General features: G+C 33.7%; 3 protein-coding genes, 1 long non-coding RNA gene, 1 other non-coding gene and 1 pseudogene across 6 annotated transcripts; 4 read left to right on the forward strand and 2 right to left on the reverse strand.

Annotated features, from left to right (window-relative positions):
* Positions 1–942: 942 nt before the first annotated feature.
* LOC127900152 (small nucleolar RNA R71) lies at positions 943–1046 on the forward strand. The gene has a single exon (XR_008052170.1). It is a non-coding gene; the product is annotated as a small nucleolar RNA R71 (small nucleolar RNA).
* Positions 1047–14786: 13740 nt separating this feature from the next.
* Positions 14787–18933, forward strand: LOC102609359 (phosphopantothenate--cysteine ligase 2-like). Of its 2 annotated transcripts, XM_006491501.4 has the most exons (10): positions 14787–15120; positions 15205–15340; positions 15721–15835; positions 15941–15985; positions 16070–16155; positions 16381–16433; positions 16575–16634; positions 17224–17325; positions 18040–18159; positions 18463–18933. In XM_006491501.4, the coding sequence occupies exons 2-10, from the start codon at positions 15220–15222 to the stop codon at positions 18700–18702; spliced, it is 942 nt and encodes a 313-aa protein (XP_006491564.2). In that variant the 5' UTR covers positions 14787–15120; positions 15205–15219; the 3' UTR covers positions 18703–18933. The 2 variants fall into 2 exon arrangements, with proteins under 2 accessions (XP_006491564.2, XP_052290217.1); XM_052434257.1 differs by lacking the exon at positions 14787–15120 and having other exon boundaries at positions 15150–15340.
* LOC102631013 (probable xyloglucan galactosyltransferase GT14) lies at positions 18842–22638 on the reverse strand (annotated as a pseudogene).
* Positions 22639–23327: 689 nt separating this feature from the next.
* Positions 23328–27695, forward strand: LOC102609626 (triacylglycerol lipase SDP1). The gene is made up of 3 exons (XM_006491502.4): positions 23328–25266; positions 25909–26052; positions 26361–27695. The coding sequence occupies exons 1-3, from the start codon at positions 23848–23850 to the stop codon at positions 27339–27341; spliced, it is 2544 nt and encodes an 847-aa protein (XP_006491565.2). The 5' UTR covers positions 23328–23847; the 3' UTR covers positions 27342–27695.
* A 5937-nt stretch (positions 27696–33632) lies between these two features.
* Positions 33633–35108, reverse strand: LOC127899664 (uncharacterized). Its single transcript, XR_008051571.1, has 2 exons — positions 34645–35108; positions 33633–33835 (listed from the first exon to the last, which is right to left on the reverse strand). It is a non-coding gene; the product is annotated as an uncharacterized LOC127899664 (long non-coding RNA).
* A 5433-nt stretch (positions 35109–40541) lies between these two features.
* Positions 40542–41521, forward strand: LOC102609927 (probable calcium-binding protein CML36). Its single transcript, XM_006491503.4, has one exon. The coding sequence runs from the start codon at positions 40722–40724 to the stop codon at positions 41385–41387; it is 666 nt and encodes a 221-aa protein (XP_006491566.2). The 5' UTR covers positions 40542–40721; the 3' UTR covers positions 41388–41521.
* Positions 41522–72089: the final 30568 nt, after the last annotated feature.

Here is a 72089-nt window from a genome sequence, read left to right on the forward strand (position 1 = left end):
GGTGGTGAGTCCTCAACATTCACAGGTACGATTTGATTTTCTTTTGTCACCGGCATCTCCACTTTGTTGTCGACTTCTTTTCCTTTTCGCAAGGTCATTACTGCTTTGACCTCTCCATGCTGCTGTGGTGAACTGGTACTTGCTTCATGCACTCCTTTAGGATTAGGTACTGGTTGACTTGGAAACTTGCCTTTCTCAACAGTCATTGCCAAGGTCTGAACTGAAGAAGCAAGTTGTCCCACCATCTTCTCTAGGCTTGAAACTGATTGAGCTTGTGAGTTGAAACCTGCTCTCAACTCATTTCGTAGTCCATCAATGGTGCGGTTTTGTTGCTCAATCGTGGAGTGAGTAAGATTCTTGAGATTCTGGAATGAATCCTCCCATGGTCTAGGTTGAGAGAAATTCTGATTCTGATTGTATGGTCTAAATGGTGGCTGAGAGGCTTGAGGAACTTGAGGAATTTGTTGCATTGGTGGAGCTGGAGCTGCTGGTCCATTATGTTGGAATCCTTGAGACCATGAAAAATTGGGGTGGTCTCTCCATCCAGGATTATATGTGTTGGAGTATGGGTTGTAATTTGATGGCTTTCTCATTACACCTATGGCATTGGCTTGATCTGAGTATGAGTCATGGTCATGTGGTTCTGTTGATTTAGCAGTCGATAACGATGCTATTTGTCGAGCAAGACCTTCAACCATCTCCTTGACTTCTTTGATTCCCGAAGTTGACTCGCCAATTTGAACCTCATTTACTCCTTTAATTCTTCTAGTATTCCTGAGTGATCGACTCCGTTGTTGGGAATTATCCGCTTGTCGCTGGAAGAATTCCCAAATTTCTGATGCACTTTTTGACATTAGCTCTCCTCCACTTGTTGCCATTAGCCATTCTTGCACATTTGGTAGTAATCCCTCCAAAAAGTATTGGCATTGGTGCCATTTCTCATACCCATGATGTGGACACTTCAAGAGTAGCCCATTGAATCGCTCCCATGTTTCGAAAAATTGCTCGTCCTCTCTCTGGGTAAACTCTGAGATTTCCCTGCGAATAGCATTGGTTTTATGCACTGGGAAATATTTATTCAAAAATTTCGTTACCATTTGTTCCCATGATGAAATGCTATTAGCAGGTAAAGTATTTAACCATGAACGAGCTCTATCTTTTAAAGAAAATGGGAATAGTCTAAGTTTAACATCATCATCTGAAAAATTCTCATATTTGAATGTTTGACAAATGGCATGAAAATCATTCAAATGATTATATGGATCCTCATTTTCTAGGCCATAAAATGTAGGGAGACAATTTAACACACTAGGTTTTAATTCAAAACTCCTAGCAGCTACATTTGGGTATCTTATGCATGACGTGCTCAAATTAGCTAAGGGACTAAAATAGTCCTTAAATGGCCTCTCCTGTGGTGCTTGTAAATCCATTTTATTTTTAACGTGTTTGTGTGTGCGAAGTGTTTTTTCTAATTCAAGGTCTATAGGTTCAAGATTAGGTAATAATGACCTACGACCATGCATGCAAAATAAATAAAATAAAAATAAAGATGCAAACAAAACAAAAAATAAAGATGGGAACAAAACAAATAAAAATAAAGAAGAGGGAGAAATTACGATACTAACCTTATTGCGCTATTACAACCTTTCTATAAAAATACACAAAAATAAATACGTGAAAGAAATTAACTAAAAATTAAATTAATAAGATAAACAAAAAAAAAATTACAAAGAAAAATAAATGGAAAATTAAATTACAGAATTTTAAAGAAGAGAAAAAGAAAAGAAATACCAACCTTTAAATGTAGATTCACTTTTTTTTCTTTTTTTTTAATTTAATAAAAAAAATACAAGAAAACAAATAAAAGAAATTATTCAAAAAAAATTAATTCTATGAATTAAAATTACTTACCTCCCCGGCAACGGCGCCAAAAACTTGTTGTGCAAATTTTAATGTACTCGCAAGCGCACGAATCTATTGTAGTGTAGATCAATGGTGACGAGTGTCGATCCCACGAGGAGGTGGATTTTAATTATATATAGAATTAATTTTGTAAATGGGTGGTTGGAATTATGGTGGAAATGATTTGAAATATGCTACAACTTAAATTAAAATGGCGAGAATAAATTCTAAAATTGGTATTGAAATGGCGAGAAGAAATTGAAGAGAATTCTATTGAAATGACGCACTTGGGTATCCGGATCCGTATCAACATGCATCATGGGCTAAATAATCCGTATTAATGCCAATTAAATCATGAGGGGGGAATCCACACCTCATGAACCACGCTCTAATCAATATGGTGCTAAGGGCTTATCGTGCCAAATAATAATAACCTTATACTAGAGAGCCGGTGTGACCAAGGCGGTATCTAGACAAGACTATTATTATTTGTCGACGAGAAGTCAAAACATCCACAAAAATTAGAGGGGAAGAGAAAATAAATTTACCAAATTAAGCCCATGACACATGTTGAGACTTCACCTTCAACCCAAGCTTGAAAGAAAATTAGCCACTCATAGTTGAACTAGGGGCAAAATAGGAATTTATTAAAATACGAAGAAAATACAAGATGGAGAGGGAATTACAGAAAATGGATCCCAAAAATGGATTCAGAGATATCAAATTAGGGGGGAGAGGCCCCCTTTTTATAGATACATGGAGTAAATCATGGCCATCGGATTAAAAACAGTTTGGACGCTCAGGATTGCGCCACGTCATCAGTCAACAGTCCACGGTTTGACCACGCGGATGAACAGTAACACGGTTTGACCCGACTTTGAACAGTAACGCGGTTTGACCCGGATGAACAGTAACGCGGTTTGGTTGAAAATAATCCTGTGTGATGCATGCACCGTACACGAGATTTTTCGTCCACTGATATGCTGCCACGTCACCATCAACAGTACATAAGAATTTTAGTCCAACAGGATCGTGACACCTCATCAGTCAATGCCACATCATCGGTCAATGCCACGTCATCATCCGTCTATGTGAACAGTGTTGTGAACAGTAACGTATACAGTACCGTTCACGTGAATAGTACCGTACATGTGAATAGTGCCATTTTTCCTTTTATGCTCCTCCTAAGGTTTTCGACCGTCCTGAGTTCAAAAGTGATGTCCGTTTTGCCGTCTGATCTCTCCTTTATTGTGAAATGACTATAATGCCCCTAAAATACATAAAATACTCAATTAAAATAAAACACATGCAATTAAATCACAAGAAGGTTAAATACATAAAAGTAAGGGTTGTTAGTAAGACTTGAAATGTAAAATGACGGTTTTCTCCTTTATAAATATGCATTTTCTAACACTCAACACCTAGCTTGTTCGGGGTGTACGGACTGTTTTGACTTTTTATGGAGTGAGGGAAGACTGAGAGGGTGGTGGATATGTGAAATATAAGTATGCAACCCAAGAGGGGGGTGAATTGGGATTCAAAAAAATATTCAATTTATAAAGAAAAACTTAAAGCAAATATAATCCAAATTCAAAGCAATAACAATTAAATTGATCACAATATAAAAAGATAAGGGAAGAGAACTTCAAACACAGAGATTTTTACGTGGTTCGACCAACCTCGCCTACGTCCACACCTCCAAGCTTTCCGGGCTTGAGGATTCCACTAAGCAAGCCTCCAAGACTTCAAATGCTTACACTTGACTTCCAAGGTGTCAATAACCTTTACAACAAGAGATTATCCCAATCTCTTTAACCCAAGTGTATCCCAACACTTACAATCACTCAAAACAAAAGATTTTAAATTTATTTTGCCTCTCACAATATATAAGATTACACAATGATGCCCAATATGTGAATAGATGAAGCAAGAATGTGTTCTAAGCTCTATGAAGATTGTATTCTCGAATATAAGCTCAATAGTCGTGTTGTGATAAGCTTTGTTTGAATTTTGTTGAGCTTATTTGTAGTTAGAGCTGAAAAACTAGCCGTTACAAACTATCGGTCCGAAAACGGTTCGCCGTTAACCATTAACGGTTAACCGTTTGGGCTGGTCAAAAGTTACCGTTGGGCCAAATTTCAAATAAACGGTGTGCCATTTAGGGTTACCCTTTCGCCGTTAAATTCCAGAGACCTGCAAGATGAACATCAGTTATCCGTTTAAATTAAACGGTTAAGGATTTGCATGAAGTGACTTCTCTGGATATTATCAGTTAACCGTTTGTAATAAACGGTTCGCCGTTTGTTTCCAGTAACCTGTAAAACAATTTAGCCTTATCCGGTTTTGTTAAACAGTGCCAGAGGAGTACAACCTTCAATTCTGGATGTTATCGGTTATCGGTTAACTGTTTAAATAAACGGTTCATCGTTAAATTCCAGTAGCCTTCCCATATTTTGTGTTTTCTGTTTTTCATAAATCGTTAGAGCTTAGGCAATATGTTGCTCTCTAGTATTAATCGGTTAGTCGTTTAAAAGAAAACGGTTCACCGTTTATTTCCAGAATCACATTTTAAACCAGATTTTGCAGAGAATCTTTTTCTAATTTGAAAGTCCATCTTTTATGAATATGAATGGAATGATTATTAAGGCTTTCGTTTATTAAGGAATAGCTCCAACATTTTTATCAAAAACCATTTAAAGTTTGTTATCATCAAAATCAATATTATTAACATATTTATGTTAACAATATGGTGGGAAGTTCGACTTCAAATGAGGAGAACTTCCAAAAGTCGTCTTAAACTTGTAAAACAACGAGAAAGAGGTTAGAGGTGGAGCTAAGGGTGGCCAGCGACCACGCTCCGACGCTCAAGTCAAAGATGGGTTTTCTCAGGTTTTCTCAAGTTAGAGAGCTTGCAAGCTCTCAATAATGGAGGCTTGAGGTGAAAGAAACCTCAGCTCTTGTGGTTTATGTATTGGCTGATGTGATAAAAATTAAACCTGAATATTTTATAAGGTGTACTTCAGCTGCCGTGCCACCTGCCGTTATTTTATTGACGCTCCTTGCTGTCATGTTAGAGGTATTTTTATCCTTCATATGTGTGGCGACTTAGACATTTCAAAAAATAAGCATGGAGAGCAAGTTTGAGGCGTATATACATGTCAGGTGTGGTGGGGTGATCCCTCATACCTCTATTAAAGCTTTTGAGAATTTGTAGGCGTGGCAAGAGAAAGCTAGTGGTCCCAATTGTTCCCTCTTTTGTAGCACGAGATTTTCTTGTTGATTCCTTATTTTTTGATCGGAAAACAGTCGATATTTTTGAGATTTGAGCTCATCTATCTCTTGACATTTTTATGAATACTTTTATGATCTCTTATACCCCAAAAAGGTGTACTCCAGGTGCCCTCCAGATCAACTAGGGTACCTCCGTACCTGGTATAAACCAATTTCTTGATATCGACACGTGGCGCTTTGTTAATGTGCATTTTATTTCATTCCCAAACAAAGTCAACTTATCTTTCACATGTAGTATTTAAAAAAGTAAATATAGTTTTTATATAATTTAAGTTGCTTAATTTATTGAACTATTTATATTAAGTGTTAGTAAATTTAATTCTAAAAATTTAATTTAAAAGTAATCTCTTGTTCACTTCGATCAAAACTTTTCTCATTTTCTCTATAATTTGGTTTGAATGCTGACAAACTCTAGTGTAGAAAATTTCCTACCCTGATTGTGTTTCATTTTTCATCTCTATAGGTGATTTACTCCACCCTGAAATTTCCTTCTCCTAGAATTAAACTTTCTCCGCAATCCTACACACCCCAAATCTCGCCCATCTCAAATCCTTCATGTTGGGAAAATATGCTCTTTAAAAATATATGTGTTTATTTAATTGTAATAAATTATTTTTATGATTAATAAAATAAATGAGGTATTTTATTCAAGTATCTTAGTTGCATTAATATTTTGAGTAAAGTCTATTTAATCATATTATATATATTTATGCGATCACCATGTAGATTTATAGAAGGCATAAATATAAGTTATCTTATGATTAAATAAATTAAGTTCGCGGTTGATAAATAAAGTTGGACACTTTATTTAGGTATAGACTGTAATAAATTCATTAAATGATTTGCCCTAATCATGTATGAATTTATTGATATAATATGACTACATTGAACATGATCACTTATGAGATTTAATTAACTTTGTAATAATTGTCAGACTTATTAAATCTTATAGGCATTGATTTTACTGTAATATTAATCTTGAGTTAGTTATAATTTTATGATTGTAATTGTTATTCCATTTGAGTTACCAATGAGCGCGACACACACTTGTAGTCAAGATTACCTGGTGTCTTGGTAGGAGCAATTATGTGTATTATAGTTATAAAATGAAAATATAAAATTTGTACAACACATCTCTTGATGAGTTTTCGGTACTTGATCATAGAATTCTCTGGCCAGAGTGTGTCAACATATTTAGTATGTTGAAAATGATCATTAGAGAAATCAATAAGTATCAAGAAACAAGATGTAATTAAATTGATTGAACAATTAAAATATCGATTTAATTAACGATGTGGTACAAAAGATTATACAGTAAAGAGATCAATGTGGCTTGAGATGAATTATTATTCGAGCATACAATTATGGAGGTCAGTTCTAATCTTATAGTAGAGTAGAGTTGGAATTAAATAATTATGCTTGTTCATTTACAGGCTTGATTGTTGTAGCTACTATTGTATGTTCTCAAATGATCCCTGAGCTAGCTCATTTAATTGACTGCACCACTACTGAACCTAAAAATAAGAAAACTGGCATATTAGGTGATAAACCTAATTATAATATTTGTTAAGTTCTTATGCGTTATATTCATGTGCAAATGGGGCATTCTGTTATTTTATAAGGTGGGCCCCAAAGTGGTTACACATTATTTTCACTTTGACATAAATGGAGAGATAATATTAAATTCAAAATATTTATTATTTTGAAGTATAATAAAAGGATAACACATAGTTAGGGTTTTATATGAAATATTATATAAATGTATTTTTCTCAAGAAAAAGAGAGATGTGATTCCAAAAACACACGTTTTAAGAAAAACACTGCAAAAGAAGCCGATTGTTTTGGAAGTAGTGAAACGAACGCCCACACGTCTAGTGCTGATCAAACTTGAGTCATAGCCTAAAAGATTATTTGGTGACGGATCGTGATCTAACAGGAGTAGTGGTAACTGATTGTGATCTAACAAGAGTCATGGTGGTAACTGATCGTGATTTAACATGAGTTGTGGTGTCGGATCGTGATCTGAAGTCCTAGAATACTTTAGCGAAAAAGCAAAGTTGGATTGTCAATGTATGATTTTCTAAATTACAGATTCTTATATATTGTATAAGATCGATCCTAAAAGTTTTTATAAGAAAAACTATTTTTTTAACTAACACTTCATCTATCAGTGTTTATTACCTTCTAATTAACCATCTTTACTAGTTTTTTTTTTCGTATAAATCCATCTTTATTTACCATTTTACTGTAGATAACTTTTCAATTCCTAAGTAACCAAGGAGGTGTCATGGAAGCTGATGAGATTTTAATTTTTGCTCAACATTATCTTTAACAGATGAGGATGGAGAGATAATGATGATTGGACGAGATCTTAAAAAGAAAGGAGTTGATATAACCTTCAGGTGTCTAGTTGGTAGAATCCTGGATACCAAGCAAGTTTCCATAGCAGCTTTTCGTAAAGGAATTCAGCATATTTGGCAACCAGTTGGCAAACATAAAAGTGGAAAGTCTTGGGATGTTCTGTTTCTCCTTCTAGGTGGATCAAAGAAGAATATTGTGTACAAGACCTTGGAGTTTTAACAGATGTCTTTTTGTACTCACTGAGCCAACTGGTATTGGTGACTTTTCGAAGCAAAATCTCAACTTTTGTTCGTTTTGGATTCAACTCCATAAATTACCACTTATGAGTATGACTAAGGTTGTGGGGTTGCTATTTGGAAGTATGATTGTGAAGTTGAAGAAGTCGATAAGGGGTAGTCGCAAATTTGCTTAAAGAAGTTCATGCGAATTAGAGTAAAGATAAATATTACGAGGCCATTAATGAGGGGCCTCAGGGTCCAACTTGAAGGAGAAGAGAATTTATCCACAGTGGAAGTCTACTATGAAAGGCTACCAGATTTCTGCTTTCAACGTGGTAGAATTGGTCATGTGTTTCGAGAATGCCCATATTTAAAATCCAGCTCCACCAACTTCATCCCAATCATTTAGATTTGGCTCATGGCTAAGGGCATCCCCAATGGTTGGAAAGAACAATCAGTTTAAAAGGAATCCAAGGCCAGAGAATGTTCCAGAGAATTCAAAAGGATTTAATGCAGATCACAGGATTCCATCTATAGTGTAGCATTCTGATGTACAAATAATGGAAGAAGATATTTCGATTGCCATTAATGCGAGTTTATCAAAACAGCAGATTTTAACATACAAGGCAGCGATTGTAGGAAGTGAATCAGCTGTTCCGTCAAATGCAAACCAGAAGTCTCCGGATGATAATAGAGTAGCTGTTGGGCCTTTGTCAAGTAGTAAAGAAGATACTTTATTCAACCTTGTGCCACCTAGCCTAAATGCTTCTTTAAGCTCAAATGCTTGCTTAAATAAATGAACATCAACTATGAGCCCAACAATAAATGTTGAAAGCCATGAGCAGAAGAGCCCAGATATTAATCTTAGAAGGTGGAAGAGGAAAGCTATATGTACTAGGCAAAGGCAATTGTGATGGGCAAATATGTAGTTAGCTCAAAGAGGCCGAGTGAAGTTCTTTAAGATATTAGTTTGCATGAGAAGAAATACAAGGCTCATGGTGGTGGTGTTCTTATTTTAAATTATGGTGCTCAATCAGGTGCTATCCCCACGTTTGAAGAATTATTTTCTTATATTTCCCACTGTCTTCAAACGATTTGTGAGACTGATTTATCGGAGGAGGCTAGTTGCTAGCTCCGTCGGTCACCATGTATCTATTAAGTTGGAACATTTGGGGACTGGGGAACCTCTAACGTTTATAGTTCCAAAAAAAGTTCTCCTAATTTGTAATCCTCAAATATCATTTCTATGCGAAACAAAACAATCATTAACAAAAATGGAAGATATCAGAGATTCAGAGTGAGGCTATGGTTTGAACATTGCTTTGCAGTAGGTAGAAGAGGGTTGAGTGGGGGCATAGCTCTTTTATGGCATTCTAGTATTAATCTGAGAATCTTTTCTCTTAGTATGCATCATATTGATTCACTCGTAGAGATAGAAGGGGGAGTTATATGGCCATTCCGAAGCAGCCCACAAAAAGCATACATGGAGTGTGCTTAAATGGCTCTCTATTTATTTATTTATTTCTATGGCTCTGTGGAGGGGATTTTATTGAAATCTTAAAAGATGAAGAAAAAAGAGGCCGTCAACTGAAAAACACTGAAAGCTATGTTTGAGTTCAAGCAAGTCGTGGAGTTTTGTAATTTTATAGATGCTGGGTGGTATGGCTACCAATATACTCGGTCAAAAAAACGCTATCATCGCTCTGGAGTGGAGTTGATTGAGGAAAGATTAGACCGATTTTTCTATAATGTGGAGTGGGAAGAATTGTTCAAGGACTCTTTTGTAAATCGTATAAATATAGTAGGCTCTGATCATTGTCCTACTGTGGTGGAAATTAATAGAAGCAAACAATAAGGAAGACATAAGCCATATTCTAGAGCCCTAAGTTTTCCACTATGAGTATCTATGGAGTCAGTATGAAGAATGAAAAGAAAATATCGGCGGAAAGTGCAGCACTTCGCAAAATCCTGTTCTATCTTTTATTTGTAAGATTCAACAGTCTCAGCACCAACTCAGGCAGTGGAGTAAATTAAAATTTAAGAATCGAAGCTTTGAATTTAGGCAGCTTCAAAATAAATTGATGTTGCTAAGAACTAGCCCAACAGAGAATATGGTGATGGATGAGATTAGGAGTGCGGAAAGACAAATAGACAGATTTCTTATAGAATAAGAGATTTATTGGCAGCAGCGTTCTTGAGTAACATGGCTCAAATATAGTCACAGGAGCATTAAATTCTTTCATGCTAAAGCTTCTACCAGGAAGAAAAGGAATTCAATTCATGGAATTCTTGGTAAAGGGGGTTGTTGGGTTGATGATTCTGATGAAATAGAAAAAGTCTTTATTAATTATTACAGACACTTGTTTTCTTCTAGTAACCCCTCAGAGGAAAACATTAACTCAGCTATAGAGGGCTCAAATCTACGATAACTGAGGAGATGAACCAAGTTTTAAACAAAGATTTCATGAGGGACGAAGTAAAGGAGGCTTTAGTTTAGTTGAATCCACTTAAAGCTCCACGTCTAATGGTTTTTCTGTAATTTTTTAACAAAAACACTGGCCCTCAGTACAGGCGAAGGTGTTTGCACTCTATCTTCATTTTCTTTACAAAGAAGGGGATTTATCAACTCTAAATCAGATGCTTATTGCTTTTATCCCTAAGGCTGATAACACAAAGAAGATTATAGAGTTTACACCCCCTTTGCAACGTGATATACAAGATCATTGCTAAGGCTATGGCCAACAGAATGAAAACCTTTCCTTGATCAAATTATATCCAATTTCCAGAGTGCTTTCATTCCGCAATGGCTGATTACTAATAATGTGGTGATTGATTATGAATGCCTCCATCAAACCAGACATAAACGAGTGGGAATTCGGGTGTGATGGCATTAAAATTAGATGTCAGTAAAACCTATGATAGAGTAGAATGGTCTTTTCTACCAAAAGCTATGGTCAAGATGGGTTTTCCCTGTAAACGGGTAGCTTTAATCATGCGATGAATCTCTTCATCATCTTTTTCACTTCTAATTAATGGTACGGTTAGAGGCATTATTCATCCATAGAGAGGCTTACGACAGGGATGCCTCCTCTCGCTTTATTTATTTTTTATTTGTGTTGATATTTTGTCTTCTTTACTATATGAAGCTGCAGAAAGAAAATTAATTCATGGCGTGGGTTTCAATTATAATCTTGTAAAGAAAATTTATTCATGGTGTGGGTTTAAATTATAATCTTGTAACTATTTCTCATTTATTTTTTGTAGATGATAGCTTAATATTTACCGGAGCTTCTCCTGAGGAATGTAGATTTTTTAAGGCAATGTTTCACAAGGACATGAAGGGTTCAGGGCAGTTATTTAACCTTGACGAATCCTCCACATTTTTGAGGCCCCAGTGTCCAAAATCGCACCAAAGAGGAACTAAAGGCTCTTTTTCAGTTAAATGTAGTTCCTCATCATGAGAAATATCTTGGTCTTCCATCGATGGCGGGGAGGAGAAAGCATCAATTTTTCTCAATGATCAAAACCAGGGTGCTTAACAAAATTAAAGGTTAGCAATCACAGCTTTTCTCGTGGGGAGGCAAGGAGATTCTGTTAAGGCAGTTGTGTAGGCTATTCCAACGTATGCAATGTCTGTTTTTAAGCTCCCAAAAGAGCTATGTGAAGACAAAGGCAGATCATAAGTTACTAGTGGGGTACCTTTAATTAATCTGGAGGGATCCATTGGACTTCTTGGAAAGTCTTGTGCAAACTGATAAAGGATGGTGATATGGGCTTTAGGGATTTTATTTTTTTTTAACCAGGCGTTACTTGGGAAGATAAAGTGGAGAATTATGCAGCACCTAACACTTTATTGGGGAAAGTTTTAAAGACTCGATACTTTCGGCATGTAGATTTTCTTCACTACGATTTGGCCAGCAATTCCTCTTGTGTGTGGACAAACATACTTTCAGGTAAAGAAGTAATTAAAGCAGTTTCTAGATAGAATATTGGCGATGGAAGATCAGTGCAAATAGACAGAGATAATTGAATATCGAGGCCGAAAATTTTCAAGCCTTTAACTCTTATGCTGCCAACAAGAATGGTAGCAAAGCTAATGAATTCAAACCAATCATGGAATGAGCCCCTGATTTGAAGACCTTTTCTGCCCATAGATGTTGAAGTTATTCTTCGAATCCCGCTACCTAATGTGCCAAGGTCAGACCAATTGGTTTGGCATTATGAAAAGAGAGGGTTTTATACTGTCAAAAACAGTTATCAGGTGGCCTTGATGCTTAATTACTCAAAATTTCCTTCCGCTTCTTCTTTTATCTGAAGCTAGCGGAAGCATCTTTGGTCCTTATATTTTCCCAGTAAAATTAAAATTTTCATGTGGCAAACTTTGTTCAATACTCTACCTACAACAGACAACTTATTCAGGAGAAAAATACCTCATTCTCCCAATTGTCAGAGATGTCAAATAACTAAGGAAGATGTTTCCATGCCTTATTGTCTTGTAAGATGGCCAGAAAGGTACGGAAGCTTTCAAACTTTAGCTGATGTGTTAAATAAGAACCATTTCAATACCTGCACTCTTTATTATCTAAGGAAAAATTTGAAGGTTTTGCGGTTCTAGCTTGGTCAGTTTGGAAATCAAGGAGTCTTGCTCTTTTTGAAAAAGGAGGGATTGATACTTTGAGTACTTTGGTAAGTGTCAATAGTTTAATTCAGGCTTACAAGGATGCTGAAGATTCCTATGTTAAACCCTTGAAACATCTCTAGTAAGTAAAGAAGAAAAAAGGTCCCCTCCTGATAATAATTGGTTTAAGTTGAATTCAGATACAACTACCTGTGAGACTGAAGGTTTTGTCGGGCTTGGAGTAGTTATTAGAAACTCGAGGGGAGAGTTTATGGCTGCTTCAATTTGTAGAAGATCCTTTTTGGATGATATTAAATTTGCGGAAACTAGCGCGTTATTGGAAGGCATCAAATTGGCAATGGATTTAGGGCTTACTTTACTTGTGATTGAGTCTGATTCAGTTAACGTCATTAGTCTCATATCAGGGAGAATCATTAACAATTTCGAGATCCATTGGATTATATCTAACATTAGAGCTCTTATTTGTAACAGAAGTTTGTCTGCTGTGAAACATGTACCGAGGTTTTATAACTCAGTGGCTCACAACGTTGCTAAGATGACTCTCGGTCAATTAGAGTCTTGTACACGACTGAAAGATGGCCTCCTGAAATTGCAATTCTCTTATAATATTTTTGTATGATGAAGCATTATTTTTCAAAAAAAAACAAATTAAGTGTTTGTAACTTGGGTGAAATGGATTTTGATGCTTAAACTCAAATTCATTCCCTTATGAAATAAATAATGGATTAATCCATTAATAATCCAATCCAATAAAAATTGACCCAATAACCATTTTTCTTATTTTATCATATGAATTCGCATTGCGTTAGTGAGTCAACACGAAACTTTGTCAAACCTGCTAAAATAAGTTGGTTCATAAATGGAAAAGTAGCCGAACAGTTAGCTAACCGTCTTTTCCTAGTCGATACTCTCGATAGAACAAATTCAATCGAAGTGGTTCAAGCTATGATCCGGCTTCTCTACTCAAACTGGGATGTATTAAATCTAAGTTGGCGGTGATTGTGACCATCTCCATATTCAATTGAGAATCCATGCTAATGGCTAGGGATGGCAATGGGCACCGCCCGCAGCGGGTTTGCCATTATCAAACCCAAACCCGCACAAAATTTAAATTACCAAACTCACCCGCAACCCGCAGTGTGTTTTAATTTTTTTACAAAAACCCACCCGCAGCGGGTTTTAACAATTACCAAACCCGCAATGGTATCCGGTGGATTTTTTGCGGGTTTCCATATTTAAAATCACAAATGTTTAATATATAAATTTATAATAATAACCTCAAATTCCATATAACATACTCAATTTTATATTTAAATAATGTAAATGAAAAATTAAAATTTCCACATCAATTCAACACAAATTCTCAAATTTAAGTATAAATTACACAAATCTATTTAAAAAACACAAACTAGTATCTAAAAATAATAATTACATTTCATATTATCATTTAAAACAAGCTCCAAGAGAAGATATTCATTTTATTCACCACCATAAGCACACATCCAACACAATGCCTATAATAATAATTAAGATTAATATTTTCAAATACTAATTCGAAGGAAAATGCCTTTAGTTTTCTTTAGATTATGACTTTAGAATAAGATATAGGCCACATACACACATACACAACTTTGAGCCTTTGACGATTTGGTAATTTAATTAATGACATTATTTTCTTTATACATTTTTAGATTAAAATTAAACTAAAAATATTTGAAAAAAATATTGCGGGTTTAGTGGATATCCATGCGGGTATCCACCGGATATAATGTTAATACCAAACCCACCCGCATCCATGTGCGGGTTTTAATTTATAATACTAAACCCGCCCGCAACGGGCGGGTTTTGACGGGTGGGTTTGGGCAGATTTGCGGGTTTGCGGGTACAATTGCCATCCCTACTAATGGCCAAGTCTCCTCTCATCTAATCCATGCTAAGGGTGATTGTAACATGTTAATATCTAATATATTAATTATACAACGCAATTAGCAAGTGATATATAAAATGTCACGTAAATTAGAACACAAATTCTATATCTAAATTATATCATTATAATATTATTGGTAAGCCGTTACATTAGTTAAAACTTCATTTAATGAAAAAGTTGCGAGTATTTTGAGAATATTAATTCAATTTCAATCAACTCTTTTATCACGTGGCATATAGTAAATGAATGAAGAGCAATACTGAAGAGGAGGAAAACTAAAAATGCGTTTTAAGTTGTTCAAATTTATTGGCCTCACCTTTCAAAAAATTAAAAACTTAATTTGTTTGCAAATGGATGTGCTACCAAATTATTTATTATTACCAACGAATAATACATAAAATGCGGCGTTAAACTAATTAAGTAGCCCCCGACCGCCGCTGCAACTCTCACCCACTTCGAAATCGACCTAATCCAAATCCCATATAAATATCGCCCTGCAGGTGAAACATGTCTTATTAGTCTCTTTCTCTGATCGCTCCACTCCATTTCATCGCGACCCCCCAGTCGCTATCACCCACCGCCGCCTCTATTCTCTGTATCGCGTCGCCGACACAAGCGATCGATGACCGTTTGCTTATAACACGTGTGCGGCTGTTATCGAAAAGGATAATCTTTATCTACAAGTGACTATTTTGCCCTTGAACCATTTTTCAGATTTTTGAAAGTGGCGGGCTATTAATCAAAACCAAATTAACTGTAACCACACGACACGAGCCGGGAAGGTAAAGTCTTAATTCGACATCGTTTTATTAATCCATTGTAGTCCGCCCTATAACTGGCTTCCTATTTGCCAATAAATGTTTTAGGCAGGCAACCGAGAAATGGATTCGCCGCTGAACTCAGAAATCGAATCATTTTTTGATTCGGCTCCGCCTCTCAATGACCGCGCCGCTATCAGCCAGAAATTGAAGGAATTCATTGCACTGAATTCGTCAGAATCAGGCAAGGGCTCGAGATCACCATTATTAATTATAGCAAAATATACAATATCATATATACATGTATATATACACACGCACACACAGAGAGATGTCAAAATTGACACTATCTCACGGTGCTGTTTAGTTAATTCACAATTTTATCACAATTCGCTCTCTCTACAAATATATATGAAAAAATGATTAGTGAGCACCTGGACACGTGCACAATTATGTGACTCCTGGGAATAGTATTGAAATTGTTGATTAACCGGATAGTGCCATGTGACAATCTCGTTCACCATAAGGTTAGCACTGTTGCTAGATCATTCCTCTAATATGTGTATATATCTTATATGTACTTGTTTGCTAATTGTGTTGCGTTTTTTAAATGTGATTATGAAGGAACAAGAAGAGTGGCGTGTGTGACATCCGGCGGCACAACTGTGCCACTGGAGCAACGCTGTGTCCGTTATATTGATAATTTCAGCTCAGGCCACAGAGGAGCTGCTTCTACTGAGTACATACATCGACTATGTTTCAATCAAGCTTTAAATGTTTAATATTGGTATTCCTTTCCCTTCTGGAGCATTAATAATGTATTTAATAAAAATTGAATTTGTAGGCATTTAATTAAGATGGGATATGCTGTTATTTTCTTGTACCGAAGGTTAGTGTTGGTTGGCTTTTGTTTGTTTTCTGATTTGTGGATCATGTGTGGGTTTTTCTCTTAATTGTTTCTTTTCTTGCATAGGGGAACTTGCGAGCCATATTGCAGTTCTCTCCCTGATGATGCGTTTCTTGAATGTTTTGAGGTCACTAAGGAGTCAGCAGTTCAAGGTTTGTAGCTTCTTTGAATTATTATCAAGTTGTCAACTTTGGTTTTGTTAGTTGAGTTTTAGTTGATTTTTAGGTGATATTCACGTTTTACGTATTGGAATTGGGTATCAAGTTGTTTGTCAAAACATTTTTGTTTGACCCGGTGGGGGCTTTGTAAATTTTTGCATGAGATGTTGTTTTAATTCACCATTAAGAAGGTTAATAGGGTTGTGTCTGATATTTCAGTCTGCCAACCTTATTCCGAAGCAGTGAAGAGAGCCATTAGGGATCATCACGCTGTACGGACCATTATTATCTTTACTTATTTTGAAGTGTTTTCTTTTTGGATTTAATCTTCACCTCAGTCATGGCTGTTTACTGTCTCAATTTGCAATGCCCTAAGAATGATGGGTCATTTTTGCTGTCAAATGTTATTACAGGCAGTAGCAGGAGGCCTTCTGTTGAAGCTTCCCTTTACAACTATATTCGAGTATCTTCAGGTTAAACTTAATGAAATTTTAATTATTTCCTTTTCCCCCTCTTGAAGTCCATGTCTGATACAACAAACTTTTTGTATGAATCTATGGAAAGGGTTATTCCACCAAATGAAGATATGTTCTTTTATGCATTCATAATCTTTGGCATAGGTCAAAGAAATCATGCTCTTTAAACCTCCCCCTCCCTTCTTCCCCTTCCTAATTTTTCGAATGGAAGGGTTGTCAATTTAATTGAAATTCAGTTACAAAATTTGGTCCTATTTTTGTTTCGTATTACTTTTCTTGTAAGATTATCATATATTTTTCAAAGTTTTCTCATTGATCTTATAACAGGGACTACAGACCATTGATCTATTATTTGTTTTTCAAGTTGAATGCTGCTGTTGATCAAACATATTTTATTCATTTTCACATTCTTTTCTTTCCTGTATATCTTCCCAGATTGTCAGCTTGACTGGTATTTCTTGATGTAGCGTAGTTTCTTTCTCGAAAGCTTATTTCTGATAATCTGATTGCAAAATGGACTTCTGCGAATTCCCATTCCATAAATGTTGTCCTATTTATTGCTTTTTTGGTCTTTTATTGTGATCAGATGCTACAGATGATTGCTGTATCTTCTAGGAGTCTTGGACCATGTTCTATGTTCTATCTTGCTGCTGCTGTTTCTGACTTCTATGTCCCATGGAAAAGCATGGTAACTATTCATGAGAGCATATTGCATACTTGTTCTTCATTTGTGCTTTTAAGACTACATTTTATGCTGGGGAAAGGTAGATCTTTTAGGTCCTAGTGAAAGTCCGACTTTTCTTGTCTTTATAGCAAAAGCAGTTTCGTGTTCTCAAAATAGAGTGTCTCTTTGATTTTGTTGATGTATCACAATTACACATAATAGACAAAATAAACTACCTTTCTAATAAGTGAAAGTTAAGCAGGGAACCTTAAGTTTCTCCAAGGAAAATAGCAGTAGGTCATGTAAAGAGTGAGAAACAGATCAGATGTGCTCCCATATCATATTGTATGTCACTTACAAGTCATGTGTGCACGGTGTACCCCTGAAGCCAGCCTTTTGTTAGCAGCAGTCATTAATACCAATTTTTTCACTTTACTTGCCAATAATCCAATGGGTGTGTGCGTCAAAATGATGGAGATTTTAGAATTTTCTTTTTGGAGTTCAATGGATGTGTTTGTATGTTACTTTCTAACTAGGTACCAAATGTGCCCCAAGTGTACTTGAATTGGTCTATTGGAGCCTGGAAACTAAACTTTAGGAGAGTTTTTCTAAATCAATTAGGTAACAAAAAGGTTAAATTGGGTCAAACTATTCTCAGATTACTGGATGTGAGCTCTCTTAAAATTTCAAACTCTTTAACCAATTTTTTTGGCTTAATAAAGCTGCATTATTTTGCAGGCAGAGCACAAGATTCAGTCAGGTTCTGGCCCTTTGGACATTCAACTTTTGCAGGTGCCAAAAATGCTCTCAGTTCTCAGGAAAGAATGGGCACCCATGGCCTTCTGCATATCATTTAAGGTTAGAAAACATGCCACTGATATGGTGATACATTTATGTTGCTTATGAAAGAGATATTTTTGTCAAAAGAACTATTTAAATGGAAACATGTGCTGTGGCCTCATCGCAGCGAAATCTATGAAAAAATTGAAAGAATTTTGAGTAAGTCATTCAGGCATTTATTCTAGCTGTCGTAGATGTTAGGTTTTGTATATTCATGTATTCTTTTAGTTAAATTTGAGTTTTGAGTTAATAAGGGTTCAAATGTAAACTATTAATATGTTTTCCATTATATGATCTCATTTTCCTTTGTCTTATTCACAGCTTGAAACAGATGCAGAGATTCTCTTAGAGAAGGCAGATATGGCTCGGAAGAAGTATGGGATGCATGCAGTTGTGGCTAATGAGCTCTTGTCCCGCAAGGAGCAAGTTGTAGTTGTCACAAATAATGGGAAAATTCCAGTTTATCGAGACAAGACGAGCTCCGATTCTGATGTAGAAAAGCCCCTGACTAAACTGCTTGTGGACAGACATTCCGTTTACATCAAGGATTCCAACACATAGCAGACAGCTCTCAAATACGCTTTAAAACTTTCTTAGTTCCTGTTTGACATGAGATAAGTGTGTCTGGACTTTTACTAAGCTGGAGTTAGGAAGCCTACGAGTCTGCACTCTGGAGACAATAAATATCATAGTCCATATATATACCATTCTGCACACGTTGTAGCAATTATATAAATCAATATCTACAACAAATTATTGTAATTCAATAAATTTTGAAGATTGCCTCCAGAATTTGTCCCATTCACTCAATCAGCCCCTATACAAATTTAATATGTAGCTGTTCTATGCAAGTTACGCGATGCTTGGATCCTTCCCCTCCCAAGTTATCTTCCGAATATTACCTACTCTTTCAAGAACTCCCTTAACTGCAATTGAAAATGCATCTTCGAGTGATTCCATTGTTGACCTCCGATTAGCATACGCTATGTTTGGAATTAGTCGTATTACCTCTTCTCTCATAGCCCATATATCATCCTTTGAAACTTGATCCAAAGTCATGTTGATTGAGACTTTCCCATCTCTTATATCATCCATTGGTATGAAAACGGAATATTTAGAAGAATTCTTGGGTAGATGCCACTGATATTGATCATAAGCAGAGCTTGGATGGAAGAACACTGGAATGCATCGAGCTAGAATGGCATCAAAAGTTGATCTCCTAGTGTATGAATCTCCCGGCGGCTGTAAACAGAACACCGAGTCCTAGGACACCTCGACTACCGCAACAGGATTGTCGCAGGTGGTTCCTTCAGGTTTCGGAAAACACTCGATCAACTTGCAAAACGTCCCGGAAGCTAAACATTGCCGGATGATCTGACTCCAAATAGAATCTTTCATGCTAGGCCGCTGTTTACCAGCAAAAGAGAACAAGTGTCGCCTTGTTCTATTTCTCATTTTGTTCTGCCATTCAAGCACCTCGCCTTTACCGGAAGGATGGAAGTTTGAAGGGTAGGGTATAGCAAATTCATTACTCCTGAAAATTGATTATATGGTAAGCATTGTCATGTTCATGAATTCCGGAAAAGTATTGAGCTTGCTATCCTAGTCAAAACGGTTGTCCGATTGTCTTTGAAAATCCCAAGCAATTCTGCCAGCAACAAAGAAGTGATCTCTACCCCACATTCGTTTCCATTCAGGCTGACTGACAAGACAACTACACATATCAATACTCAATGAGTCTCTCATGGAATAGTCATCACCCCAAAGGCAACGGCCAACATCAAGGCCAGCATAATAAGGCACATATATTGCTGAAGCAATGGATGAATCATTGGTTAAGCACCTGTATTGCTTCATCCTCTCATGGAAAATCAATTCTAATGTGAATAGTGATACTCCTTGAGAATTTTTTGGATGAATGGGCACATATCAAACCACTTGCAGAGGAGTGTGCAATTGTTGACCACATCATCGTTGAATCTCCTTGGAAGATCATGAACATAAATGTACTGACCAAAACATGAATCTAAAACACTTGTATTTTGATTTTCTTTTGATAGCTCCCTGAAGTTACGATAATGTTTAGAGTTTTGGCTGGAATTGATGGCCTCAGCAAAGTTGTTGACTGAAGGAATAAGGGCACCGTTTCTGCCACGGCTTGAAGTTGAATAATCAAAGGAAATCAGCAATGTCAAGTATAAAAGAAAGGCGAAAAGGATGACTAGCCCAATCAGATTATAACACCGTCGGCTTATCTTTGTCTTTATCTACCTGATATACACAAAGATTCATTGAGTGAGTAAAAGGAGAATTGATAGAATTGTTTTTTAGTGGTCAAGGTTTCTCATCCCTATCCATCTAAATCTTTTATATAGCGCGCGTGCACATACATTATTTATATACAAAAATAAAGTTTTTAATGACAAACATTCAAACAATTTATGGTCTATTATGGAAACTTCTCTGCATTCAACAACAAACTTTTTAACGTCATAAAGTGTTTTATGATATCTTCTTTGCTGTTATATGATAAGGAATTCTTTTTTTTTCCCCTTTAATTTATGTATTTAGTGTAATTAAAATCCAAAATAGGCCGAATTACTTCTAAATATTTAAAAGAAAATTTGAAATTACTCAACCGTAGCACTTGATATTAAGAGCATTAGAAGGGAGAAAAAAATTACCTATACAAGAAAAATGGAAATAATATTGGACAAGTTATTATTGTGTGTGTTTGTAATCGTTGATTGAAGGATCATTCGAAGCGAAAGTTCAAAGAAAATTGTTCTTTTGATGAGTCTGTAGGAAATTAAAACGAAAATGAATTCAGGTAGCATTTACTTTTTGGATTGGAGTGGGAATTTAGGATTGAGAGTGTGGAGTAGGAGTGGGAGTGGGAGTAGATTGTTTACTTACACTGGAATTGAAGTATGGAATGGAGATCAGAATCTAATTTATGTGTTTACTTTGTCTTGGATTGGGAGTAAATAGTTTCAAATTATAATTTAATCCTTATTTAAAGAATTATAGTTTTTAATTACAAAGTTAATAAAAAATATATTTAATGAATAAACATTTATTTATTATATTTATAAATTTATAATAATTATTAATATTCTTAATTATGTACATCACAATTTTTTATTAATTTTAATTATATAAATTAAAAATTATTGATAAGGGCAATATAAATGAAACATTTTTACTATTAACATAGTACAAAATTAATATTTTCTTAAAATAAACTATTTATTATTATTAATATTAAATAAATATAGTGCTATTATTTTTAAAATAAATATAATAAAATTATATTTTCAAATGAAAATAGCATATAGTAATATTTATTAATTCTCTATTAATATAATAATATTATTTTTAAGTAATTTTAACTTAAAATCATTGCAAATTATTATTTAGTTAAATATAATAATATTGTTCAAATAAATAGAATGTTATTTATTTTATTTTATTAAATATAATTAAAAAAAGGGTATAAAATGGAAGGGTGAGAGTGAGAATCCACTCTTACCTCTCCTCATGGGAGTCTCACTCCCCACTCCAAAAATGGATGGGGCCTACAGAGTGAGATTCTTAATCCTCCCTTAAATTGTTGAAGTAAACAACAGAGTGAGAGGAATTCACACTCCTCACTTCTACTTCAGAAAGTAAACACAATCTCGGTGTATTGGTGGTCTGCAAAGAAGGACAAACCACATATTGCATGTTATTTAATTATATTTAGAGAAATTTAAAAATAAAATGGTTGGTTTTGTTAGCTTTTAAGGAAAATACTAATTAATTAATTAATCTCCACTTTATATAGTGTTATAATTGGCATGCGGAAAGAAAACCACAAAAGATTAAGAAAAAAATGAGGTTAAGAGAGGATTTAGGTCATTCTAATATATAAAAGCTAATTTATTTATATTTATTATCTTCAGTAAAATTATCAGTCATCCATTAAAAAATTTAAGGGTTCGGCCACAGTACAACGGTAGTACCGTGCCACTATTGCATTCAATCGTTAGATTTACTTAGATAAATGAATCTATTAGGATCCAACGGCTATGTGCAACGGTGGCATGGTACCACTGTTGCACTATAGTTTTCTCCAAAATTCAAACATAAACAAATTTTAAATAAAACACAAAAAGCTGAACAAAGCGAAATTGACAACAACATGAAACCTCAAAGAGAGAGAGAAACCTGATGATAACAATGAGAGCCCACATTTCTTTCGGCGTTGTTAGAATGATGTGTACAAATTGATTTGAAAACATTTCACATTAAAGTATTCTTTAACACGTGTGCATTTGTACAAGTGTAATGTTAATTTTTATCATCATTATGTCAAAAGTTTCAATTAAAATATTAGTGCTCTATGAAAATTTCCAATTGCATTAAATAAATGACACCGCATTTGCTATGATTTTGACATTATTATTTTTTTAATTCATAAACAACTAAGTAAAACGTTTAAGCCACCTCCCCCATACCTATTCTAAACAAACGTCGTCATCAATCATGTAAAAGTTCTTCTATTCTTGTAAGCAACAACAACAATTTCTTTCACCAACAAAAAAAAAAAAAATTCTTTTGTAGAATTCAAAATGCAATTAATTTTAAATTTGAGCACCAATAGTCAGGAAAAAACAATTACAAAAATAGCAAGTAACACCGATCAAATTTATGTATTTAATTTTCAAGATTTGAATCTAATGTTCAGCTACTCTATATTTAATTTTCTATTATACCTTCGGGTATAGTAATAAACGGTAAATATTTAATTAATTTTATATTCTTATACAATAACTACTAATTGTATATCAATGAGTTTCAACTTAAATCCTAATGTCATGTATTAATTAGTTATTGGATGATAAATTTTATGACTTATAAAATTATTTAATCATTCATCCAATAGATGAATTTCACATCAGTTAATACCTAAATTAAAATTTAAATATTAAAATATCTAACATTGCTCATCGAATATTTCTACAAAATTAACAAAACTATCAACTTAACGTTCAATCTAAATCTTATTTTCTAACACAATAATTCCAATCGAATTTATATACTAATTTTATCAGCATTTCGTCTTGTTAAACCTCTTTATTATTTTTATTTACATTCTCCTTTCGATTTTCCACTTTCCCCGAAATAGAAACTTCTAACAAATCATAGCTTTGTCCACAACCGAATCTTACTGCAATTAAGTAACTGAAATTTAAATTCTTATCCAACGAGAATCAGCGCCGCTTCAAATCTGCGTCATCACACCCATATCGGAATCCTTATCTCATCCCAATTCCCAATGCATCCCCCATAAGTTTACCCATCTGTCCGGTTTACTTTCATTCGCTTTCTATATTTAGCCTCGCTGTTTAGTTTACATATCTTGCAATTTGGTCCCTGCATTTTTACTTGGGTTTCTTTGGTCGATTTTGAAAATCTTGAGATAGGTTGACCGGAGAGGCCCATCTGGGTTGCTTTATTAGATATTCTGGATTTTTGGGTATTTGATTTGCTTACCCATTTCAGCTTTTAGGGTTTCAAGTTATAAATCTATTTACTTTTTATCCATATTTTGTGAATTGGTATTGCTTTTGATTGATTTTAATAGATTCTTTGCCAAATAAGCTGAAATATTGTTCTTGTGATCATTTGATTTTGCTCATTTGCTTTTGTTTTAACCAAGATATGGATATAAGCAATGAGGCTAGCATTGATCGATTCTCAATTGGACCATCAACACTTGTTGGTCGGACCATTGCTTTTAGAGTCTTGTTCTGCAAATCAATGTCACAATTGAAATATCATATTTTTCATGACTTGTTGGAGTTTATATATAGATTTAGAGACTTTGTAACACCCTTGATATCATGGCTGCATCCGCGGAATCCACAAGGGATATTAGCAATGGTGACAATTATTGCCTTTTTATTGAAACGATGTACTAATGTAAAGCTGAGGGCTGAAATGGCCTATAGAAGGAAATTTTGGAGGAACATGATGAGAACCGCGTTGACATATGAGGAGTGGGCTCATGCCGCGAAGATGCTTGATAAGGAGACACCTAAGATGAATGAATCAGACCTTTATGATGAGGAACTAGTCAGGATCAAGGTTCAAGAGCTCCACCACCGTCGCCAAGAAGGATCTCTGAGAGATATTATCTTTTGTATGAGAGCTGATCTTATTAGGAACCTTGGTAATATGTGCAATCCTGAGCTTCACAAGGGTAGGCTTCAAGTTCCTAAACTCATAAAGGAATATATAGATGAGGTCTCGACACAACTTAGAATGGTTTGTGACTCAGATTCAGAGGAGCTTTCATTGGAGGAGAGGCTTGCTTTTATGCATGAAACAAGACATGCCTTTGGGAGAACAGCATTGCTTTTGAGTGGGGGTGCTTCCCTTGGAGCCTTTCATGTGGGTGTGGTTAAGACACTGGTTGAGAATAAACTTATGCCCCGTATTATTGCCGGGTCTAGCGTGGGATCAATCATATGTTCTGTTGTAGCCACTAGGTCATGGCCTGAGTTACAGAGTTTTTTTGAGGATTCTTGGCACTCATTGCAGTTTTTTGATCAGTTGGGCGGGATTTTTTCGATTGTGAGGAGGGTAATGACTCAAGGAGCTGTTCATGACATACGGCAGCTGCAATGGATGCTAAGGCATCTCACAAGCAATCTTACATTTCAAGAAGCCTATGACATGACAGGACGAATTCTGGGAATTACTGTTTGCTCCCCAAGGAAGCACGAACCACCTAGGTGCCTTAACTACTTGACTTCACCTCATGTTGTTATATGGAGTGCAGTTACTGCTTCTTGTGCTTTTCCTGGTCTTTTTGAGGCCCAGGAACTGATGGCCAAGGATAGAAGCGGAGAAATTGTTCCTTATCATCCACCATTCCATTTGGGTCCTGAGAAGGGCTCAGGCACAGCAGTGCGTCGATGGAGGGATGGTAGCTTGGAGATTGATTTACCTATGATGCAATTGAAGGAGCTCTTTAATGTCAATCATTTTATTGTAAGTCAAGCAAATCCTCATATTTCTCCATTGTTGAGACTGAAAGAGTTTGTGAGAGCTTATGGAGGTAACTTTGCAGCAAAGGTATGTATAGAACCACAATACCTTTTAACTTTCCATGATTTTAATTTTTTTGGTTTGCATTTTATGAGGTTGCCTTTGCGTTATGAATTTATGATTCTTCTCCTAGTTTGTGTTGATCCTGTTTTGAAGCTTTCTTTAAAGTAAGAGCAGACAATATTGAACAAGCAGACATTGACCTAGCATCTCCTACTATTTCAGCAGCTGATTTATTCTTTCTCAAAGCACTGGATAGAGTTGCTCTAACGGCTGTAGAATTAACATACATAGTTGCAACTTTTAAATTTATTCTTTTAGTTGTAAACATCTAGATGGTACTGGTTTGAACGTAATTGTGTGGACATTGTGCTAGTTTGGGTTTGCTTCAGACTGTAAAGCAACTGACAAATCCATGTACATTGCAGGCCATTTATATAGAAGCCAAGTAATCCAAACATATATATTGTTGATATTCATTACTGATTTTCATGGTCTCTTTGACGGTCGAACAAATAGGTCGAAAGCATTGAGAAATTTTATAACTATAGCAATCTTTATTATGCCTTTATCATTTACTATTTTTCAGAGGATATATTTATGGCTTATTTAGTCTGCTATTCCTTTCTAGTTACTATTCTGATTAAGATTTTTTGTTTAATTTTGTAGCTTGCTCATCTCACTGAGATGGAGGTTAAACATAGATGCAATCAGATATTGGAACTTGGTTTTCCACTTGGTGGTCTAGCCAAACTTTTTGCTCAGGACTGGGAGGGTGACGTTACTGTTGTTATGCCTGCCACAGTTTCTCAGGTAAACGAAATTAATGGTTATAGGCTCAATGTAAAACAATTTATTATCTTGGGTTTAATGTCGAGAAATCCTAAAACATCTGACTGTCTCTATGTCTCTCCGATCTTGGAGATTAGTTTATGAATGTTGGAAATGTAAAATGTTTTTTTGAAAGCGATTTAGCATTGGAAGCTTTGTTTTAGAGTCCTATGTATTGAGACTGTATCTTGTAATGTGGATGGATTAGCAGTATATCTATTGTATAGGGATCAAACAGTTTTGTCCCACTTTAACCAACTAATCGGCCTTTGTTTTTCATATATTGCCAGTATTTAAAAATCATACAAAATCCAACTCATGTGGAGCTTCAAAAGGCAGCCAACCAAGGGAGAAGATGCACTTGGGAGAAGCTTTCAGCTATAAAAGCAAACTGCGGTATTGAGCTTGCTCTGGATGAGTGTGTTGCAATTCTAAACCACATGCGTAGACTCAAAAGGAGTGCTGAGAGAGCTGCTGCAGCTTCTCACGGTCATTTCCTTCCCACCAAATTCAGTGCCTCAAGAAGAATCCCTTCTTGGAACTGCATTGCACGTGAGAATTCAACTGGCTCTCTTGATGATGACCTCCTTGCAGATGCTGCTGCCTCACTCTATCAAGGAGTCAGTGGAGCTTCAGGAGTGCCATCGCCTGGTAGGAATTTGCGGATGCACCGGAATGCACATGATGGAAGTGATAGTGAATCGGAAAATGTAGATTTAAATTCTTGGACAAGATCTGGCGGTCCCTTGATGAGGACTACTTCTGCAAATAAGTTCATCGACTTTGTCCAAAATTTGGATGTGGAAACTGATCTGGCCAGAGGTTTGATGGCTCATCCTAACTCCCATGCTTTTCAGACAGGAGCCAGAGACTCGTATAATCACAGCCCAAGGACAACACCAGATAGAGGTTCAGAAAACGAGTTTGATCAGAGGGAATTTGGCAGTAGAACCTCTGTGAATGGTTCTAGTATTATGGTTACTGAAGGAGATCTTTTGCAGACCGAAAGGATTCATAATGGAATTGTGTTTAATGTTGTTAAGAAAGGAGAACTATCACTATCAAGTAGGAGTCATGATTCATATGACAGTGAAGTAGCTGAAGTGCAGATTGATTGTCCAGAAAAAGAGATGGACGCTAGTTCAGAATCTGAATTTGGTGATGATATCAACAATGCAGCTAGCTGTGCAAGTGAAGCTGCTCTAGATTCTAATCACACGGATCATTCTGGGATAGATGGTCGTAGTGATCAGAGTGTTGTAGATGGTTAATTTGAGCACCGTATGTATATATGTGATTCTGAACCTCTTAAGGTTGCATGTTATTGACAACCTGAAGAAAGTCCTAGCGGTAGCACGCAGAGAGAGTACGACAACTTCGACAGCCGAGTTGGAACTCGTGTAACAACTGTAAATCTCAGGTACAAGAAACTTAATGTTGGCGGCATTATACCCATATACAACGTTTATAGTTCTGATACCACCGCTTGGATAAGCAAATCCTTGTTTGCCAAACCAAGAAGGAAAACACGATTTACTTTCTGGACTAGTGTTGCAGTAACATGCATACTTGTAGTTTACATTGTCTCATAATTCAATAAAAGGAAAGGATTTTCCTTGTCTCTATTTATCGGCAAACTTTTATTATTTTCTTATCTAAGATCACCAAATGAGAGATCACATCTTTTGATTGTAGCTGTTATTATTAGATTTATATTGTATTGCCATAAGTCATGGAACTTAGATTTCTTCATAGAGCATAGATTTTAGATTGAAATGTTGGTTATTTTTGTTGTTTTGTTTGGTCAAATGTGTTTTACTTCTAGATAGGAAAGTTTGAAATCTGAAAAATTGCAAGAGAGATCAATATTTCTCACATATATGTTGTTGTATCCCCACTAGAGTTGGAATTGACTGTGCTCTTTTAGTTAAATATATCCTTCAAAGATGGTGCTGTGGTGCACCGACTTTACTTTGTACTCGTAGGTTATCAATGGATTGTTGATTTATCAATCTCATGAACTTCGAACTGTACTCTTTAATTCTTATAATTTCTTATAGCTATTGTTTTGGCCTTTGACAAAGCCTATGTTTTTTGCGAATATCCTGCCAAATAGTATACAAACAATATTGAGAAAAGGGACATTCACTTTTTCCTTGTTTGTTTTATACCGACTTGTCGATTCCGTTTAGATGAGGTGTTCTCTCTGATGCAAAATATGTGGAGTGTGGTGCCGGTCTCCAGTTGTTTCCACATACGCACACTTGTTGAAATTTAAAGCAACTTGGGGTGGTGGTTTAGTGGACCATTGATGGTTATGGTTTTGCTTTCTTTTTCCAATCTTTTGCCCTTGGCTTTGGTCTTTGAAAAAGTTGGCCAATTGTCTTTGATCTTTCGATATAATTGAGAAATTGGAATCCGTCTTATCGGAAGATTTTTTGCGATTATTTCTAATAATTAATGAGTTAATTATCCACTTCGATATTTTATTGAATACAAATGGTGATATTCTTCTTCCATTCATCATTAGAAAAGGAATTGATCGTAATTTTAAACCTATTCTTTTAATGACTCCTCTTAACTGAGATAAATGATCCAAGACGCATGCTTAAAACAAAATAGAAATTGGTTGGAGGAATCTAAGTGACATGCCAATGGATTAAATCTTTAATCCAAGTTATAATACAATAAGTTTTTGTATTAATTATATTTGGATTAATTTACATACATTTGGGATGATACAGTATTTTAAGCGATTGAGATCTGTAACTCTATTGTTTCAATTATGGAATATAGTGCAATTTTTGTCTCGACCAAATATATGGATTGGCATTACATTGGCCAATCCATCTCGATGGGGGCGTCCTCATTGTCAACTCTAGATCTAGTCAAATTAATGGTAATTGACACGATTTGGAGGTAATTGTGGTAGATATATCCAATAAAATTTTCAAAAATATTCAAATACCTACAAAACAAGATTTTAGAAAATTTTCATAGATACTTTTGAAAAGGCACATGAAGTTACTAAATTATTCTTAACGCAAATAGACATGTGTTATATGATTTTTATGACCGAACTTATTTTGCTTTGGACATGATTATGATGACTTATTTTGTTTGCGGTCTCTCAGAACATCATGAAATATAAAGTGTTTAACTTTTTGATTTTTTTTTTTAATGGAAAGGGGTGGAAATTCAAGGGGTAATTATTTATGTTGTGACTTAGTTGCCTAACACACCATCTTCAATCGTGTAATACATGACTTCATAATGAAAAACAAAGTTTTCAACTCCATGTCTTCATAATGAAAAACAAAGTTTTCAACTCAATGTCTTCATTGGTTTTAGTTACAATAGGTGGCAAGATGTCTTGGGCTTGAACTTCATTGTGATTTTAAATTCTAAAGAATCAACATCAATAACTTGATATATCTTCTCCATCAATTCTATATATGTTGTCGATTCTGATTCCTCTAGCATTAAAACTTTTAAACCTATACTCATCGTTTTGATTTTATTGACCATTGAAGAGGATAGAGACACTCACCAAAACCATATTGGTCGGTACAATAAAAATAAAAATATTAAATTTCATATATAGATGATTTATATGACTATACAACTATATTAATTATAGGACCTACTTAACTATATGACTTTTACAACCTACAAGACTAATTACTTAAGTTATGTAGTCGTCTTGCATCATCATGCCACCCCATTCCATGTATTACATGACTTTGAAATCAATACACGACATTTCGTGTAATTCATAATATTTTTGCCACCAAGATATATATATTCACAATGTACATCTTGCTAAAAAAGTAATTAAAAACTTTAGATTGCATACATTTTGATATGTAGGAACAGTAATAAAAAGTAGAATATTAAAATATAGGGAAAAGTATCCATACACATATTTTTTTCTAGGAGAAATGTAAAATTAAGACCCAACAATATCAACATACCTTCTTGTGTTGCTTAATGAGTAATGCACCTTCTTTCAACTAAAAAAATATGGGCGTTAAAGGTATGAATAAATAGTTGTATTTAGTTGAGAGACTTGAAAAATGATTTGAGTACAAGAAGAGTGTGAGAAAGAGCGCGCATTTGATATCTTCAATAGGGCAATTTTAAACTTTACTTGTATTTCTTAGGTATACTTGTAAACTAATAAATGCATGGTATTTAAATAATTTTCACACTATTATTTACTCTATAAACCCACCTATATGCCAAATATACCGTTAAGATCTTCAGTTTTATGAAGTTGTTAATTTACTTTCTAATAACTCTTTCTCTGTTATGGTTTTGCAATCAAATCCTCTGCAGTGACTTGCTCTTTTTTTTTTTTTTTTTCATTTCGCTTAAAATGAACTCCTAAATTCTATGATGAAATGCTAGAACATAAGATCGATTAAGAAAGAAAAAAAAATCTCACACAATTGATTTATGAGTTGTACTGAACAACTTCAAAGAGAAATGATTTTGACCTAATAGTGAGTCTTTTATTTATCTTACTGCCAATAAGTAACCGAAGGTAAGTTTGTGATCTTTCTAATCTTTGCCAATAAATATTTTCTAAATTGAATTAACATTTGACGGAAACCAAATTTTATTGAGAGCATACGCACATAACAAAAATTTGAGGGAAGAGGAACTCTTAAAGAGATTTGATTCCAAGCGAAGGTAGCAAACTATAAGCACCAATGTGAACATAAATCTGCAAAAAAATTGCAGAGAGAGAAAAAGAGGAAACACTTGTGAAAGAAAAAATAACTTTGGAGAGAGAAATAGTGTTCAAGAGTTATAATGCTTGGTTATAAAAGTAATTTTAAGTTATTGATGTTTTTATAATAAAACAACATATAAAAAATAAGAATAAAAAAATATTTTCATGAATTCAAATAATCTCATCCTTAATTAAAAAACCCCTTTATTTGCGGCTAATTAGATTCTTTCTTTCCAATTAGATTTATGCTTTCTTGCTGAATTTGGACGACAAGGACAAAAACAATCCGGCAATTTGTGGCTTATCTCTTAGAGCGGGTTGTCCTTTGCATGGTTTTTAACTTTTAGTGCTTGTTTTCTTTTTCTTTTTCTTTTTTTTTAACGCCGACTAAATGAAAAAGAAAATATTTATATGGAAAAGCAACCATGGATTTAATAAGAGAAATTCCAAACTTTAGTGTCTGGACTTTTAATATACAATTATTGGCTTTTCGATTTGAAAAAATTAAAATAATGTGATGCTTCCGCACTTTAAGCCAAGCACTAAAACGAAGGATTGAAAAACAGTAATCTCAAGGAAATGAAATAATTCACTTTATACAAACTCATGTGGATTCATATAATTAAGGGTGAGTTTTGGAACTGAGGTTAGGCAGCTGTAACTTAAAAATTACAGCACTAAAGTATTTGTAAACACTAATTGTTGTAACTTGAAAACTATATTAATATGAATTTTTACTTGTATGATGAAAAATTTATTATATTTTTAATAATTTTATTAAAATTATTATTTAAAATTTATATTTATTACATATTATTAATTTTTTTTTATAATTACAACTTTTTTTCCACAGCAGATATAGTTTAAAAGTTACAATACCTCGATCTCAAACAAGACCTAATATAATAAAAAATCATCCAAGTGAATCATGTTTACATTATCATATCAATTTATTGGAATTTTTTTTTTATCATCTTTGGCAGTTGGATTAGCAAAATTGGATCAATAAAGAACAAATAAAAAGGAGTGGGTAGCAAGAAGTCAAACAACACGGTAACATTTTCTATTGATGATGTCCATTGAATGTGTTGTAATTGTAATTGATGGTGGTGCCCGCTGAATTTTCAAGAATTCAAGCATAAAAAAATGGGCTGTCTTGCCATGAGTATGAGCACACAGCGAAAGCAACCTATTGATTAATCATCTATCTTATCAAAATATCTACCATCACTAATCAATATTTTAGAAACAAAATTTCATAAAAATAATGGAAACTTATCAATTGTACACTTAGGATTTAGTCTGAGTTTGGGATAAATGTTAGTTTAATCCTTCTATTTTGATTTAAGGATTTGTTTAAATTGTATATTTTAAAAAATACTTTAAGAAATTCTTGTTCTTAAATATGTTATGCTCTTATTTTTATTTTTATTAGTTTTTACAATAATATCCTTATTACAATATTCTTGACAATAATTTATTTATCTGTTGAAAAAATTTAATTAGTAGATTAACTAATAATTATTTATTAGCAAATTAACTAATAAATATCTTTCTAAAAGAACTGGTATTTTCTGTACTCCTACAATAACCTTGCTAATTATTATTTATAAACAAATTAATTTACAAAAAAATTACACTTCTTTTTTAATTTTAACGCTAATTTGATAAATTAATATTTTTTTCTTTTCATTGATATTCTCAAGAATATTGTTGTAATGGTATTATTATATTAAAAAAAAGGTAGGTGTTTAATATAGTTAACAACAAAGGTGTCTTGAGTCATTTTTTAAAATATAGAGATTAAATAGGCATTTAAGTCAAAATAATAAATGAGATGAGGACAATTAATAATTTTAAAAATTTTTGAATATTTTTAAACTTGAAAAAGATCTTAGGTGGAAAATTGCTAATTTTCTAAAAATAAAATATCAAACTAATCCAACAGCATCGGCAATTTCAGGTATATCCTTCTAATTAAATAAAACAATGATAATGGATTTTATGAACAAATAATTACATGCATGATTTGGATGTTTATCACATCGTTGCGATGACATATATACATGCAAACATAACATGACAACACAACATAATAAATAGTAATTTAGTAATTTACTTTAATATAGCTATCGAAATTAAGTAATCATTACGTCAGTTGGTATACAAAACTTATCTATCGAAATTAATTTTGTTGTATGTGTTAGCAATATAATTAAATTTTCAATAGTAATACAAACAAAATCAATAAATGACTATCAAACTCTTTGTTAAGGAAATGTGCAAACAAACTTGCTCTTTGATCTTATCCAACTACACACAATTAATGTGGCTTCTATATATAATTACACTTAACATACGCCTAAAATAACAAAAGAAGAGATTGCTTAAGAACTTAGAAACGGTGGGCTTCCATGTGGGTGCCGTGGGAATGGGGTGACGATGACGACTAGAGGAAAAGTCTGTTTGTAGGGTAAAGTGAAGTGAACAGTGGGCATCAAGTTGTGTTGAGGTGTTCGATAAATGATAATGAATGAATGAACAAGAGAGCTTGAATGCGAAAGTCATGTGTCTAGCAGCTGTTTCTTTTGGTTTTGGGTTTGATTTTTCTTCAGTCGGTGCAAAAACCCTAAAGCCGGCTGCGTACCATGTCCTAATTCATTTTGGGGTAATTAGCAGAAACCTCCCCTGAGATTTAGCGTATTCTCAGTTTGATAGATTGTATCAACGTATTCTCAACCACCTCCCCTGACGACTGATGTCTGTAGACCCTTTGTTTGCTCGTTTGTTGCTTAATAAAATGACCAAAATACCCCTAGGCTGAAAAAAAAATTACTTTGTTTACACATAATAAAGAATTGTTGGTAAGTAATTATGGGTCTGTTTTGGCGCCAAATTAAAGAGATTACATTGAAAATATCTTTAATGTCCTCTCACAACTTCTTTAAAGTATACTGCTCAGAAATTACATACCCAACTTTAAGCATTTCTTCATCAACCACAGCCTCAATGTTCATGTAAATAAGTCTGAAAAATGGTTCAATGTGAAGGAATTGGTAAATGTTCAAAACATGTAAGATTAGGTTCTGAACAGATTAATTAATATAAGCTCCAGATTGTAACAAAAAAAAAAAATTCACATTTGGCCACTTTGACAGCAAACAAACTATACACTTCAAGCTATCCTCAGCATGCAATTCCATCTTTAATATAACTACAATAAAAATGAGCTCAAAACAATTTCTATGCCACTAATCAAACTACTTCTTCGCATTCGATAACCATTACAGCCTTAATTTAAAGCATCTTCATTGTTGAAGCTTATTTTGATTGAATTATAAAGATAAACAACTACAACAAGACTCCAAACCCTATTGTCTAAGCTCACTGCTTTAGTGCGAGAAAATGCAACAATCCATGACATTTTTTCAACCCAAGCCATGTCCATACCATGATTAAGATAAAAACCAAAATCAATTATCCCAACAAGTTGTCTCCAATATTCAATTACATCTATAATTTAACAAAAATTACCATAAATCCTTGTTCAACAATTAGTGGCAGTAGCTTCAACAATTAACAAATTTTTCATACTCATTTTCATTCATACACAAGGTAGCATAAAAAATCACGAGCCATATTCAATCAAAATGAAGTAAACATACATTGACAGCAACCATTATCTACAGCTAACACCAATCGATAGAAAAAAAAATCAAAGCAACAAAAACACTCCTAAAAAAATTTCGAGACTCATTATTCATATTTTACCAAATTGACTGACCCATTATCCATCTAATAAAACTAACATGCACCGTAATAAGCCATTTTCATACCTCATTCGCAGCTCAAGCAAATTGAGGTTGTAAGTGGGTCGACGGCAAAACTCACTATTGGTCGGCATCCTTACACCTGACGGTCGTGATTCAGCTGTCTCAGATGTTGGCTTCTTCGGCTTCGTCATTATTATCTCCAAATCGTGGCACAATTTTTCTGTTTAAGCATTGCAGAGAAGACGAAAGAGTATTTGCTTTTCGTAACTTTGGTTGGAGAAAGAAGGTGTCCATTTTCATTTTTTAAAAATTTTTTAGTGATAATGTCTGTTGGTTAAACTCTTGCTTCCAAATTTACTCAATGGATGTTAAAAAATTTCACATCAATTCCAGAACCCAACGTGATATCTTCACTTTTGTTTGAATTTTCTTATCATTAAAGAATTCCATTACCATATTGCCCTCATTCCAATGTGATATTTTCACTTTTGTTTGAACTTTTTTATATTAAAGAATTCTATTACCATTTTGCCCTCATCAATTCAACTTATACGAAACAGCCTACAAACGTCAGGGGAGGTGGTTGAGAATACATTGATACAATCTATCAAACTGAGAATACGCTAAACCTCAGGGGAGGTTTCTGATAATTACCCTTCATTTTGTTGCCTAGCTATTTTCTTTTTGAATTATTTTTTCTTTCTTTTCTGTTAAAAAAAAAACAGTTTGGATGAGATGATAAATTTCATCCATTCATCGTCATCTACGATAATATTATGATTAGAAGTCTACCGACAATTGGAGGTTATTTGATAAATGTCGTTTGAAATTTTATTAAATTCAGATTTTTTTAAAAAATTTACTTATTTGTTTTTTGGAACTTATATCTGATTTTCATATATTTACGTCTAAATAGAAAAAGTAAATTTTTTTGACTTTTATTTAAATGGAAAAAGGTCTGAATGACAAGTAAATATTATATTCCAAAAATATCTCTGTAAAATAACTTATTTCTTAAACTATAAAATCTAATCCTCTTTTTTGTTTTAATTTACCAGGACACAAATGTCAAATAATCAAGTTTAAGATGTTTTTTGTTGTTAAAAAAAATAAGATGCCACTTATATATATTTAAAAAAGAAAAACAAACATGTCATTTAGATTTTCGTAATCAAACCCATTTAGATTTCAGACAAAAAAATAAATACTATCTTATTTTTATATATTTCATCCGCTGCAAACGTAAAGAGGCAAAGCTCATTCACTGTAGCCCCAACATCTGTTTGATATTTCATCTGAAGTTCTGTTCGGAGTGAAATTATGATAAGAAGTAATATATTTCATTTGAAGGGGGTGATTGCAAGTGCGAAGCAGTTCTCACTCATAGAAATCTAAAAAAAGGAAAAAAAAGAAAAAAGAACTTTGATGTTACAACTTACAATCAGAAAACTGTTGAGATTTGCCTTGATAGATTTCACCTGAAACTCAATCCAGAAACCTGGCTTGGAGGCGCAAAGCTCATTCACGGCAGTCATATGTCTACTGAGACTTATCTTGAGAAAATCCATCTTAATGATAAGATCGTCCAATGAATTATGGTGTAATTATTCCGTCACTAGGATTCGCCCAGCCGAAATAACTAAGAACTCCCAATTGGCGCAATAATAATATTATTATTGAACTATCAAAATTTTTTAAATATCTCTTTTTTAGTTTCAAATTTCAATCCATTATACAACACAGTATTTTTGTAAATTCATACGATTTTTGTTCTTTCATTTCTTTTTTAGGAACCCTTTTTCGAATTCTTTGTTTGTTTTCTTTCTTTCATCTCTTTATTTATATTGATTCCATTCCCCGTCAAAGTAAAGACGAAATCGAACAATTCCTAATAGAATCCTTATCGAAATTCACAATAATCACAAGAGTAGGGAGGATATTTTCATCAACAGGCTAGTTCCAAGACTAGTACTACAATTTGAAGTCTGCTAAAATTTGCAATAACTAAACAACTGATCTTAGATATATACTTAACTAATCACTATTCTTTTTGTGATCATTTTCAAATTAAGAGTGTGATATATCGTGGTCAACTTTGATTCCCGGTTTCTCGAAAATTATGCAGAAATCCCTGTAAACACAAAGTCCCTTTATCAACATGAAGTCGTGCAAGTTCATAGAAAATTAGTAACAAGGAAAACTTTTCAGTACTTTCTTATCATGAAAAGCACATACGCTCTTTCCATAGAATTTTAGAGAAAACGATAGGCGCTCCCCGGTTGTTTTATTAAATTAATTATTTTTCTCCTTATATTTCAAAACCCACCAAGATTAATTATATAATTTAAGGGATATATTAGGCTGCATAGTTGATTAGTTGTACAATATTTGATAAACAATTGAATTTGTAAGGATGATTTGAAATTTAAGTTAATTTACTTGATAATTGTTTGTTTAAAAGAAAAAAGAAACTTTTGTTGACTTTACTATTTAGTCAAAAAATTTAACCTTATCACCCACAATATCAGTATATCACTCAATTTAAAATTTTCAAAACTATTTGTAAGATCAAGTGATATTTCATCCTTCACGAAGCATGTATGAAACAAAAAATTAGATTTAATTTTATTAATATATCATATATATTTAGTAATAAAGAATATCTTTTTATTTTATTTTGTCATGATCCACATCAAGAAAAATAACTTTGCTTAATTAACTTGTGTAGTAAACAATACTATGATAGAAAATGAAAAAAAAAATTATGAATATCCTAAAATAAATATAGAATTTATGGTTAAACTAGTCCAATTAAACTTATTCCAATTATTTTCAATACAATTATTTGTTTAATTGGTGAGTGACTTCTTTTTGTTAATTAAATTGAATGATTTTTTTTTGTTTAGTGAAATTTTAATATTAATCTACAATTTTTTCTGTTAATTTTATATATGTTTTTTTTAATTTTAAAACACCAATTACCATTCTTAAATTAATTTTCTTGTTTTATTTTTCACTTACTAATTTTATGTGTAATTTACAAAATTTATGTTTTTTACAACATTGATGTCGTAATTTTAATCACAGTATCTTAGAATTTTCCATTATTTTTATTAATGTAATAATTTGTTTAACACTATCGAATATAATAATTTGTTTAGCACTAACGGATTTATAATATGATTATACCAAATCAATTTGTGATCTAATTCAAATTATATCTTTAACTACAGATAACTAATTGTTTGAAAAAGTATTGTTGGTTTACATGTAAAATTAAAAGGAGATTTTATGTTTTATACTTTGAATTGCTTATATTGCATGTAGGACTGATTTTGGTAATATTGTATCTTCTAAAATAATTGGTATTAGCTGCATGCAAACGTTTGTTAAAATATATTTTTAAAAATACTGCAACTTTTAAAAGTAGTCATATGTATTTGGTAAATCTTACTTTTAAACTATTGTAAGAATATAAATGATTGAATGGAACATACTGTTGAAATTTATTTACACTTTTATAGATACATATTTTTTATTGTGTATATATAATAATTAATAACTAAAATAAATATTTTATATTATCAATTTTTTTATTTTGTTATTACAATATAATTGGTAATAATAATATTTTTAAAGTTAATGATTTTATTTCCTAATTAATAAGGATAATTTTAGATTTTTATTATATATGTGAGGATATATATCAAATTATATTAAGTATAAAATTTATCAAAATCAGATTTTGAAAAATTAGTCCCTCCTTTTCAATATATGCTGTAGAGTGAGATAATTTCATTAAAAGTGATTTCTAAAAAATTTATCAAATATCAAAATTAACTTTTAACTTTTTAAAATCAATTTTGTGCTCCCATAAACAATCCTAATCAGGCCCATAGTGATCTAATTCAAATCAAACTAAAATTGTTCAATTATGCACTAGATACAATCTTGTCATTAGTTTAAAGGAAAATGACGATGACAGCCCAATGATTTGGCGAAATAATCATGAAAATTCTATTGTTTTTAGTAATATTCTAGGGATTTAGATCTAGTGCTGAACTAATATGTGCTCAACTCTTGGTCATCTTTTGCCACACATGTATATATAATAATATATAACTAATTATATTCTTATCTAATAATTATTAATTGTATATTTTTAAAAAACTAGAAAAAAAAAAAAAACAACTCAACTCTGAATCTAAATCCAATGATCTAAACCCCTATTTAGACAATCATATCTTTTAACTATGGTGACCTAATTGTTTTCATCTGAGCATAATTATTTAAAAAATAGTTATATGATTATTTATTAAAACAATAAGGTTTCCATGACTATCATTCCCCCAAAATTAAATTACTCTTATAAAAATAAGACATGAAATTACCAATTTATCCCAATAAAAGTATATTAGAATCCACATTATTATTGTCGTTGGTATATCTTGTATTGTACCTAAAAATGTCAGCCACTGCCAATCATTGATCAAATGAGGAACCAACCACCTGTTGCCTATCATTGAAATATTGCGTTTCCTATTATGATTTTCTTGCCAGATTTCCCAAATCTCAAAACCAAATATATAAATATTCAATAATTGAGGCCACCATTTCAATATTCATCGAATCAGAAAAATAAGTCTTCATAGAAAATGTAGAGTAATTTCTCAGCGGTTTACGAACGTCACCATTATAAGTTTAAAGTCTAAATGGACCAACTTTTTTCGTCTTATGGTGTGGCAACGATTAATACTTAAAATACATCCTAAAATTTATATTTTTTAAGCTTTATTTTCTCTTATAATTAAAATCTTGTTTACACAAGGATTACAAGAAAATGAAATAAAAGGCTTGGTAGAATTAGTATTTGTTTTCATTAGAAGGTATATTATTTCTAGAAAAATAAAAGAAAAGAAAGACAAATACATGATAATTTAATTTTTTTTATATTACAAATATCTTAAAAGATCCTGATTAGTCATAGCTATATATATATATATATATATATATATATATATATAATAGTTTTTCAATAAGAGATTTCTGACTTTATTAAAGTCAGGGATAAGTTAAAAAATAAAATAAACACATTCTCTAATGTATTATATTTTGTCTTGTAGTGTATTAAAATTAATTAATTTTTATCTTTTAATTAATCTGCGACTTTATTTACAGCCATGAATCTGATTAAAAAACCACTCATATATATATAACAAAATGATAAAATTTGAAAATAATATTTCTTCTCTCAAATAACATAAATAATATTTAATGGTAATATGGTTTGACAACGGTGCTCAAATAAGTAATGTACTCCATAACTTATTCACCGTTAGATTGCATGTTCTGTTGATTTTTTGTTAACTTTGGAATCATCCTAATATGGAATAATATCCTAAAAATTATTTTAGAATTTCCTTTTTTTGCGTTTTTTACTAGCTATAAACACTCTTTCTCGTTTATCCGAAACGCAATTTAAACAGAAAATTTTATCCAATGATAAATTTATAAACAATTATCAAATAAAGAGATATAAAAATAAAATAAAATGAAAATGCTCAAAAAGCCAGAATGCAACTAAAATTGCCGTGTAAACAGCTGTAGAATCTCAACAATCAATGGAAAGAAAATCCGAAACAAAAAAACATCAACTACCCATCTACACACACAGGAATCGATCAATCAACGCAACAGACTAATCCAACAGCGCCACGTGTTCATCCGACCCAACCAAAGCCTCCCTCCTTTAGCGCTAGGTGAGTCACGCTGAGTCGCACTCGCACTATAACACAAAAAAGGCAAATGACTTTCACGATAAAAACGCCTTTTGGAAAAAGAAGGAGAAAATTAGCTAAAAGGCCACCCAGAATCGAGATAACAGTGCTTTTCTGCTAATATTACGCTTTTACCCCTACCTAAATAAATTAAAAATGATAATAATAATATAAATACGAAGATTAAAAAGCTGAGTGTAGGAAATTTCCTGGAAGCTGCAATGGAGCTCCCCACACTCCCTCCATTTAACGCTCAACCGCCCTCTCCCTTCCCGTTCAATTCATTCCCCCTTCTCCTTCTCTTTCCTCTTTTCCCCTTCACGAGAAACTCGAATTCGTCTTTTCTTTCTTCGCGTTTCGGAAATGAAACTCATCGAGAAGCTCAGCCCGAAACGTCTCTTCCGGTCCAAGTCCAAGAAGGACCGGACCAGCGTTTCGCGTTCTGACCCATCATCGTTCAGCTCGTCCTCTACCTCCGACTCGTCCACCCACAACAAACTCGGTTCGGCGCCGGACAGAGTCGGGACGCCAACGAGTGTCTTACACGAGATATCGGGTGACTGGTCCGACATGTCGGCCGATATCTCGCTAGATATGAACTACGAGCTCGTCCAGGCGTGTAAGTTGCTCGACAGGGACAACGACGGGGTGGTGTTGAGAAGCGAGCTGGAGGCGCTCTTGATCCGGCTCGGAGCGGACCCGCCGACCCAAGAGGAGGTCAAGTCGATGCTGAGCGAGGTGGATCGGGAGGGCGACGGGTATATACCCTTGGAGGCGCTGATTAGCCGGGTCGGGAACTCGTCCTGCGAGCCGGCTTGTGAACCGGAGCTCAAGGAGACGTTTGACTTCTTTGACGCGGATCACGATGGTAAGATCACGGCCGAGGAGTTGTTCGGTGTTTTCACCAAATTAGGGGACGAGCTGTGCACGTTAGACGACTGCCGGGGCATGATAGCGCTGGTGGATAAAAACGGGGATGGGTTCGTCTGCTTCGAGGACTTTTCAAGGATGATGGAGTTGCAGAGATGATCGTGATTATATTGTTATCTATACATAAATCAATATGTTTTTAAAACACCCCGTGATGATAATGATGATCATGTGATTATGTTTCCTCCTCTTGATCGTATAAAACCAAAGTCGGTTAATTTTTTCCTTGATTATTATTATTATTATTTATATATATTTGCTAATGTTTTATTTTTCTTTTATTTTTATTATTATTGTTATTTGGCGCATAAGAATAATTTTGATCAGCGATCAGTTGATCACATCGAGAGATTGGGTGATTGTTGCTTTCATGATAATGATATTTTAAAGATTTTGTGGACTTATTTTAGGCACGATTCGGAGGATGTGCCGGCGCCACTGTGTTTGATAAGATTGAGTTGAGCACTAACAATGGTTGTGAGAAATTAGTTTTACTGACTGTAGTGAATTAAATAAAGGCTTTAAGTAGTTATCAGCAATCGTGGGCAACAACAGCGATTTATAAAAAGTAATTTTTTTTTTAAAATATTGGTAACTCAAATCGGTGATTATTAAATTTGTAACTTTGTATCAACGAGGGGTGGTAGAATTTCTTGAATTCTTACCGGAATTTAGATTCCTGGTTGTTTAGAGTGGGATTTGGTGCAAAATATTGTTTTGATTTATTATTCGTATTAAGGTTTGGTACTCAAATTAATCCTAATTAACTATCCGAAGATTTGGGAGTTTGGAAATTTCAACTAAGATCCTAAATGTTCTAAAATTTGGGTTTTTAAAAAATGTATGACAAGTTCGTTCGATAACATGACAGTTATATTTGTATGATAAGTCACTTTGATAAATAATAAATATGATATGTTGATTATATTTATATGATATGTTTATGACAAATCTACTGCGTATAACATAAAACTCGTATCATCCGAGACAGTTTAAAATTCTAATCAAATTGAAATTGACACATTTTTTTATCCTAATTTACTGTTCTGAACGAGATTCAAGATATTTTTTTTGTCCCTATTGATAATTAAGAGCAAATCTCGATCCACCTTGTTTCGATACCAACCTAGTATCAATGTCACATTGTGAGGAAATTGTAAGGGCCAACTTCAATTAATGCAATCTTAAAGGAGAGGACAACCCAATTAAAGTTCCGTTTTGGTGGAAGTGCTGCGTTATCACACCCAACTGCTTTGGCTCTCACAACCCAGCACCCTCAAAATGAAAATCATAGAAATTTTAGTAAAATTTTATTTCGCAACTTTGTTGCCAGCTCTCTGATCGTTAAATTGTACTTCTCAAACAATAATATTGGTTATTTGGTTGCACAAATGATAATTTTTAGATTCATATGAACTTTTTTTCTCCATGAGCTCTTCTTTTTTATCAAGCCACGGCAGTGAGAACTCTTATTTCTTTTTCTTTTTCATTTTTTTCTTTTATCATTTAAAATAGATTTCTCCATGGATCTCTAAACCTACAGAGAATTTTTTCTACCCAAATCAAGAAATGTAATGAATATTTGTTGTTTATTTTTGCATGGTGTAGTCAGGTTGTGTTTATTATATGTAAGCCCAATTGTTACATGCGCATCTTCTTTTTGAGATGAAGCTACTCTCACATATTTTTGTTGTATTTTTATCTCTCTGCATTCTAATCTCTATGTATATTTTGAGAACATAGATATTTTTTTAGTAATGATTAATGATGACACATTAATTTGTAATTAAAATTGGTATGAACAAACTTTCTAAAAGTGATATCACTAATATGTGGAGGTAATTTGATTTTTAATCACTTATTTGTCAGAACTCAGAACGGGCAATTTGGTGATTAGAAATTTAATTACTTAACGTAAGTTAAAATGCATAAAATATTGATAAATAATCTGACATTTGGCGCATAATAATAATTGATAAAGAAGCATGTCGCTTTCAATCACTTCGATAGTTGCAAGGCATCGCTTTCGATAAAGTCATTTTAGTAATAATACAATTCAAGATTCCCGTCCACGCACGTTAATATATACATATGTTTATATATATATATATATATATATATATATATATATATATATATAAAATTTAATCGCATAATATTCAAAGTAAAGCCTGCTTGGTCACAAGAATGTGTACACAAGAATGTCTTACACATTGCATGTTTTTAATTTTCTCCTGACACAAACTTAAATTTTCTTATCGTTATTTTGCAGCTTATGGTAGACGTTATGGATCCGAAATTCCATCATTATTATTGTTATTATTTGTTTCAAATATAACATTGTAACTTCCATCTCACGCTAAGTTATCATCACCATCATTAACTAATAAGAGCAATAAAAATCTTTGGCTTATTGGGAGTATAGTAGGCATCAATAGTGATCTCTTAGTTGTAATATGAATAAGAGTCTCATGTAATTTAAAAGAAAAAAGAATAATAAAAATTAAATCATTAATTTGTACTTATTTCTGAGATGATTAAGTACTAATTTGGTAATGTTATAACTTTAAAAATTATTATTACTAGTTGTACTGTAAAAATAATCAATGATAGAGAGAATTGGTTAAAAACTTAGTAAAATTTATTTTTAAAAATAATTTTATATGTTTGGTAAATCTGCTATAAAAATATAAATGACTGAAATAAATATAATGTTAAATAAAATTTATTTATAATTTTATATATTTGTAGTCATGTATATATTTTTTTATGTGTACATAATAATAATTGATAACTAAAATATATATTTTTATTTTATTAATTCTATTTTTTTCAATATAATTGATAATAATAATAATTTCTCTAAATTTAATAATTTTATTTCTTAATTGCATAACGATAATTTTAATTTTTTATAATATATTTGAGGATATATAAGAAATTTCATTAACTATAAAACTGATTCTCAAGTTATAGAAGGAAGATTAAATTTTATTGCATTGTATTAAGTATAAATGTGGGATTGGGGAATTAGCATTTAGAATGAGAATGATGATTATGTTTACTTGTGATGAAAATAAAACATGTGAACCCACATATTTTTGAGATTAAAGAATAGAAATTTGATTCTAAATTTCTTAAATACACAATTTTACCCCACTCAAATTTTATAATTTCACTTTTGTTCGCAATTAAAATACTATCATGTTATTGTTATTGTTATTATTCTTATTCTATGATCATTAATAACAATATTTTTTAGATAATAATAATAATAATAATAATAATAATAATAATAATAATAATAATAATAATAATAATAATACTAATAATAATAAAATAAAAATGACAACAACAATTATTATTATTCCAATTCTTAGATAAATTAAACAAATTAATGAGAGTTCAACACATTTCAGTTCTGATTTTCACAACTCAAGTAAAGAGCTTATTATGATTCCCATTCCAACCTATTCTGATTTCAGCGCATTTCGATTGCCAATTGGTAAACGCCTTACAAAAATAATTATATGAATACATATGAAATTGCTTTTAAATTACTCATTCTTTGCTTTTCAAAATATACTATGGGATGAGGTGATTTTGCGATTTTGTCATAGGTGATTCTTAACAAAATTCACTACAAATCAAAATTAACTTTAAACTTTTTAAAATCACTTTTCGTATTCTCAAAAGAAATCCTAAATGGATGCTAAATTTTATAGAAGGAAGATTAAATTTTATTATTGCAAATACAACAAACGCAATATATGTTTTTTTTTCCCTTCATAAATAAATGATTGGTGCGTATCATTATTTATGAATTATGTAAAATGACTTTATCATGATAAACATTATTTTTCATGACAAGTAATTAGATAGGAAAATTTATAATTTGAAATAATTATTATATTTTGTCCACAAATTCGGATTTACTTCTAAGAATTTAAAAAAAAATCAACCACCGTAACTTCATAATACACACACCCCACAAGAAAAAAAAAAGTGGACTTCAAGAATAAATGGAGGAGGTGCCTACTAGGACTTCGGAGTTTGCTTTTATGGTCCAATTATGTTGCAACAATAATACGGTACCACAATTACTTTCAGCCATTAAATTTAGCTAATGCAATTATATAACTGTAGATTCGATGACTGATTGCAACTGTGGTACCATATCACAGTTGCAACATACTTTTGCCCTTGCTTTTATTGATCTTCTTATTAGTATAATAATTATACGGTAGGTGAAGTCATAATTAAAAATTTGTCCGAAAGCTGAAAAAGAAATGTCAAGGAAGCAAGGGCGGTTTGGCGTGAAGTCAGGGAAGGAGGAACATGGCTTTTCTACTTCTCTTCTTTAATTCGAACATGGCAATGCATACCACGACACATCAATTTTTTAAATATTAATTTTGATTTGAATTATGTTTTTTTTTTAATATTTATTTTAACTCATATGATATCTGACGTATCATAACTTGACACATGCTGTAAACATCAACTTGTTAGTAATAGATAAATAGATAATGGGTCTGCTTACAGTCCAGATATTCAATGATTCGTAAAGCTACGGTTAAATAATTTAAAAATTAACAAAAATCATTAAAATATTATCATCTAAATTGTAGAATATGATACCCTAATTCACAACCATAAATAATAAAATGGATTACCACAATATATTTAATCACTTTGAGTAAAAAATAATATAACATCATAACAACTATGTAAATAATATTATTGTAATTGTAACATTGATTAGACAAAAAGGAAAATGAGATTATTTATTGGAATAAGGTGGGGTGCTTTCTCCAATGTTAGTTGATGTCGTGCTGTGTGCTCCATGACTTTTTCCAGTTTTTCTACTTTCCTCGAAGCTTCTTTCACTGTCCCCTCAGTCAGAAAAATCAATGGATCCAACCATTTTTGTTATGGGTAATTTTTAAAAACATCTATGAGGTTTGGGTTTGTGGGTCTGTTATAAGTAGATGGTGAGAATTAATTTATTTGTAAAAAATTTTCTACCGTCAGTTAATTTTAACATTGACCGTTAGTTGACCGTGCAAAGACAATATTACCCTTAACAATAGTTTATAAACGAAAATAACTAAAAAAAAATCAAAATTATTAGCTATTTTACCATCTTAAAATTATTGATATTTTCTTAAAATTCTATAAAAAGATAAAATTAAAAAATCCTCTTTAAATTATTGATATTTTCTTAAAATTCCTACAAGAAAGATAAAATTAAAAATTTAAAAATGAAATAGTCATAATCTTTACCTATGATATTGTAAAATTTTAGAATTGACAAGGATAAAATTGTTAAAAAATAAGGTTTGTGCTTTTCGCGCTAATAATTTTGGTTTTTTTTAGTTATTTTCGTTTATAAACTATTATTAAGGGTAATATTGTCTTTGCACGGTCAACTAACGGTCAATGTTAAAATTAACTGACGGTAGAGGGTTTTTTATAAATAAACCAATTCTCGCCATCTACTTGCAACAAACCCAAACCTCAAGGGAGGTTTTTAAAAATTACCCTTTTTGTTATTGATCAATTAATTAATTTTTAATAACTCATTCATTTTTCATAAATATAGGATCAATTCTATGTTATTAGGTGTACATATTTTATAAATATAGGATCATTTTAAATATTTCTAATAAATTGGTCCGACCACGTTATTGTAGGGGCACATCAATTTTGTAACTCTATGAATTTAAAAGTTTCAATATGTCCATCATATTACTGCTTGAACCTAAACTTTTGATTACAAAAACAAATATTTGTTAAATTCTTCTCAAAAGAAAAAAAAAATTATTATTGCATCAAAATATGTGTCCAATTATTTACTAAAATCGATTTAATTTCTTGTTATAAATTTATCGGAATTGTGCTATTTTTGTGATGTAACGAATCGGTGTTTCTTTATTTTCAAAAAAGTAAAATAGACGTTGTTCAATTTCCAACTTTCCCACCTCAACGCCCGAATGCCGAGGCATTAATTTGAATAAACAAATAATTGTACTTGATCTTTTGGGGTTGAGTCTTGGAAAGCTCTTATGTCTGCCGTAACCTACACTCTCAATCACAGTCAAGGTAGAAAACAATTGGTCACTTTCACATTTGATTGCTTTCAGTGAATGGCAAAGATTATGGACTTGACAGAATCTGTAAGCTACAACTGCAGCATCATCCGTTGGATGTGGTTGGATGTGGAGGGAGAAACTAAACAATAGAAGATCGGATGGTGGGATGACGAGAGATGTTTGTTACAGAATTTGTACCATAGACAAGTCCAAAGATTATAATTTGTAACATAAATAATGTATTATCTCATAAATAAAAAATTATAGGAATTAGCCAATAAATGATAGGATATCATTGAATAATAAATTAGACAACAATAATAAAGGTATTATAGATTTTTCAATGAATCTTTTTGAAGTTAGTCTAGTTCTCATAAACTTGCTCAACAAATATGGGGACATTATCAATGGGCTTTTGGTCCGGTGGGAGCATCATTATACTTACAATGTTGAGTGTAAGAGTTCGAGCATTTATAAAAGTATTATGGAGGTTAATTTCAGTTTTTCTTCGATTATTAAATAATTAAGTGGAGCTAGTTTATTTCTTTCGAAATATGAGTGGAGTGGACAGTCTTAAAATATTAGAGAGGATTTAAAGAATCTAGATAGCGCTTTAGAGGAGTACATGCTACGAAGAAGGTCTCAGTTGTATAATCTGTTTGTAAATATTAATTGTAATATCTGATGTAATATCAGTAACAGTCCTGTATAATAGTATTAAAAAATAAAATAAATATGGGGATATCTGCAGGAAATGAGGGACTCAAAGGTGATTGAGATCAAAGTGTTTAAATAAGGGACATATTTACATTTATCAGTTTCTTGACAAAGCTTTTGTGTAAATTGATAATGGATTTCTCACTAGATTATTTGTCAGTCTTGTGGTAGCTAAATTTACATGATTAATGAAGGAACCTTGGCAATTATTAAAAAGTTTTTCTTTCTTCTACAACACATTTTTCTCTGAAAAAAGTGTTTGAATGAAAGTTGTCTGATGCCGTCATGGCTTAATCTTAGTCACTCCTGGATTGGGTGTTTTCTTTTCTTTTTCTTTTTCTAGTCTTCTTTTCTTCTCTTTTCTTAATCTTCATTTACTTTTCTCCCCATTTACAGATAGCAAGCGTCAAACAAAAAGAAAGAGGACAACCAAGGTTAAGGTTGGTTTAGATATAGTCTCAGCAGGAGTAGTGGTAAGCTATTACTGTTGAAAGGCAATCAACTAGTTTCAGGAATGGATGCAAAGGGATTAATCAAAAAGTGCTAAGCAATTGCGTTAAAAGAGGAAGAAGAGGATATAGTAACATTCATGGGAAGAATGAAGATTAAAAGAGAGAGAACTGCTGCAAATTGTTTGGTGAGAAAAATTTTACACACAAGAGGAGTCAATATGAAGATTTAAAAATAACTATTCAACAAGTATGGAGAACAATTAAGGAAGTAAAGGTAGAAAGCATGGGTGAAAATATATTCTTATTCAAGTTCGGCTCAGAGGAGGAGAAAAAAAGAATCTTGGTAATACAAAGAAACAATCCTTTATGTACATATCATTTTGGGTACAGATTCATAATTTATGCATCATGTGCATGAATAAAGATGTTATTACAAAGGTGGGGAAAACGATTGGCAAGGTATAGGAAATTGAAACAGATGATATAGGGGAGTGTATAGGCCAATTTGCCCGAGTTAGGATTTCCATAAATGTCACTCAACCCTTGAAGAAGGTAGTATTTGTGCAAATAAATGGGGCCAAAATTCGAATGCCAGTGCTATATGAAAATCTACTAGACTTTTGTTTTTGTTGTGCTCATATTGGCCATCAGTACAGGGAATGCTTGAAGTATAAGGGCCAGCCAAAAGAAGAGTTACCACATGGAGGGTGGATTCGAGTAATGTCACAATAAGAAAGGGTGAAGCTAAACCGAATGAAGGAGAAAGACATTCATGAACAAATCCAAGTCAAAGGAAGTGATGCAGTAGTCAATGTCCCAAAACCGCATCAGAGTCAGCCAAATTCGATGTTTCTCAAAGACTACATTCAAGCACCATGGACAATGAGAAGGAGAACAAAGGTGCACTAGGGGTCACAAGTCAAGAGCCTATTACTACAAGAAAACCACTTAAACTAGACAAGGACCCAAATGGAAATCCACAAGTAGAAAGTCAGACCTTGGGCAATGACAGTAGCAAGGTGCAGAGTAGGAGGGTTGGTAGTGATAGCAGCTCTAGAAACAAGAGCCCACAAGCGGTAAATGAAAATTGGAGGGAAAATGCTACTAAAGAGGATAACTAAACTAATTTAAATAAGGATCAACCCACGTCAGATGAAGAAGAAGTGGATAACGGGCCAAACAAAGTCAAACCTCGGCCAAGACCAGAAAATGGAAAAAAATAAGAAAGATTTTCAAGAGGAGAAATAAGGAGTGCAAATGAGCTTTTGAGTATAAAAAGACCAAACAATGAGTTGATATGGCCTAACCCTGAAAGTAAATGTAAAAGAATATTCAACCCCTTAAAGAAATCAAACAGTGGGAACTTCTCCAGCTCTTTTAAAGTTAACCTTCAACTGAAACTACTTAATACAGAGCATGATACAGTGGTGGACTTGGAGAAAATGGAGGAAGACATCCCCTAGGTCCCGTTGGGAATCATAAAGATCCTAAGTTGGAACGTTCGAGGTTTAGGGAAGACTCGAACGCGCCCAGCCATGAAGAAAGTTCTCTACCTGCATAAGCCATATATATTTTTTTGTTGTTAAACTAAAATGCTGGCCAAGCAGGTTTCTGTAGAATGTAGGAATTTTAATTTTGAGTACTGTTTTGCGGTTGACAGAAATGCAATGAAAGGAGGACTAGCCCTATTTTGGAATGCAAAGGACAATATTGAAATAAAGTCTTATAGCCATCACCAAATTGATGCTTTGGTATATAATGATAGTGGAAAGGTGTAGCGTTGCACATGGGTATATGGCCATCTGGAAACAAATAAGAAACATCACACTTGGACACTCCTGGAGAGGTTGGCAGGTATCTTCTTTTATCCTTAGTGTTGCTTTAGAGACTTTAATGAGGTAATGTACCTACATGAGAAATCAGGGGGCAGTGACAAACTTAAATATGGTGGCTAAGTTTAAAGAAGCTGTTGAGGCATGCAATTTGATGGATATTGGCTATAGTGAATACCAATTTTCATGGTTGAATATAAGATATGGCCCCAATTTCATCGAGGAAAGATTAGATAGGTTTTTATGCAATAAAGATTGGAGGGACAAATTTCAAGACTCAATAATAACAAATCTAATGAATTGGGTCTCAAATCATTACCCAAACCTAATGGAGGTGAAAGAAAGAAGCAAAGACATAAGCTATATGAGGAAATCTTTCAGCCGAGATTACTATGAAGACATGTGGAGTTCATATGAAGATTGCAAGAACATTGTAAAGGATGAATGAACAAAGTTTGGGGGGAGTACTAAGGAAAATCTAGTGCAGTAATTCCAGAAGTTAGCTAAAAGCTCTCTAGTTAAACTCAAAATTTGGAGTAACTCATAATTTAAGGGTAGGGAGAAGAAGCAAAACGAGCTAATTGATCAGCTTAAGGATGCAAAACAAAGCAAAGGCCATGATATAGATGAGATGCATATTAGGAAGTTGGAAAACTAGATAAGCAACATGTTAATGGATGAGGAGATATACTGGAAACAAAGATCAAGGGCTGACAGGCTAAGAGAAGGTGACAAAAACACCACATTCTTTCTTGTTAAAGCTTCGGCTCGTAGAAGGAAAAATAAAATTTGGGAGATTGAAGATAATCAAGAGAAATGGCTAGATAACCAAGATAATATCAAAAGAGAGTTTTGTGAATATTTTCAGAGTTTATTCAGAACTTCCAATCCAAGCCATGTTCAGGTTCAAGATGTTTTAACAGGGATACAACCAAAGGTGACCCCATAGATGAATACCCAACTGGAAGAGTTGTTTACAACTGAAGAGATAGTGGATGCTTTGTGTTGGTTAATTTTCAATCAATTGCTATTGATGCCAATGTACAAGTGTACACAACAAGTAATAAAGTGATGAGTATTTAAGATTGTCTCCACAGGGATTGATGTTATTAGAAATGTTACAGCAATCACAATAGTGCAATATACCTTTATGTCAAGATGAACAAATTGAAAGTTGATTACTACCAAAATTGATAATTGTAAGGAAAGAAAATAAATAAATGCAGAAATGAAATGAATTAATAAATTGCGTAGAGGAATCAAATGAGAATAGGGTAGTTTAATGATCAAACTCTCTTTATGGGTTGACTGTTTTTCATCAAATTAGCACTAGTTGCTACAACAATTTCTACAGCACTGGGCATAATTATTATGCACTCTCAGCTGTTGCGTGTTGGAATTCTCATACCTTTAAGTAACTTAGCAATGACCAGTTGCTATTTTACTTACGGCATGACGTTATGAACATCTATTCTCTCCACCCTACAAGGTGAGTACCTATGTCTAGTTTTTCACAAATCTTAATTTCAAGTATAGCCCTTATGGGATTCAAGATAAACTTAATCCAGGAAACTCAAATTAAGATCAAGTATTACTCTAATAATATCCACTAAGACATGCCCTTTTGCGACTCTATTTTAACTTGAACCATTAAATGGGTGGTAAACAGAAATAACAGTTATAATAATAATTACTAGAGTAAAATGCTATAGCAATTATGTAGCAACTCATAAGAACAGTCAAAAACCTATTTAGATTGTTTGTCACTCAACTATAACAAGTTTAGTTCATACTTTGACAGAGAAAAACAAACAACAAAATATTGGTCATGAAATACATTGGTTCAATCAAAGAGTGAGAGAAGAACAAGTGAGAATGACAAAGATTGAATCTAGATAACTTTGCTGGATTCTTCAAGGATGCAGCATCGGTTCCCTTCAATTCTGATTGTTTTTCTTCTTTTCCTCTTAATCTTTTTCAATGTTAATTCCTTGCCCCCGTTTTATGTGATGCGCGCCCCTTTTTATAACTGAAATCTAGGGTAAACAAAAACCTAGGGCGTGTATGAGTCAAATTAGAAAACTGCAGATCGCAATTCTGCAGATATCCTGCGCTAAGTTTTCTCTATCGTTGTTCCAGGATTGCTACAACAATGGTTGCTCCAGCAACGACTATAACACTGCACTGTTCCAGGTTTTGTTTCACTTCTTTTGTTGCTATATTCTTTCTCCTTTTTGCTAGCTTGTTGCCTAAGCATCCCTTCATGGATTATAAACTTATGAAAACCTACAATTATGCATATGTTTTGAGCACAAATTACTTTAAATCAAGTAAAACTTATTAAGACTAAACTAAAATGGATGTTTATGCAAAACGTAACAAAAATATAAGAAAAACACATTATTTACTCTCTAAGTGGTCTTGATTTAAGTCTTGAATTGCCATAATAACTCTCATTTCATAGAGTTATCACACCCCCAAACTTAAACCGTTACTTGTCCTCAAGTAATGACAACATTCTAACACTTCATGCACACAACATGCAACAAATAACTTAGCTCTGTCATCAAATTTACAAGGATTCTTCAACCTTTAGATCACAATCTTAATCATGCAAAATAATTGTAGTAGTTCAGTTCTAGAGTTAAGTTTCCTTCTGTCCAAAGTGTGTGTGTGCTGCTTTGATTAAATTCTAGAGACGCTACAACATTACCAAAAGATTGCATGTAATTCAGAGGTAGCAAAAGTTTATTCACATATGGGGTAGCAGAAATCACATAAACTACTCTAATAAGAATGAAAACTTAAGAGTACTCATCCCTCTTTACTGCAACATTCATCTTTCATGTGAATGTCAATCATTTGTAATGATGACATCTAGTTACTCAATCAATGCACAGATCAGAGTTGCTGTAGCAATATCTGTAATATAATCTTATCTAAAGATATCTTTTAACTCAAGGTTGAACATGAGGCTTATGAACAGACTTGATTACTCAATATCCTAGATAGATGACTTCCTATTTCTGTCTCACTTTTTTTTTTAGTCAACATAGATGCTACAACACTGCTCATAACTCTCGTTGCTTTTGGACTCAAATTTGCATATGGGGTACATACTCAGCCCTAGTTACTTAACAACTTGAGCCATTGGAGCCAAATTCAATTCATAATGAGCATAATTTAACCAAACGTTTCCCCCTAACTTGAGATATTCTGCTCCTTTTTGATTTCTTAGCTTTGCTACAGCATCCTCATAAAACCGAATCAAAGTTTAAGTGTCAGGATAGAATTTCAACTTCCATCTATAACTTTCTCTACTTGGCATTTTCATAAATACTGAATAACACTCATTTTATCTTCATTACATTTTCAAATCCATACACAAATATTAGATAACAAAGCTTCACACAACACAAACATAAACACACACACAGAAACACAACCCCCCCAAACTTAAATGGTGCTGTGTCCTCACAAGCATACAAAATAAAACCACATAACCAGACAAAGACATGTAGAATGAATCAGAAAATGAAAACATAACGAAAGAAAAGTTGTTCAGAACTAATTAAAATGACTAGCATGAATGGGATATTCACTTGTTGTTTGGACACTGCTGCAACATGATGTAGGGACTTCAGCGCTTTTTGGATGCACTTCGCAGCTTATCCTTAGGGGATTCTTGCGGGGAGGTAGCTGACAACGTCTGTTGCTTCTTCTGCAATGGGCTGGTGGGAGGAGTTGCAGTTGGGGCAGCTTGCTTGGTTGACACAGATCTGGTCCTTTTTGGTTCTGGTGAGGCTGCTGCAGCAACGCTGCAAGAGGTTTCTCCCTTTCTTTTGCTGGGTCCTCGAGGACTGGCACGAATAAGTTTACTGGGAGTTTTCTGTGGATGGGCTTGAGTCGGGGCATCAGCTGCATGTCCCTCAGCTGTGATGGCGGCAATGATATCAAGCAACTGCTTAGTCTCTATGGGTGTACGAGTGACTATGGCTGCTGCAGCTTCCAGCTCTGCATCCACTTGCTCGGCTTCATCGTCAGAGGCAGGGGGTAATTACTTTGTCCTCGCCCTTCCTAAAAAGGACTGGAATGAGAGGCTCCTCTTCAGGTTCATTTTCTTCCTCTTCTTGTATGATGTGCTTTTTTCTGCCTCTGTTGGTGAACTGTCAGTTGCAAACTTGTCACCCTCTTCCTCAGGTTGGTCAGATTGGTCAGCAATATCTGACTCGGCCTCTGCTTGTGGTTCAGCTGCAGCCTCCTCTTTTGGTTCGTTTGTGTCAGTAGCTTCTGCGCAGACTTTTGTTGGAGCTTCTGTAGTGTTGGTGTCAAAATTGTACTGTTGGAGCAATGCATCAGGGAAATTCTGATGGGTACTTTTCATATATACATCAAATTGGTACAGGTGGCTTTCCAGGTGCTGTAAATAGCTCCAAAACCGATCGTTTTCCCTTTGCTGAGCTTCAGCACATTGAGTGATGCTGGAGCTCAGTGCTTGTATTCTCTGTTCTAACCTAATAGTTCGTCTCACGCCTATTACAGCAGCTGGTTTAGATGTGACTCCAGCAATTCTCTCGATGGTACGTGCAGTAAGGGCACCATTATTCTTGACATGTTCATCTTTTGCATCAAGACGAACTCATGATACTACACAGATGCTGGTGATGAGTGAGGGAAATAGCAAGGCAGCTGCTTTGTAGTTCTTCATGGCATAGTCCCAGATTTCTTTTTTGATAATGCTTCCCACATGTATGGGAAGCCCTCGAACAATAACATATGACAACACCAACCTTTCTTGTGAAACAATAGTGGTGTGGGTGGTTGGCATAAGTTAGGATTTCAGAAATTTCACCCACACCTTTACAATGGGTTTTAAATCTATTATGTTAATTACCCGCCCTTCCTCATTAACCCATGATGCACCCTCTACTGTGAGTGTCTTAAAAATTTTGTTCCATCTTTGCGGGTTTAATTTGACAAGCAACTTGGCATACTCGCAATTTATTTCAGTAGGTAAATTATAAAAGGCGTTTATAACTCGAGAATCTAATGGAACAAACGCGTTTCTTAACCAAATGTTCTGCTGACCATGGCTTACCAAATTGGCGTAAAATTCTTTCGCTACATGCAGCACATGGTCTCGAGGGTGGTCACAAAACTCTAGCCACCCACGCTTTGCTACAACATTGTATAGGGATTGCACAATTCCTGTGGGTTGGGGTGGGAATTGAAACCCTTTTTCTTCCAGAATCTTGAATGGTTCAATGAATTCTTCGTATTTTTCTTCTGCATGGTAACTTTGGAATCGTGAAGGATCTTTTAGTTGGCTGGCTGTCCTTTTGTAGCTTGGCATTGCCAGAGCAGTAAGAATTCAATGGTAATTTGCCTGTGAGTAAAATGAGAAGAATTGCTAGAGCAGTAAGAATTCGATAGTAATTTGCCTGTGAGTAAAATGAGAAGAATGAGTTAAAAAGTATTGGAGTCGTGACTACAGCACCCAATTGCTTGCTCTAGCAACGGTTACATACTTTTCTCTAATAGCTGTTGACACTTGGCTTGCCACTGTACTCTGTTAACAATGCAACCCCAATTGTTAGTATGGAATCCAAATGTCACATACATTTCTCTTAAGAAATTCAAAAATAAATAAAACCAATCCTAAGTTAAAGATAAAACAATCATAAAAGACAACAAATAAAAGTTAAACAATCCTAAATAAGGGAAGTAAAAATAAAGTAGAATAAAATAAAATAAAAGGAAAAACATTTAACAAAACCAAGGAGGATCCTTCTTATTTGAAGTGATTGCCTCCGAAATGGGTTGCCTCCCATTGAGCGCTTGTTTTAGGTCCTTCAGCCTGACCTCACTTGAGTACTCATGCACTTGGTTCTTTAAGGAGTAAGACCTCCTTTGAATAATCTGCAGCTAAATGTATGTAATGCCTAATGCTATGCCCATTGACTTTGAATTCTTGGCCTGTCTTTTCATTTAAGAGATCAACAGCCCCATGAGGGTAAATTCTGAGCAGCTTGAATGGTCCAGACCATTGAGATTTCAGTTTTCTTGAAAACAATCTTAGCCTTGTATTATGGGGCAGTATTAGTCGACCAGGGATTAATTTTCTGTGTTGGATATGTTTGTCATGTGATGGGCATATAATATATACATATTTTACCCTTAATTAAATAATTGCTAGTTATATTTATTTGTTATTTTTAATTAATTGAATTGTTTTATTGAATAGGGAATTAATTGGAGATTATGGATAAAAAGAGCATAAAGGAGTTCAATTTGTGAGTATTAAAGATTAATTAACTTGGAAGCAATTTTGCTTATATGCATGTTAATTCAAGCCAAGGAAACTGAACTCAATAAATGCATTCGTCATCCACATGCGGACAAAGAAGATAAAGTGATGGAAAGCAATTTGAAGGGACTCGCACTTGGCTTTCATAGTGGAAAAGGAGTGCATGTGAGTGAAGCCAAAACAAATTAAACGCTTTGCCAGCACATGAGAATTAAATGAAGATTGATTTGGGCTTTGCATAAGTGGGCTGAGTGTTAGCTTGTGTGAGACAGTTTATTTGCATTCAAAACCTGACAAGGATTTGAGCCAACTATAAAAGCCGAACTTTGGCTTTCGAAAAGAGGAGCCACCAGAGGAGGAGAAAAGAAACGCAGACGCGATTCGGCAAGGAAGAGCAGCAACAGTTCGGCTTCTCCATGGCTGTTTTTATTAATTTTGTTGCTCCCAATTCAAGTATGTCTAGTTAATTTTCTTATACTGAGGTTAAGGATGAAACCCTATTCTATGAAATAATTATCTTTGTATTTAATTAATACCCTACATGTGTGCTTTAATGATTATGGTTTTTATTTCACATGATTAATTGGATGTTATTAGAATCTTTTCATCAATTCTGTCATGCATTATTGATTGTTAGGATCTATGCTTAGATCTATAAAGTTTGTATATGATTATTTTTGATTCTATGTCTTTCATTAAATTGTTTACATAGAGTGCTTAGGAAAACTTTGACTCTTTATTATTCAAGATGTTTACATGAGATTCTTAGATATCATACTATTAAGCAGAAAAAGAGCTTACACAAGATTAATTTTATTTGGGCTTAATTGTTATATCCATGAGATGACATAGATTGATTTTGAATTGTCATTATAAAATTAGGGATTAATTAATAATTAAATAATTACTAATTGACTAGTGGTGGATTCTGAAACCTTGGTAATTTTTGTCTTATTGATTTCTCATTTGCTTTAATTGTTTTCTTAGTTTAATTTCTTTTAAAACTCAATTTGCTCAACTGGATTAGGATTAATATTAATTTTAGATTTAAATTAGACTTTTCAATTTATAATAATCTATGTGGGATCGATCTCGTTACCACTATTCTATTTCTAGATTCATGCGCTTGTGAATATATTAAAATTTTCACAAGTTTTTGGCGCCGTTGCCGGGAATTATGCATGAAAGTCAGTTTAATCTAGGTTGATTTGATTCTTCCACTAGTTATAATTTAGGTTGTCTTTTATTTTATTTTTTAAATAAAAACAAAAAAATTATGTCTTTAAATTCATTATTTGGTTGTTTGATTTCTTTTATTTTTAAATTCCGTTTATTTTCATTATCATTGGTTTATTTTATTTTATTGTATTTTATTTTTTTTCTTTCCTTGTCTAGTTAGTTTATGAGTGTTTGAGAACGTGATTTAACAAATCATTTGGTAAAAAACGAGTCAAAATTTCATAGTAGTCGAAATAGTTCTTCAGAAGTCCAAATATTTTAAATTCCACTACTGCTCTAGCATCATTAGTCGGCAATGATGTAGCTTCTACCCATTTGGAGACATAATCTACAGCAACCAGGATATATAGGTTCCCAAAGGATGGTGGAGAAGGATTCATGAAATCTATTCCCCATGCATCAAAAATCTCCATCTCCAGAATATTTGTCAATGGCATTTCATGTATTTGAGTTATGTTTCCTGTTCTTTGACACCTGTCACAACATTTAGCAAACTCATAAACATCTTTAAAAATAGAATGCCAGTAATAACCTGATTGCAGAACCTTGGCAGCTGTTCTGTGTCCACCAAAATGTCCTCCATATGCTGCAGCATGTCAAGAATCTAGTATGTGAGGAATTTCTTCCTCTGAAGCACATCTTCGTATGACTTGATCTGAACATAACTTATACAAATATGGGTCATTCCACTGGTACTTCTAACATCGTGAAGAAATTTCTTTTTTTGCTGGAACTTTAACTCAGGTGGTAGTAATCCACTTACTAAGTAGTTAGCAAAATCTGCTTACCATGGAGGTCCTGATTGCTGCAGCATCTGTGCTTATCGTACTACTAACAGTTGTTTATCAGGAAAAATTTCAGTGATGTATTTTTTTGTCAATGCGCTTGTGTCTGCTTCTAGTAATGAGAATATAACCACTGGTGTAGTGATCAAAGTTTTATTTAATTCTCCAAAGACTTGAAGACAATCTTTATCAAAATGAAAAGGCTTGTCACGTTCTAGCATTGAGAATAATGGTTTAGCTACCTTGGAGAAGTCTTTTATGAATCTTTTGTAAAACCCAGCATGCCCTAAAAAACTTCTAATCCCCTTGATTTAAGTGGGAGGTGGCAGTTTGTCTATCACTTTTATCTTTGCTTTATTTACCTCAATACCATTCTTGGACACCTTATGACACAATACTAAGCCTTCTTGCACCATGAAATTACATTTTTCCCAATTGAGTACTAAGTTGGTCATTTCACATCTTTTAAGAACTTCTTCCAAGTTGTGTAAACAGTTAGTATATGTCTCTCCAAAAACTGAGAAATCATCCATGAAAACTTCCAATGTTTTCTCTACCATATCAGAAAAAATAGACATCATACATCTTTGAAAAGTTGCTGGAGCATTGTACAAGCCAAAATGCATCATTCTGAAGGCAAAAGTTCCATAAGAATAGGTAAATGTAGTTTTTTCCTGATCCTATGGAGTTATAGTAATTTGGTTGTAGCCTGAATACCCATATAAGAAACAATAGTATTTTTTTCAAGCAAGTATGTCTAACATTTGATCTATGAATAGAAGTGGGAAGTGATCCTTTCGAGTAGCTATATTGAGCTTCCTATAATCCATACATACCCTCCATCCGGTAACTGTTCTTGTGGGAATAAGTTCATTCTTCTCATTTGCTATCACTGTTATTTCTCCCTTCTTTGGAACACATTGAACTGGGCTTACCCATAAACTGTCTGATATCGAGTATATGATTCTAGCATCCAACAATTTGATGATTTCTTTCTTCACAACTTCCTTCATAATGGGGTTCAACATTCTCTGTTGTTCCACTGAATTACTGTAGCAGTCTTCTAATAGAATTTTGTGCATGCATATGGAATGGCTGATCCATATTCCCTTTAATGTCTGCCATAGTCCATCCAATTGCTTTTCTGTATTTCCCAAGCACATCTACCAGACTCTGTTCTTGACCTACATCTAAGGTAGATGAAATGATTATAGGGAGTGTGTTGTTTTGATCAAGATAAGCATATTTCAAATGTGAGGTTAATAATTTTAATTCAAGAATAGAAGGTGATTCAATAGATGGTAAATGTGTTTTTACTTCCCTGTCTAAAAGATTTAGATGTTCAACAAATTTGCTATGTCTGTTAGATTCCTTTTCTTCCATCTAATCTATTTGATTTGCTGCAACAACTTCTTCAAAGTTCTCAAAATTGGCAACTTTGATGATCTCATTACTACAACATTTGTCGATTCTGTCTGCTACAACAAAATCCACAACTTTCAGGAAATTACAATCTTCTGCCTCATCAGGGTTCTTCATACCCTCTAATACATTGAATGTGACTTGTTGATCATTCACCCTCATTGTTAATTCTCATTTCTGCACATCCATCAGCGTCTTCCCGATTGCTAGAAAAGATCTTCCAAGTATAATGGGTACTTCTTTATCACCCTCAAAGTCTAAAACAATGAAGTCCACTGGAAAGATGAATTTGTCAGCCTTCACCAGTACATCATCAAATTTTCCTTCAAGATATGCATGAGATCTGTCAGCTAATTGCAGAGTGACTGTTGTTTGCCTGCATTCTCCTACTCATAACTGCTTAAATATAGATAATGGCATCAGATTAATACTAGCTCCCAAATCACAGAGTGCTCTGCCATTATACCTAGTTCCAATGGAATATGGTATTGTGAAGCTTCCTTGATCCTTCAATTTTTTTGAGGTGTCTTACTTTGGAGCATGTGACTGCTTTCCTGTGTTAGAGCAACAATTTCAAATTCTCCTAACCTTCTCTTTCTTGCCGAGATGTCTTTTAAAAATTTCACATAATTAGACATTTGCTCAAATGCTTCCACAAAATGGATATTGATGTGTAATTGCTTCAGCACTTCTAAGAATTTACTAAACTGCTTGTCTTGTTTTTGCTTCTGGAATCTTGGAAAATGAGGTGGATTTTTAAATTACTGAGTAGATTCAGGAGGTACCAATCTCTGCTCATTTGGTTTATTGTAAGTTGTTACCACTGGTGTTTCAACTTCTTTATCATCATTGATTAGTTGATTCCCTTCCATAGTTGCTGCAGCTTGACCACTGACACCAGTATCTTGTTGGTTGGGTTGCTGTAACATGCTCTCCTCTTGAGGTGGTTCTTGTGAGGAATTAAGTTCCACCCTCTTTTTAGTCACATTAATAGGGATATCAACATTCTTTCCAAATCTTAAGTTGATGGCTTTGCAGTGTTCCTTTCCCTCTCTTCTTGGATCTTCGGCATCTTCCCAAACCAGTAATTGCAATGGTACACCTTCCTTAATTCTGCATGTAGATGATCTCATAGATTCTCTATTAGAAGGTTGTGTGTGAATAAAACATGCATGTTGATTAATCAAATTAAATGTTTCTTCGTTTGTTCCAATTAAATATCTTTATCTCTTTCCCTTTACGATTCCTTCAAGTTGATTTTCTCCTAAATGTTCTGATTTAATTCCTCTTTAATCTCATATTGTACCTAAAATAACAAAATATAAAAATTAAGGCAAAAATTAACAAAATAAAATATAATTTAATATAAAATTAAGCTAAGAAAATATAAAAATAATATATAAATTACTAGCACATCAATGATCAACTGATGTAGGCACATACTGTAGAGGCTATTAGACAAATAGCCAGAGAAATAGCCATGCAAGTTATTAATAACTTGAGAATAGAGGTGATAGAGCAAGCAATCAAGGTTCTTAGGCATTCTACTGGCAACATAAACAGGGAGAGAGGTCAAAGGCAAAAAGTTAATTGCGAAGAAATAGTTCAAGGAGTCAATCATGAAGAACAACCTCAACATTATGACTGTGAGGAGATACATCATGAAAATAATTGAAAATCAGTGCCTCAGGATGAAAATTGCAAAAGAGTACCCCATTGTCCAAGGCGTGCAAGACGAATGCTTGTACACATGCGTGAGGTCTTAGCAAGTGATGAGACTTTTAACAGAAAAACATCTAGCACCTTACAGGATAGGGTGGATAAAAATAGGGGCAAAATGTGAGTTAAATATTCTTTTCTATGTTGGGAAGATTTATTAGTGATATGGTGTGTGATGTGGTGGACATGGATGCTTGTCATCTTTTATTGTGAAGACCATCGTAGTTTGATGTTGATGCAGTCCATGTAGGAAAGGATAATGTATATGAGTTGGGGTGTAATAACAAGAAAGTTTATTTAGTATCTTTAACAAACAAAAAGAGGAATTCCAAAGCTGAAGGGAAGAATTTCCTAACTATTGTCAAGGATTAGGGTTGGCAAAAGTCTGGGTCCAGTCCGGTTTGGGCCTACTCGGGATTGACCTGCAAGAATAACATAGCTATCCAGACTCGGACTCATGCCCGGATTTTTCACATGCGGGCCAAGTTAAGCTCGACACCTCATAGGCATAGGTTTTTTATTTAGGCTTTCCCTGCTCACATATGAACTAAATTAAAAGGGGAAGAAAGGCTTGTAATAGATTGTTGCAACATCTCAACTAATTATTTCAATCTACTTTGCAAATTTTACATAATTAACAAATAAAGATTGTTTCAATCTACCATCTACTACCTAAATTCATTCAATCTCTAACCTAAATTCATTAAATCCTTATCAAAAATTTAAATTCAACATGACAATAATCACCAAATAAATCTAAATAAATGTAGCATACTAACATCCAACATATTACATAATACATATCATAACTACAATACCAATAACCAATATAACATGTGAAAATCCTAAACTATCTAACAACAAAAATAATTTATAAAATAATTTACAAATAATTTATAATTTGTAAAATATATAAATAATAACTTCATATCAAGTTGCTTGACGATTGTGCCGCATCATCATTATCTGAAATTATCTCCTTCCCAGCAAAAATCTCATCTTCCGAGACTCCACCTAATAATAAAAATAACACACTAAGATTCAAAAGCATTTTAAGCAAATAAATAATACTATAATATAATTCAAATAACTTTATACCTCGAGAAGTAGAAGCCCAAATTCAATTTTGAGCACACATTAAGGATTCTAAAGTGTCAGGAAAAAATTTATTGTGATGTGGACTAAAAAATCTACCCCGGTGACTCAGAGGCAACAATGGATATAGGAATGGCCAAAATATCCTTGGCCAACTCACCCAAAATAGGATATTGGCATGTGTGCATCTTCAAAAAAGCTAAAGTATCAAAGTTTGGAGTAGCATCCAACAATTCTTTATCTAAATAGCTATCCAACTCTGACTTAGTCACCTTAACATGCTTATTTTGGCTTCAAAATATTTCAAACTCATCTATATCCCAATACTTATTTGGATTTGAAGAAGATTCTGAATGAACATTTTCCAATCCAACATCGTGCCAACCACTCAAAACCATGGCTTTAATTCATATTCTTTCACTAAATCGTGACAAAGCTTATGTGCACGATTAATATGCTCATTTGTTGTATCAATACGAATCTTTGCGAAATAAAAAACAATCAACAACATCTTATATCTCGGGTCAAGTACTACAGCTACAAATAACATGAGATTAATTTTATTCCAATATTTTTCAAATTTGTCAACCATTTTACTAACCATAATTCTGATAGCTAGGTTATTAGAGGTGCGCCACCCATTAATTGACATTTTCATTTTACATATCAACTGAAAGAACAAATCAGTAGTGGGGTATTTTGAAGCCCAAAAACATCTTCATTAACATGTAAAATGATTTCAAATGCTCCACCATTGTGGCTGTCAAATCCTACTCGCTATCACTAGACAAGCTCTTATATTAAGGCTCATGATGTTGCAACCGAGAAAAAACACTTCTATACATCAATGCTACATCAAGCATGGCATAAGTAGAGTTCCAACGAGTTGGACAATCTTACTTCAAATTTTTTTTCAATTAATTTGCAATTGCCTAACATAGCTCAAATGTTTCAAATCTTTTTGGTGTTTGTGTCTAGTAACTCACACTCTCCCTAATCTTTCAAACCCTATTTTCTATAAATTTTAATCCATCCCACACAACCAAATTCAATATATGAGCAATAAATCCCATATGAAAAAAAATTACCATTAGAAATTAAGGTACTAGTATCAAACCTTAACAACAATTTCTCCACCATCGCATCATTAGTGTTACAATTATCCAATGTCACTGAAGATAGCTTTCTATCCACGTTCCAATCCAGTAGACATAGAACTAACTCATTAGAAAGGACATAAGTAGTATGGGGGCTCGGAACATAGATAAACCTATCAAGTATTTAACTGTTAGTATTAAATACACTAACTTAAAGTATTATAAAAATTTAAACTTGAAAAGAGATCAAATATAAGTAATAAAAAGGTTAAAAGAGAAATTAAGCAGATAAAAATTTATAGACAAATTACCTTAAGATTTGACTATGCAATTTCCAGGAGTTCTCAATTAAATGTGTTCTGACAACCATGTATCCTTTTTTCTGATTACTAGTTGTCCATAAATCCGTAGTAACAACCACTCTACTATGAATTTTCTATAGCAAATTCAAAATCTTAACCTTCTCAATATTATACAATTTCAAAATTTCATTCTTCAAAGTATTTATGCTCATTGGCTTAACCACAGGGTTGGCATGTGCCATCATTTCTCTAAAGCCTTTATATTCCATGAATTTGAATGGAAGCTCATGCATTATCACCATTCTTGCAATCAAACTCTGAAAAATATTTTGATCGAAGCTACTGTTGGCAATGTCACAAGTTCCATCTACTCTTTTGATCTCTTTGAGACTTCCCTGAAGTGCTTGCTCTATTTTCGGTTGATGCTTCAAAAAATAAGATTCCACGTGTTTATTTAAACTTTTAGTCCATGATTTGTATTTGGCTCCTAAAATTGCATTACATTGTATGCACCTTGCCTTATGTTCTCTATTAACAATTATTTTTGTAAAGTGCTCCCAAGCTTTAGAGACTTTCCTCTTATTTCAAGTGCTTTTCACCACTTTCTTTCCTTTCTTATCATTCACATTTGACATCAAAATTTCCTCAACCTTGTTATCAGAGATATCTTCAACATTATGGGATAAATTTGGAGCATTTGATGAACTGATTTCGACATTGTCTGACATTGTACTGCTGTTTATTACAGAAAATAATAAATAATTATAAATAATCATACAAATTGCATAGTAAATATTATGTAACAAATTAACTTAAAAGGAACCTAAATGCTAAATTCAGCTCCTATTAATAAAAAATATCATACAAATTACATAATTATAACTATTATGTAACAAATTAACTTAGAGCAACCTAAATGCTAAATTTAGCTCTTATTAATAAACAATAATCATACAAATGACATAATTATAAAGATCATGTAACAAATTAACTTAAAGCAACCTAAATCTAAATTCAGCTCCTATTTATAAAAAATAATAATACAAATTACATAATTATAAATATTATATAACAAATTAACTTAAAAGCAACATAAATGTTAAATTCATCTCTTGTTAATTAAAAATAATCATAAAAGCATAGCATCCAAGCAAAACCTTAAGCATATATTGTATATAAAGGCGGCCAACGGGCCGTTCCAGCGTCAAACTAAGGCCTGTGAGGGCCCACGGGCCGGCAAGACACGGCCCACCAATTTTGGTGGGCCGTGCGGTGCAGTGCCTAATTTTTTTGTTTAAGCCCGGCACAAGCCCACACGTGCCGTGGGTCGTGCCCAAAAAAGCCCATCAATTTTTTTTTTTTTTTTACCTTCAAGTCCACATGCTCTTTTAAGCACACGTGCTTTTTTTAAGTTCACGTGCCTAGCGTGCTTTTTCAAGACCATCAGCCCATCTAATAATAATAATAATAATAATAATAATTTTTATTAACTAATAAAAGACAAATAACATTCTATTATCAGTTTATCACAATTTTGTAACTATATATTTAAATATTTAATTTCACGATTATCAATTCAATTATAACACAACAAAATTATTTGAACTGTAGTGAATCAAATTCCACCTAATTTTATTTGAACTATTAATATTATAATTGGACTTGAACTTCATTGAATGAAAATGTAACTTTTAATTTACCATAAAAAATAAAAAAAATATTTCCTTCATAATTTTATTTTTTGTGTATAAATATGAAAAATATCTTATTCAAAAATCACAAGTGAAAAATATCTCCGTTAACTAAGTTATGATTTCATAAATGAAATATTAATTGTCAAAAAATTTTGATATATCATTTATAAAATCGTGATATTTAAATTTTTTTTATTATATAATATTTATTTATTCATTTAATAAATGATAAACATAAAACAATTATAATTTTTTTAAAAATGAGACTTAAATTAATTTAATAAAATATATTAAAAATTTTAATTTTAAAATATTTTTAAAATCATAACATTTTATTTTGTAAAATCGTGATAATTAAAAATATTATTTTGATATACTTTGACTCACATGCTATTGATGGCCCACGGGTCGCGTGCTAGCCAACCAATAAAGTGTGCTTATTACGTGCCTTTTCACGGGCCGTGCTTTTAAGGCCCACGTGCTTAAAACTCTAAGCCCAGCCTAGCCCGGCCCACGTACGTGTCGTGTCGAGCTGTGCCCTTGCCGTGCTATGTGCCGCCTGGCCTGTTGGCCAACTTTAATTGTATAACACCTAATAATAATAATAATAATATTAATTTCATCATTTTTTTTTTCAAAAAAGCTGAAAAAAATCAATACCTCGTGGTTGCGATGGCGGAGCTACCATTGAGAAGGTGACGAAATGATAGAGTGAGACTAATTAAGATGGCTGACACCAATGAGCGGTGGTTGTCGCTGATAAGTTGACAAACAATGGAGACAATGGCTGTGATGACTATGCTTTATGAGAAGTGAGAATAGCTGACCGAGGAAAGTTCCTGAAGGCACAGTGCAGCGGCCAGTGGTGGCTGTTGCTTTATGGCTTTGAGTGTTAGAGTGACGGAGGTCGAGAGGTGCTGAGGTGGACAACAAATTATTTCAGTGTGTAAGTGTGTTTAGTTACGATTTAGGGTTGATTGTTTGGTTTAGGATTTAGGCAAAATGTTTCTTTGATTTTTATTTTCTACTTTTTTAACGTAATAAAAAATTCTTGTACGATCTAAGTTCTGGGTTTTTGGTTTGTGACCAGACCCATGCCCGAAAACATCCAGGTATTGATTTTCAATACCTGAATCCACTTTTTTAATACATTCGCCAGGTCCGGGCTAGATCTGGTCTGAGTGGGCATTTTTACTAACTCTATCAAGGATCATCTGGAGGAAGGTTGTGATGTTTGAAGAAGCTGGAAAAAGAGAAGGAATTCGAGGTGAAGACTATTCTTGACAAAGTGCAGTTATTGTTAGCTGAGTTTGCTGATGTTACACCTTCCAACCAAATAGCTTATAACCTATGCAAGATATACAACATCGTATAGACTTGATTCTTGGTGTGATTTACCAATCTGCCTTATTATCATATAAGTATGCAATTGTGCAAGAATAAGTTGACGAGTTATTGTGAAAATGGTTTATGCGTGAGAGTATGAGCCCATGTGCTATACCAGCTTTGTTGGCACCAAGAAGTATGAGAGCTAGTTATGTGTATGGACATCAAGCAGATAATTAGATTATTGTGAAGTATCAATTTCATATTATTTCATTTTAGGATTTATTAGATTAAATAGATGTTCTTAGATTTTCTTGAAGATAGGTCTGCATGGTGGATATCATCAAATTAAATTAGGCCTAAAAATGAGTGAAAGACACCATTCAAAATAAGAGAAGGTTTGTGTTTGAGGGAAAAATATGAAAGACAATAGAGCGCCACGTGTCAACCAATTAAATGATTTCAGCACAATTGGAGGTACCCTGCACAATCCGAGGTGCCTGGCATGACTTGAGGTACCCCGTATAAATAGAGGTACCCTGTACAATTACAAGTATCCCACACAAATAGAGGTACCCCATATAATATGAGGTACCCCATACAAATAGAGGTACCCCATACAAATAGAGGTACCCTATACAAATATGGGTACCTCGCGTAATAGGGGGTACCCCACGTAACTCGAGGTACCCGGCAAAGCGGATGCAAGAGAATCCACCGAAAATATCCGCCATGAGAAACGTCTCCGCCTCCTAAAAGATATTATTTAATTTTGTCAGAATTAGGAATCAAGAACGTCGTATCAAAAGGGGGGGACAGCCGCCTGCTACCTCTGCCAAAAGTGAAAGACACTGTCCCAAGGACAGTGGTCCCCAGCCGCCTACCCAACAGCTACTGCAGAGGTACCCTGGACCACTCGCCAGCGCGCGCCACGTTTCCAAAAGATGAGATACGCCGCGAACATGCAAATAACGGCCCAAAAAATCATAAAGAGGTAACAGGATGTTAGCCAAAAAGGGTACGCCATGTGGCAGCTGAGGTACTCCATAAATAAAGGTGCCTAAGTTTCATTTTCCATCATGCTCTCGCTCACCATTAACACTCACACTCCAAAAAATAGGTTTTCTTCAACCTTAAACCCTAATTTACAGAGGACTAGCTAGCTCTCTTTGCCATAAAAGCTTGAGTTTGCTAACTTGAGCGTCGGAGTGTGAACGCCGGGGTACCCCGGCTTCACCTCTAACCTCTATTTCACTGTTTTGCAGGCGTGAAGCTCATTTGGAAGGACACCTCTCTTGTTTCTGACCTTTCACCATTGTTACCACTCTCTCTCCCCTTTCACACCTTCCCCAAATTTCAGATACACCGCACCGCACACAATAAACTAGTGAGGTACCCCATCTCCCCCAAAAATATAAATTTATTGTTCTAGATTGGTTTGACTTTTCCTACCCCAAAATCAGTTGAAAATAATTGGCGCCGTCTGTGGGGAGACGCACAAAAAGCCTCCTCCACGGTTACCAAACTAGTTGTTGTGTGTACTCCAATACATGGCACCCGACGTACCTCCCGAAGGTTTAATGGGGGATCCTACAAGGATGAGAGATGACAGCAGCAGTGAAGGTAGTGATCCCGCGAGAAGGATAGCCCGCATCAGTAAGGGCAAGGGTGTCAAGCAATCGACGGGTGTTTGCCAAGGAGAAGAACCTATTTCGCACAAGCGTTTTGAGGATCTTGCCCACGCAATACTTAGGGCGGTCGGATCTCGGGCACCCGAAAGTTCACTTCCACCAGTGACACTAAAAGCTGCACCACCTCAAACAGACGACCAAGCTATGGTCAGAAGAGGGGTACCTGAGGCCAGCAAGCCAAAGCCTAGGCCATCGGGTACCCGTTCTAAGTTTCAAACCGTGGGCTGCCGCGACGAGCGTGTTGTGCAAATTTTAATGTACTCGCAAGCGCACGAATCTGTTGTAGTATAGACTAATGGTGACGAGTGTCGATCCCACGAGGAGGTGGATTTTAATTATATATAGAATTAATTTTGTAAATGGGTAGTTGGATTTATGGTGGAAATGATTTGGAATATGCTAATACTTAAATTAAAATGGTGAGAATAAATTCTAAAATTGGAATTGCAATGGAGAGAATAAATTGAAGAGAAAATCTATTAAATTGACGTACTTGGGTATCTGGATCCGTATCGACATGCATCATGGGCTAAATAATCCGTATTAATGCCAATTAAATCATGAGGGGGGAATCCACACCTCATGAACCACGCTCTAATCAATATGGTGCTAAGGGCTTATCGTGCCAAATAATAATAACCTTGTACCAGAGGGCCGGTGAAACCAAGGCGGTACTAGACAAGATTAGTATTATTTGTCGACGAGAAGTCAAAACATCCACAAAAACTAGAGGGGAAGAGAAAATAAATTTACCAAATTAAGCCCATGACACATGTTGAGACTTCACCTTCAACCCAAGCTTGAAAGAAAATTAGCCACTCATAATTGAACTAGGGACAAAATGGGAATTTATTAAAATACGAAGAAAATACAAGATGGAGAGGGAATTACAGAAAATGGATCCCAAAAATGGATTCAGAGATATCCAATTAGGGGGGAGAGGCCCCCTTTTTATAGATACATGGAGTAAATCATGGCCATCGGATTAAAAACAGTTTGGACGCTTAGGATTGCGCCACGTCATCAGTCAACAGTCCACGGTTTGACCACGCGGATGAACAGTAACACGGTTTGACCCGACTTTGAACAGTAACGCGGTTTGACCCGGATGAACAGTAACGCGGTTTGGTTGAAAATAATCCTGTGTGATGCATGCACCGTACGCGAGATTTTTCGTCCACTGATATGCTGCCACGTCACCATCAACAGTACATAAGAATTTTAGTCCAACAGGATCGTGACACCTCATCAGTCAATGCCACATCATCGGTCAATGCCACGTCATCATCCGTCTATGTGAACAGTGTCGTGAACAGTAACGTATACAGTACCGTACACGTGAATAGTACCGTACAAGTGAACAGTGCCATTTTTCCTTTTATGCTCATCCTAAGGTTTTCGACCGTCCTGAGTTCAAAAGTGATGTCCGTTTTGCCGTCTGATTTCTCCTTTATTGTGAAATGACTATAATGCCCCTAAAATACATAAAATACTTAATTAAAATAAAACACATGTAATTCAATCACAAGAAGGTTAAATACATAAAAGTAAGGGTTGTTAATAAGACTTGAAATGTAAAATGACGGTTTTCTCCTTTATAAATATGCATTTTCTAACACTCAACACACCCCCCAACCAGCTTATTGCTAGTCCCTAGCAAATGAAGCAAAAATAAAATTCAAATTCAAAATGATTTTTTTTTTTTTTTTAAATTCAGAAACACTCGTGTTTATTCAATCAGATTAATGATAGCAATCAAATAAAAGTATAAGCATTATCTCCAGTCTAAAGTAACATCACACCCACATCAACCATCCACATGAATCAACCCAGTAGACTTTGTTATAGCTACTTTCAAGAATGACATGTCAAACCCCAAAATCTCACTGGAAGTAGTGACACTCTCACAAAGAAATTAAACCCAATAAAAATAGTCACTCCAATGAATGATAATTGAGAGAAAATAATGAAGAAGTGATATCACATGCTCTCACCAAGATAAAATAAATATGCCCTCAGCTTAGAAATAATACGATCTCAAGTCAAATAAAATGTTAGTCAACCCACTTTATTTATCTTTTTTTTTTTTTTTTAATTATGCATCACTACATCTTTTTAGCCCATATAACTAGCTTCTACTTCAAACTATAGTTCCCTAAAATCAAGAAGGACTTTTATTAGGACGTAACGTAGGCTAGGGACATGGTTAACAAAGAAGGGAAATAAGGAAAACAAAGTGTATGTTTGAGAAAAATGCAGAGAATTTTTTTTTTTTTTTTTTTTTTTTTTGAACTTGCAAGGTGGATTTCACCTATTATTGTTATTTTTATTCTTTTGAAACAACAACTTTTGTTTTGTTTTTTTTTTTTCTCTTTTTTTTTTTTTGCTTTTATTTGGCACAACTTCACTGAACAAAATAATTATTTACATTTTTCTCAAACATAAATAGGTGATGGACCTTATAAGACATCGGGTAATACTCCAAATCGGGGTGGGTCAAGATGATAAGTTGAAAAAGAAAAGGTTTTTTTTTTTTTTTTTTTTTTTTTTTTTTTTTTTAAAGGCTCAAAAGGGTTAACTATGGATATATCACAAAAGGGATGGCTAGAAAGGCTCAAACGGATCAAAGATGGCCTTTCCATCGTCTTTTAGGGCTCTAAATAATCATCCATATCTACTAGTTAGATGGGCCTCCCAATGTAGCAACACACATTTTTTTTCTTTTTTTTTTTTTTTTTTTTTTAAGGGTTAACTCAAAAGAAATCTAGAGATCGTGTATACAATAATAAACTGTTAAGCTGTATAAAGAATGGGCAAAAGGGTTACTCTCCAAGAAAAATGATAGGCTCAAAAACTCACTTGGTACTTATTATGACATGTTCATTCCTTCAAGCAACTCATATATGTCTCCGACATCAACATGTAGAGTAGCAAACATAATGTAACATCACTTAAGACCAAAGATAATACAAATACTAAAATTTAAAATTAATCATGTCACCCAATGTTAAAACAAATCACACAATTT

The sequence above is a fragment of the Citrus sinensis genome, chromosome 9 (assembly GCF_022201045.2).
Source record: "Citrus sinensis cultivar Valencia sweet orange chromosome 9, DVS_A1.0, whole genome shotgun sequence".
Lineage (NCBI taxonomy): Eukaryota > Viridiplantae > Streptophyta > Magnoliopsida > Sapindales > Rutaceae > Citrus > Citrus sinensis.

What these genes read in the sequence shown, in the direction of transcription:
- LOC102609626 (XM_006491502.4), top strand. Translation starts at nt 23,848, where the DNA reads ATGGATATAAGCAATGAGGCTAGCATTGATCGATTCTCAATTGGACCA. An exon ending in GAGGTAACTTTGCAGCAAAG is followed by an intron (nt 25,267 to 25,908) that starts GTATGTATAGAA and finishes TTAATTTTGTAG; the next exon opens with CTTGCTCATCTCACTGAGAT. An exon ending in TGCCTGCCACAGTTTCTCAG is followed by an intron (nt 26,053 to 26,360) that starts GTAAACGAAATT and finishes ATATATTGCCAG; the next exon opens with TATTTAAAAATCATACAAAA.
- LOC102609359 (XM_006491501.4), top strand. Translation starts at nt 15,220, where the DNA reads ATGGATTCGCCGCTGAACTCAGAAATCGAATCATTTTTTGATTCGGCT. An exon ending in GTTATTTTCTTGTACCGAAG is followed by an intron (nt 15,986 to 16,069) that starts GTTAGTGTTGGT and finishes TTTCTTGCATAG; the next exon opens with GGGAACTTGCGAGCCATATT. An exon ending in CTATATTCGAGTATCTTCAG is followed by an intron (nt 16,635 to 17,223) that starts GTTAAACTTAAT and finishes TATTGTGATCAG; the next exon opens with ATGCTACAGATGATTGCTGT.
- LOC102609927 (XM_006491503.4), top strand. Translation starts at nt 40,722, where the DNA reads ATGAAACTCATCGAGAAGCTCAGCCCGAAACGTCTCTTCCGGTCCAAG.